Source organism: Caloenas nicobarica, chromosome 2 (genome assembly GCF_036013445.1).
Source record: "Caloenas nicobarica isolate bCalNic1 chromosome 2, bCalNic1.hap1, whole genome shotgun sequence".
NCBI classification, from domain to species: Eukaryota; Metazoa; Chordata; class Aves; order Columbiformes; family Columbidae; genus Caloenas; species Caloenas nicobarica.
The window spans coordinates 147,084,040-147,156,128 of record NC_088246.1 but is presented as its reverse complement, the minus strand read 5'-3'; positions in this window follow the sequence as shown (position 1 = coordinate 147,156,128).

The window sequence follows — 72,089 nt, the reverse complement described above, 5'->3', positions numbered from 1 at the left end:
TTTTCTTGTTAATAGTCCTGGAAATTACAGGAATGAGAAATGGGACTATTATGAAAATATTTTTTTCTGTTTCGTGTAGCTTATTAATGACAGCTTTATTCTACATTTCTTCTGCTTATGTCATTGGTTTGGTTTTGTTTGGGTTTTTGACAGCTTATAATGTTACAAAGCTCTTCTTGGAGACACAGATCACAAGAGAAAAACTCTCGTCTTGAAATGTGCTTGAAAAAACAGTAACAGCAGACTTAAAATGAGAATACAAAAGGCAACAAATTTCTTTCTACACACACACATATACAGAGATTAAAGAGGAAAAAATAACAAAAAGTCAGATGGGAAGTAAAAAAAGGCATTTCAGTGAAGTCAAATACGGTCGTTATGCAAAAAAAACCAGAACCAAAGCAGAAATTAAGACAACTCATTTAGAAGATTCTGCATCATGAAATCATTACTTTTCATTATGTTTAATCGAATTGTTAGAGCAGCAGTCCTTTGAAGAAAGAATCACAGCAAACAGAAACTTATAAAGACTGCTCTTTAGATGCAAGGAACATATTAGCAATTTCTCGTTCTAACCATGCTAACAGTTGCTCATAGAAAAGTTTCAAATAATACATACACACAGTGTAATATGTACATACACTGTGTGTATATATTATGTGTGAGGACATTATGCTGACTATGTCTACTCATAGAAAATTCATGAACAAAAAAGAAATTATTGAATATTTTTAAATAAATTGGCTACATTGCTTTAGGTAGTATCTATACAATCTGTTAATAATCCTGATAAAACATGATAATGGATTCAAAGATACTAAAAATATGAAACAAAACAATGAGAAATTTGGAAAACCATCTTAGCAGTCCACAGTAGTCCAAGCAAAAATGCATATGGCATCATACCATATCATATCTTATCATATATCGATTTCTGAATGAGAATGGTTTTGGAGAACGTATGGATGGTATGGATTCTTCATTACACTTGAACCCTCGAGGCTTTTATTGCATTTGTTATTTCTTATGGCATTCTACATAAGGAATTAGGGTCTCTGAAGGAAAAAAATGTTACATTTTTAAAAATTAATTTTTTTTTAATTGTTGTTTGCTTCATTTCCTGAATTAGCTTAGCATTGATTCATGAAAGAACTTTAAAAAATCTTGGGACCATGTCTGGATTTAGATGCTTTTCAAATTGCAGTTCTAGCAAAACAAGCAATGGGCCATATCTAAATAAAACACTTGTGGCATATTCTCTGAAATCAATCATCTAGGATTCATTTCAGTTCACACACAGATTCTTCAGAAGGATGTTGAAATCTGACAGCTGACTGATCAGCAAAGGGAAAACAAGGAGAACAGATGTAGCTTTCCAGCCTCACTCCCGCAGGGACATCCGTGCCTACAAAGATATTGTTTCTTTGACTAGTGAAACCACAGGTGGGAAATTTTCCTGGGGGTAGAAATCTAAAGTATTTCTTTTAGGAAAACACAGAAACATAGGAGCAGGACAAGGACAGGTTTCTGGTATTACCTTGTGTTTTATCACCTACTGACTTCTCTTTTTTGAACAATTATGTATTGCTTAGGAAAGCTGTCTAGGAAGAGGAAGATCTTGGTAGTGGACACAACTGTGCAGCTGACCACTCATGCTGCAGAACTGGGCTTTTAGTTATTTTTTCCCTCCCCCTCTGCTGGGTTAATTCTGTCCTGGGTGACGTGCTGGATGTTCAGCTCTAGAGGAGCCTACAGTTGCATAGTGAAGCGGAGTTGCAATAAGGATAATAAGATGTGATTTAGGCTGATAAGATGAAATCTAGTTAGACTGAACCTGATTTGAACTTTATTTACATTAGCAAGAAATATGGTCTAATAGGAGTAGATGTGTAGAGACAAACTGTTAGCAGTGTCTCCCACATTATGTACATTTTAGGATGATTACTTTAGACCAGCTCTGGTTTGGTCCTGTGGACTGGATGCTCACTGGTAGTTGTGGGAATTAGCTATGCCCTTGGAGCTTCCCTTCTCATTTTTCATGTTTATTTCACCAGATGAAATCCTATGTTCATGCAATCCTACGTTCATGAAATTCTATGTTCATGTAGTCCAAAACAGCTACATGATAAGAAATAAAGCAGATAAAATAGGAAAAAAAAAAGTGAGATTTGCTTCAAAAGCACACACCTGAGTAAAGTCGAAATATTAATGTAGAACCACCCTTATGAATCTGGTAGGTTTAGTGCCAAGTTGCTAAAATACCTCGGTATCAAGGGTAGACTGAGGAACATAGCTTTGAGCATCTGAGAAACAAAGAAAAGGAAAGGGAAGAAAGGAGAAAGGAAAGCAGAAGGAAAAGGGGAAGGTGTCAGGGGATGGAAAAGAGAAAGAGAAAGCTGAAGGTGAAAGGAAGAGGGAAAAGAGAAAAGGGGAGGGTTAGAGGGATATGGAAAAGCAAAAGGGAAAGGAAAGGAGAAGCAGAAGGGTAAGTAGAAAGGGAAGGGGAAAGAGAAAAGTGGAGATGGAAAGAGAGAAAGAACATCTAGTCTTTACGGACATCTAAACTTAGAAAGCATCTGAACAGGCTTATTTCAGGACTACGATCTTGAGAATTTTCAGCTTTGGATTTTTTTTTTCTATAAATCTATTCTTCCTGCTATTCTGTTCCACCATGGTAGTATTTCTCTGATTAACAATCCTGATAGACTTTTTTTTTTTTCCTGACAAAAATATAGGTTCCATAACATCAGATATCAAATTACTTTTGACTTTTGTGGCCTTTTACTTTTGTGTTTGATTTGATTATTGCTGAGGGTTTTTTCCCCCCTCTATATTAACAATTCATGGTGCCTGAATAGTTTAAAAGTAGAGTAAGCCCTAGTCTAGTGTTCCTGCACTGTGTTGGCACCACTCCTGAGGTGAGACTTGCACAGGTACATGTCTCTCTGCAGATACTGGAGTCACATTTTCTTGATTTTCCTCCTAAGTCTGTAGTAATTCTGTTGTACTGTGCTCATGTTTCCTGGCATTGTTTCTTCTCCATATGTGCTTGCTTTCTGCATATCAGCTCATTGAGAAGTTCCTTAGCCAGGTGGATCTTTTGCTGAAAATCCAAGCTTTCCACACAACAGAATGTTTTGCTCCAGATTTCTCTGTTTTCATTAAAACTCAATCAGCTTTTTCTCTCCATAACAGCTTCCCAGGGATTCTGACATAAAAATTCATACATAAAAATCTACAGAGTTCTCTTTTTACTAGAGGACAGCTGGAAGTCGGAAGGTTGCCAAGCACAATGGAAGTGGAAACTGTATTTTCTGTAATGCAGTCAACAGTCCTTAATCAGGCCCAGGATCCTGAGGGCTCTAAAGTAGTCATTCCACTCTGCTAAATGGAAAATTATTAAAATAACATCACATACTTTTATACCATCTTCTCTCCAGGGTTCTCAAAGTGCTTTGTAATAATTAATTAATTAACTAAGCCTTGTAACATGACTTTGGCATAAAATACAACTCTACTCCAATCTACAAATGAATCTGCTCTTAATTAATATATGTGTCAGATGAAGAGAGGTGGTGTGCCTGTACACTTGTCTATTCTTTCAGTTAAAATAAATGTCTAAGAAAAATGATAGTGATTACCTTTTTGTGATGCTCATCTGTCTACAGTGACCAGAGACTAGAGGATTACCTTAAGCAATTTACCTATACCCAAAAAGAAATTCTGTGCTTCAGACACTTCAGTAAATTGAATGGTAAAGGATAGAAAACAAATTCCCCACCTCCTTTTTTTCTTTTTAGAGAAGAAAATTTACTGGTTTTATTACTAATTTACCAATGTTTCTTTTAGTTTATGTCATTGTCAGGAATAAAACCCGAATGGTCAAGGTGTTTCTAAGGTAATATTAAGGAAATGTTCAACACATTTGTGGTGGTGGTGGTGGTTCAAATAGATAGAAAAAGTAGATTCCCTGTTATTTTAAAATTAAATAGTTAAATAAGATAACTTTATAAGTATTCCGTATGGTTACATCCAAAATTTCTGTACAAAATGCGTGCTTACTTGTATTAAGCTCAAAGCGCCTTGGCTGATAAGGAACAGTGTTTAGAGCCCAAAAGCATGAGACTTATATAGTTTAACATACAATATTTTGGATACTGAATAGTGCTTCCACGTGTTGCTTGTGAGTATGGCAAATCCATTTGTACTTCTCAGAGTGCTGGAATAACTTTGACTGACTTTCAAAACCCTTTATAAAATAAACCTTCTTAAAATATATTGAGTTATATGCTGTAATTCAAAATGTACACAGATGGACAAAGCTTCATATTTAAAAGTAACTCTTTAGCAGTTCTCAAAAGTATATATACTTTAGCTGACATAGAATTACTTCTGAAATTAGTTCATGATTATTCCAGCTGTTACCTTTTTATTATGCTCAGTCTTTCATCTCTGCACTCAGCTCATTCTACTTAGCTTGTACAAAAATATTAAAAACTATAGTACAGAACACTTCATATAACCATACATTTTAAAATAGTTTCATGAATAATAACTGCACACAGCACTGACTTGAATCTCAACTATCAGGAATGGTCCATAAAATAGTACTTAATTTATCAATTAACCATCTAACCCATTTACCATCTAACCCATATATTTCTGTTAACAGACGGTGAAAATACGTTTACAAATGTTCAAAGGCAAGTGAAAGCAAATGGGGGTTTCTACTGAAGTGAAATTAAGTAAATGCACCTGTAAAATGGAAAAATCTGTGAATCAAATTGAGTATCCTTGTATAAAAATCCAGTGTGAGTTTTAGTAAATATTTTACTTTGTATTCTGCTCTGAAGCTTTTAATATTGCTCCAATAAGGTCATATTTTATTCCTGAATGAATTTTAGAGTGTTTTGGTTTGTTGGTTTTTTTTTTCAAAAGAATTACATTGTCAAACTCATTTTCCCTATTTCTCAGAATATATTTGACTTTAATATCCAATTTGAGTTCTTTTTACAATTCAAATGTGTGAACTCTTCCCGGCTGTTTTTCAAAGACCACTGGTTTCAGCAAGCAGGGGCTTTGATGTGGCCCTTATCTGAATTATTGCTGACAATGTAACATCTATATATTTCTAGCCTGAATGAGTTGTCATTACTGGTATTTTTCTTCAGAGGTGCACGTATTGCTTTTTTTCTTAAGAGAGTTATAGTATCATATTTTATGTCTATAGCTAGTGTTTTTGTCTACGAGCAAATGTCAGAAAAATATCATTTAATGGACAAAGTTGAAATCATAAAGCAGTTTTAACATGCATATAAAATGTAATTTTTATGTATGTTATTTAGGTACATAGTTTTTAAGTAAAATTATCTGTATACGTAGGCATTAAGGAAATCATTGATATATTAACATAATTTAGGGAATGTTTAAATTTTCATAGTTACTTTTCAAGGGAAATATGTGCCACAGGACTATCACTTTTTTTACACAGCTTCCCTTACAGAGACAGACAATTTTAGTCTGCGTTTGTTTTTTTTTTGGTTTGGTTTGTTTTTTTGCTGGACTAAAGAAACTGCAAATAGAAGCAAAACTAAGGAGACCATAGGAACTGTGTGAAGTGAAAATTTACAGAGTCAGAAGTACAAAACACATTCTTTAGCATGAATTCCAGCACCTTGAAAATTTCTGAAAAATGTACCTCCAAACCACAGTTTGCAAAGGTGGAGGATGATAGAGAATACATGAATAAAAGTTATGCTCAATGTAAAAACATAAGCAAGTAAAATCAGGCAGTTTTAAGTGACTAGCAGGAGGTAAATAAGAGGAGAGGAGAGCTGATCATGCAAGACAGACAAGGACATAATTAAATCATAAGTAAAGGCATTGTGGACTGACTTTCAAATCTTTAATTTTAGCTAGAGAAAATTACTTCATTCACCTCGCCACGTGCCATAAGTGACAACAATTCACAGAGTTCACCCCCACTGTGCCTGCAAAGGAATAAATGTGGGAACCTGAGAAGAGGAACACTCTAACCAACCTGATCTGGGAACAGAGTTTGTCTAAAAAGTTGTTGTCAACATGTTACCAGAAAATGCAGCGGACAGTATTCAAAGTCCAGAATGTCTCTCATGTTTCTCTGCTTGTAATGATATAAGAAGTAAGACTGACTACAGTGAGACCAAAGATCTCTCTAGAACACTATCATAAGAGCGGCCGAAGGTGCACACCTAAGGAAAAACATAAACACAGGGCAATTACGGAGTGATACTTTTCTGAATGCTCTTCCACCTTCGATTTATGTGTCAGGGACTTTTCATTTTCCCTTTTTTCTTTTTTTTCCTTTTTACTTTTTCCCTTTTTTCTTTTTTTTCCTTTTTTCTTTTTCCCTTTTTATATTTTTTCTTGGTTTTTTGGTTTTTGTTTTTTGTTTTCTTTTTTTTCCTTTTCTCTTAACAATACTGCCTGGAAACTATATAAGCTTTTAGCATCCATCACAAACTATGTGAGGAACTTCCATTCTTTATGAAGTGATTAAATACATTGCATGATGTGTGCTTCACAAACATCAATGGCTGTAAAGGTCCCAATGAACAGCTTGGTGAACATCAAAGTACTGGCAACTAAACCTGTCGTAACACTTCTCAAGTTGCACCAGTTCAGATTGGATATTAGGAAAAATTTCTTCACGGGAAGGGTTGTGAAGCACTGGAACAGGTTGCCCAGTGAAGTAGTTGAGTCGTGCTCCCTGGAGGTGTTTAAAAAGCATATAGATGAGGTTCTTAGGGACATGTTTTAGTGCTAGGGTTAGGTTAATGGTTGGACTTGATGATCTTGAGGATCAATTCCAACCAAAATGATTCTATGATTTTATGAAATCCAAAAGAAAAAAGAAGTGCATCTTTATATCCACAAGAAAACTAAGATTCAAAGTGAAGCTGAGTTCCTTATCCAGAACCCAAACAGCTTTCAAAGTGAACTCAAATCCATTTTATTTTTAACAAGGTGAGTAAGTCATCAGTGGATTTCAGATTGACCAAATTTCTGCATGAATATTGCCAACATCTTCAGCAACAAAAATGGGAAGTAGGATTAAAATATATTTAAATATTTGTCAGGAAACTTCTAGCAAGGATTAGAGTAGAAGCTTAAAGAAATACGTAATATGCTGCCATATATGGCAAGCCAAGTGCACTAGATAAACAGGGGAACTATATATTGTATTGCTGACTCTGTGAAAATGAGGATAGAGTGGAACAGGTTTTACTAAAAGATTATGCTTGTTTTATCTGAGCAGAATAATTCCACAAAAATATTGCAATTCCAACAGTATTTTCAATGTAAAATATTTCTTTAGTCCAAGGTGGAGACTCCTGTAAATTTCAGAAAGAAGTGAGAGGAAAAGGAGAGAGTGGCCTCAAATTTACCATTTTCAGTAGACATTTCTGACATAGTACATTAAGCATTATTTGAGAGTTTTTGATTCATTTCAGTTGGATAAAGAAATACATTTTGAAACCATTTAGTTGTTTTCTGGATAGGTCTAATGACAAAGCCACTTAAATGAAATATATGTGAACTATGGATGAACAACAGAAAATACATTCACGCCTAGTAATTCCATATGAACCAGAATAATTTCCTGTCACAGCAGTAAGGGACTGAAAGTCTGTAGTTTACAGAACCTAATCAAGTGAAAGTAAGATCTTTCAAAATGACAGCTGATACTTTTCTTTAGTTAATGTGGCATTTCCTCAATGAAAGGGTTAGAGAGAAGAAGCAGCATTGAGTGCATCTAAACAAAAGAGAATCCCAGGAGACCAGCACTCCTGGGATTAATTTATTTCCTACAGTCTGTGAACCTTTTTGCTGTCCCTGACTCTTCCTGACCAGATTCTGATTTTGCAGATTAAATGTTGTTTTGTTATGTGTCACTTTGTTTTTAATCTCCCCTACTTCTACAGACTGTTTTTGAAGGTGTGTCAGACTTCACCTCATATATTAAATTCTGCTGGCTCTCTCAGGCTGTACTTCACCAACTTTTCTTTCCCCAGAAAGCTGTGGTATTGTATGTATTGTGTCACTATGTATGTGATACTGGTTGGTTTTTTTTTCCCTGTGGTCTGTCTCCTGCCAAAGTTCACTAATTCAGCAGCCTTCACCTGTCACACAGTAAGAAAACAGTAAGTAGGTGGCACTTCATAGGAATAATGTGCCAGCGTGAGCCATTTAAAACACAGATTTTGAAAATGTTCCTTAAAGTGAAAAGAGTAATAGAAGATATAATAGCTTGGAGGTAAAATACTCCCCTCATTTCACATGTTTTTTTTAAAGAATGGTTTCATATGTTTGGAACCATTTAAGTTTTAAAATAGTATATTGTACTTTTGACATGTTGCAATTCAACATCAATAATGTTTAAAACATAATTGCCCTGAATTTGTACACATACAGAAAGGTCTCCCAAATAACTTTTGACAGCCAGCACATGCATTTTTATTAGTAGATGTTGTCAGATTTATTTTTTTAACTTTTATTTTGATACAAATAATGTGTAAGCAACAGTATGAAATGCTTTTGCCTACAAAAGGTGAAAATGAAAGACACCAAAGATGTGTTCACTTTTTCTCTTATGCTAATATTTGGTTCAACTCCAAATAAGCAGTTTCCATATAGTACACCTCACTTGTTTATTAGAGCCTTCTGCAAGAGCAATTTCCTTTCTGATGTATTCTTTCACAGGTTATATTATTAAAAAGTGAAGAGAAATAGAGAAGATGGAATCAAGATCAAATCTTTAACTGATAGAAATAGGTAACCTACTCATAAAGTTTTTAGGAATATACACAATATTTTCACTGCTATTCTAAGCAGTAATACTGGTATGAAGGTCCTATAAATTCTGTTCACAGTAATATTCTCTCAATGGCAGACTTCAAATCATAAAGATCCAGATGACTGCCTCTGGATGAGATGAGGTCAGGGAAATAACACTTGGCCCAACATAAGCCAGCACTTTCTGTGTGGTGCCAGATCCAGATCCACAGTAGGCTGAAGCTTCATCATTTTAGCTTTTGTGGTTGTTTTCACCAAACACTGATGCTTGTTCTGAGACAGACTGACACAAAACACAGATCTGGAAAATTGCCCTCAATTCCATGCTTTGGAAAGTCAAATTACACTGTAAAACCAATAATCAAACACTTCAAAGTAAAAAACAAACAAACAAACAAACAAACAAAGCCAAACCAAAACAAACTATAAAACTGCTCATTAGTGATTCATCTATCAATTATTACCAACAACAGTCCCTAAACATATTTTTAATAAATAGCAAACCAGCAGTTACCCTCATGGTCTCCATAGTATTCCCACTTCAGTGCCAATATTAAAGACCAGATCAGATGAAAGTATCAGAGTTCCCAGAACAAGCATTCTATGTTTTCAAATCATTGTACATATGTACATTGTCATCGTGCAGACAATTGATACAGGAATGGCATTTCACTTTTTTTACCACCCACAGTGAACTAGCTAAGTGCCATAAAATCCGTAATCAAAATGAACTATTTTGATGTCTTCATGTATAGGATACTCCAAATTAGGAATTACTGGGATTTGTCAGATATCACAGCTCCTGAAGGACAAAGCTTTTATGATCAGCTCTAATGTTCTGTGAGATATCTATCTCTAGTCTTTTTTGAACAGGCAAATTTATAATCCTAAAATGAAATATGTGCATACGTTTACATTTGTTACTATGTCTGTTATGTGTGCCAGAGAAGTAAGCTTACCTTAACAGAAAAAAAAAAAGCTATCATTTCCATATGTATTTTACTACAGTGCCTGTAGATGTGTTATAGATTTCCAGTCTTGATTCTGCAACAAAAGAAGGAATTATGGCCTGATCTCTCCTACAAACACTGGTTTTCCACTGCTAGCCATTATTCCACTGTTGTCAGTGCTTAAATATAATTCATTGTAACATACATTGTAGTAAATCGTATTTCCAGACTGGAACAGAGATATTAGTCTCTGTGTTTACATATAGAAATATGATTGCCAGATTCCAGGTTTTCCCCTCTCTGTCTTTGGATGAGTAATGAGTTCTGTCTCCCCTCTAGTGGGCACACAGCGTTCTCCCTCTGCAGTCAGCCATGTGGGATTGAGCTCTACTGCTGCACAGCTCCAAGGCAACGAGGTGGGAAGCGATCAGCATGCGTCACATAAGGCTGTGAGCAAAAAATAGCCTTGCATGTTTTACTGGTAAACCCGAATTCTTGCCTCTGCGTGATACTTGGTTTAAATTTTCTCCAGCCTTAGTTCTACACAGGAAACAGTTTGGTGTTAAGTCCTGAAGCCCTCTTATCTCAGGAAAAATGTCTCATTTTTACCAGAGGCTTGTGGCACTGAAATCCATTATCTCATTTTCTCTTTTGAATGCTTCCGAGGTAAGAGGTCCCATTACATGAATGCTCAGCCCAAATCAGAGCAAGTACAATATTCTCTTATTCTCTTAACTATTTTCTTAAGAGTATTTTCCTAACTTCCAGGCTATGATGCTGTCAGCTGATAACAGGTGAAGCTTGCAGCTTCAAGACATTGCATGGAGCTAGAAGCATTTCTGATTTGAAATTGAGGAGGGTAAAATCACAACAAGAATGGTGCACTTTTTAAACAGAAAAAAAAAAAGAAAAAAGAAAAAGAAAAATATATCAGAATGGTATAACAGACTGTGGGGGAACTAAACTGCTCACGATAAGTGGGAATCTAAAAAGATTTTTTTTTTCCCCTGTATTTTCATTGATGCCAAGTATTTTGCTATCCTTCCTAGAAGTATGCTACTTTTGCCCTTTGAGCAACAACTGAGTTTATGTTTGGCAAAAAAAAAATATAATTTCTCCTTTTTAAGCAGGGAGTTTATGCTAGTTTAAGAGATACACCCTCCAAGCACAAATTAATAAAATAATGGCCTTACAAGTGAAAGTGTTTTTATTCACAAGAGAAGTACAGTCAGGCTATTATTTGATAAATTTTGTATTAAAAAATCAATGAATAAATGAGGTATTAAAGTTTTAAAGACATTGTAAATATCAGTGGGCATCTAGATAGGAATAGAAAAGTTTGCATTGATCCAACATTCAGAAACATTTATAGGTCCAACCTATGACTTAAAAAAGTAGAAATTTTATTTTGAGCAACAGTGAGCAAACAAAAATAATCCAATGACAGTAAAAAAAAAAAAAAAAAGTTTGCCGTGGTCAACTTCTAAATAAGTAAGGAAAAGTTATCCATTGTTTTATTCTGAATAAATACATGGATCCCTTTGAACACATATTTTAAAACTTAAAAAAAAAAAATTACAACAACTACAGCTGATTAAATTAAGAAATCCAATCATATAGAAGACAATGACTCATATGTGGGAGGGTGGTATTACCACTTCTCAGTAGGCTATTAAGACTTTTTTAGTTAAGGTAATTATGTCTAACATAGAATTGGATTTCAGCAGTTATTTTACATTATATACAGAGATAATAGCAGCGAATATATTCCATTTACTCTTCTTTTTTTTGCTTTCAAGTTTTGCTCTGTAGAGGGTGATTAATTTTAGATTTAGATTAGTTTAGATATAGTATATTTATTTTAAAATTATTTAAATAGATAATTTTTATAGTGGAAGATAATGACAAGAAACTTTGTAAATAACTTCAGTTTAGTGAAAACCTGGAGTCCATTAATGAGGATGCCTTTCTCAAGATTCCTTAATACTAGAGGCAAAATGGCATAATACATTTGAATACATCTTATTCTTAAATAAAGAAATTCCTCAAATTTATTTTGATCTTTTCTTTCTTTTTTATTATCTTTCTTAATTAGATAATGCAGTGCCTTACCTGTAAAGACCATGTTTTAAAATGTTGGTCTATTAATCTGCTCTGAGATCGATTTTATTCAACTGTATTTTACTGCACCATAAGGTTCCTTTCTGCCTTCTACAAAGACAGATTTGCTGCAAGGAAATGCATTCCTGAAAGTTAAAAGTTTCATAAAATCTATTTGACAATATAAATGGAGTATGTGAGCTTGCTTACTTACTTGACAGTGGACAGCTTAGCCATTTTTTTTTAGTGGAAAAGAAAAACAATTTCTGTGGGGACGGCCTCCCAGAACTGAAATTTGGCACGATCAATCTATTCTATCAAAATTATCTGTTGGAGTGTACCATGGTGACCTGAATGAAAATTATTAACTGATAGTGTTGAGCAAGGACTTTATTATGCTTATCTGGTTGGTGGAAGCTTTGACTTTGTGACCAAAACACCAAAAATCAAGGTCTGAAGATACAAGCCTAGTGTATTTTTCAGGGAAATTCTCTGGACATCGTGGAAAATATTGTTTTATAAAATAACATTCACCTTGTTTCCATTTATTAAATGTACTTGATACTGCTGAGCTAGCTAAGTTGGTCAGTTCTTCTTAAGGCATAATGGCCAACAGCTTAATAGCAGTGCAGGTTACAGCTCTGTCTACTCACTAATCAACATGTTTGTATGTGTCACAGGGTGAAACTACACAGATGTACCACTGAGAGAAAATGAGTCCTTAGCTACATTCATCCAGCTCTAACTCATTACATGATGCTGTTATCTGCTGGGAAAACTGTGCTCAGATAATAGCTGCCAGGGAGGCATAACTGAAAGCTCTGGGTTACATCTACCCCCTGTTAACATCCTCAGGTAAGCATAAGGTAAAAAAAAAAAAAAAGAAAAAAAAAAAAGAAAAAGAAAAAGATAAGGAAAAAAAGAAAAAGAAAGAGAAAAAGAAAAAGAGAAAAAAGAAAAAGAAAAAAGAGAAAAAGAAAAAGAAAAAAGCAAAAGCAAAAGCAAAAGAAAAAGAAAAAGAAAAAGAAAAAGAAAAAGAAAGAATACAAAAAAGAAAAATAAAAAAGAAAAATAAAAAGCAAAAGCAAAAGAAAAAGAAAAAGAAAAAGAAAGAAAAAGAAAGTCATGATGAACTGTTTACTTTCCTTCTTCAGGATGGAAGGCCTGAAGGTGACAATAACACAGGAAATGACCATTAATTTGCTTTAGATATAGACAAAGTAAAAGAGGTTAACCTAGGACTACATGACCAATGAAGCCATTAGCAACTGGTGTCAACTATGAGAGTTAGAAAGCAAACAATAATTAAAATGTTAAAGCCTTAATGGGAACATGATCATTTATGCCCAGCACAGTGAGGAAGGTTGAGTCTCAGTGGCACTGCTAGATCACCAGCCAGGACTGGGACACACTGATGGGTCAAAGGGAGAGCGGAAGGGGACTGAGGTGGTAGTCATCTGTATTTTCAGGGCAAATTCTCTTAAACACCGTTCTGTTTTAATATTTGCAGGGTCCCCACTGTTAAAGTGATTAACTGCAAGGTCTATGAGAAATTATTGTTCTTTTCATTCACTACTTCTCAAGTTAAGAATATTCATGTATTAAAAGTAGCTTTTGGGGGGCTTTTTTTGTTCTTTTTTCTTAAACAAAAAAAAACCCCAAGATAATCAACTGCATAACTTGGCTGCTTTCAGAACAAGGTTTTGGTACCTCAGGGACTGATGTTTTTGTGCTTAGTAAAGTCCTAAGACTGCTGGATGGGAGTAATTAAAAAAATTCTGATGTATCCACGTGGAATTTGTAAGGGTGGAGCTTTCTTGGATTTTATGTACCTGATGTTCTTGTAAGCCTCATTCTTGTGCTTACAGGAAAACCCAGAATGGTAGCACAAAGCGTGTGTGCCCTGTATGTGTACTGAGCTGCTGTGAGGCTTTAGTGTTTGTATCTTATGAATATACATTTTCATACACTTTGGATTTTCTTGTCTCAGGGATATTTAATGATTTTAAGCCCTGGTACTTGTCAAAGCTCTATGGATCTTTCTGTGTATGTGTTCTGTTAACCTCTTTGTGTTTGGTGTGTATTTGGAGGACACTTGTGGTTTAACACCAGCCAGCAACTAAGTGTTAAACAGCCACTCACTCGCTCTCTCCCCCACCTTGGCAGAATCGGGGAGAGAATTGGAAGCGTAAAAGTGAGAAAACTTATGGGTTGGGATAAAGACAGTTTAATATGTAAAGCAAAAGTCATGCACACAAGCAAAACAAAACAAGGAATTAATTCACTGCTTCCCGCAAGCAGGCAGGTGCTTGGCCATCTCCAGCACAGTCAGGCTCCGTCACGCATAATGGTTACTTGGGAAGACAAACGTCATTACTCCAAATGTCTCATCCTTCCTTCTTCTTCCCCCAGCTTTATATACTAAGCATGATGTCATATGGTGTGAAATATCCCTTTGGTCGGTTGGGATCAGCTGTACCAGCTGTGTCACCTCCCAGCCTTTTGTTCACTCCAGCTGACTGGCTAGTGGGGTGGTGTGAGATACAGAAAAGACCTTGACTCTGTGTAAGCACTGTGCAGCAGTAACTAAAACATCCCTATATTATCAACACTGTTTCCAGCACAAACCCAAAACACAGCCCCATACTAGCTACTATGAAGAAAACTCTTCCCCATCCAAAACCAGCACAACATTTTATTGCTGTATTGTCTGCTTGAATGAACCGTTTAATGAATAAATCCCTCAATTTAATATTCTTTAAGACTTCTAAAATAAATAATAACTGAGAAGAAATAATCTACCTCTTCTTCTATCCTCATAAAAAATATAAATATTTCCATGTGTTTATATTTTGAAATTCAGGCAAATGTTAAGACAGGCTTCAAAGACAATCTATGAATGTTAAATTTAAGCTATTTTATATCATAAAAGCTGACATGTGGACTGTTTAATATTTTCCTTTTCTTGAATCTGATGGCAAAAATCACACTGATTTCATGGGAGTATGATAAAGTCCCATGTGATGTCTGCAATGCAAATACTGCATAACAGGGACAACTTTATTACTTGTAAAACTTAAATGTCCCAAAGAGAAAGAGCCCAGAATGACCACCACCTTACAGGTCCAGGTTTTGAGAGGGGTTGCAGTGGCTGGTTTGTTTCAAATCCATACTTCACATTCTTCTTTACTGAAATATTTTGTAGCTTATATTTATCTGATGATTCTGACAGCAGTACCTTTCCTGCATACATTTTCAATTAATCTTACATACAAAGAGAGTATATAACAGTATATAAAATGTCACTAATGATTTCCAACCTGTAATAATAATGATAAACTTATATTTTTTGAGACAGCAGTGAACGGAATTATTTTTTTTAATAAATTCTTAGCAAGTAATTCAGCTGCAAAGGAAGAGAAAAAATGTTTATTCTTGTCTGGGTTGGACTAGCTGATCTCCAGAGGTCCCTTCCAACCCTAACCATTCTGTGAAATAAATGCAATAGTCCATACGGAATTAATTGTACTGTGTGAAGTGAGGGCATATGCATTAAAACCCATGTGTCAAGAATATTTTGCATTTTCTTCTTATCTATTAAAAAATGTAAATTTAAGGCAATGATATAGCCTAGAGATTATTTTTAAAAAACTGATACAGAGAGTAAAATTAATCTATATTTCTATCTGGCTTATAGTGAGGTAAGCTTTACTTTAACTTTATTCAGTGGAATTACATTTTTTCTATATTTAAGATTTATTTAAGATTTTCTCTTTGATTCCTGCAGATGACAGACTATGTAATGTTATTGCACAAATACATATTTGTAATACATATTTTCTATATTTTACTTCCAGAAAATAAATCTTGAAGTTTCATAACCCATTGTTAGAAAATAGGTTTAAGAAGCTTCTTGTCCACATAAACGCACATAAAAATGGAGGCGCATACAGAAAGATATCTCAGCTGTGAGCAAGCTACAAAGCTTGTAGAGCTACAAAGCACTTGTAGAGTGTGCAGAGATGTTATCTGGGCCCAAACTGCCGTATTGCCTGCAGTGGAAACATTTTCTTCTCCTTACAGAGCAAGATTGTCGGGAGACATTGTTGAACCTTCTGCTAAACATCCCTTACAAATGAATCAAGGACAACTACATTCGGCATTCTCTGCTGAGCAGGAGTTATTAAGTCTAAATAGCTTTTGAATGTATCCACATGAGTATTAATAAGACATTCTTGATTCTTCATTGCTCTGGGAATATAGCTCTACTTTTGTGTAGTACTGTTCTGCACAATTTTCAATACCTATTTGTGCCATTAAAACATAATATAAACACAACTTGCAATTAGAGTATCTAAGTGTGTTCTGTGTCACATGGATATGTTCTCTCTTATAGGTTATACAAGGTAAGGCAATAAAAATACTGTATTATCAAAATGGAACAAAATCACTTGGATATAAATTTGAGTAGCTTTAAATGTGTTCCCTCTGGGAAAGTAAAATAAATAAATAAATGAATGAATGAATGAATGAATGAATGAATAAATAAATAAATAAAATAAACCAAGCCTTACAAAACTAGAGGGCGAAAACCTTTTTAAGAAATGATACTACTCTTAAAACCTATAATCTTCCGAGTAGATTAAGCATATGCAGAATGGTGTTCTGAGCTACAGAGGTAGAGGACTAGAACAGATTACTTCTACACAGGATCCATGCAGAAAATTTCATAAGTGAATACAGTTGAAAAACTTTCATACTGAAAACATAAACTTCCCTTATAACACTGGAACAATCTTTTCCTTAAAGAGAGATCTGTGGGCAACTTCTACAACTGATTTTGAGGCATTTCCTCTTTGGTCTTGGCAAGAAGTCCTTTTAAAGGAAAAATATCCTGTGGAGAATTATCTTTGATAGTGATTTCTTGTATAAAAAGAGCTAATTTTCACAAGCATTTAATGAATTATCTGTCTTTGTCCAGGTTTATTATTAGCTTTTTTGTTATTTATCAGAGATGGAGGTGTTAAGGAATTTTACTTTAAGTATTTCTCACTTATTGATACTTAGAACACATGGCTGAAACTTTGTTAAAGTCCCTCTTTTTTGAGATTTCTTTTATCACTTTGTAGAATGGCTTGTTAAGTGTCTCTTTTTGGTAGATGCGTCATAGGCTATCTAACATTTAGTTTCACATCCTGCACTGTTTTCTATGGAGTCTGTGTATTTATAGCTACTATACTGTACCCTGATAAAGACAGATGGCAATGAAGCCAGTGGGGAATTTCTGTCTTCCTTTGTTCACTGGCTTTTATTCAATGACTCATAATGTCAGATGTGAAAAAACACCAAAACCTACTGGTTCAGTTACAATAGAATCAAGTGGTTTTAAGTGAAGAAAATATAATTTGTATCTGCTCAATAAATAAATGAAATGTGTCAATTATGTGTCAATGTGACAACAGTTGAAAAAATATTATATAAAATATGATCATTGTATTGAAAGGTGAAAATGTAATTTTGACATAGAAAATCTAGATTTCTTACTCTCAAAATGTAAATTCTGAACTATATTGACAGTTTTTATCACATGCGGTTTTTTACTATTCAGATTCCATAGAATTTGCCCTGAAGAAGCCTGAGAACAAAAATTTTGTCTGAAAGTAGCCTTTAAGTATAAGAGCATTTTACAATGGCTGATTGAAACTGGAATATTTTCTGAATAAGGTATAAGAATTCTAATAATGAACTGAATAAGAACTGTCACAAAGACAATGGCATATGATGATGTTTCCACCTTCCTCAATTCCACTCCCCAGATTCCAAGATGCCTAAGAAACTTTACTTAAGATTCTATGCTAACAAAATATTTATGTTAATATAACACTTCTATTAAATTCTATGTTAATTAATTTAAAAGGCTATTGGAACAATTGACAAAAACTGTAGTATCGATAAAGTAATGAAGAAGATGCTCTTTTTCATTTGGGTTATTTCGTCATTGTCTAGAAGAGGGAGCTAATCTCTATATTACTTTACCTCAATGGAAAAGACAAACTATTAAGGTCACTTATGTGCCACATTTCAGAAACCGTTTTCATCCCACTGCACAGAAAATGTTGCTGGCACAGTAACTGTGTAATCATTTTAATCTTCTGGCCCCTGACAAAATGTTAGCACTAGGAGGTGCTGAAATTAGATTTGAGTACTTTAGCTGTGGCAGGAATTTTGTTTCTTTTGTTTTTCTAAAGGAAGAACATTTAAGGACTGTTGAGAACAGCAGGGTTTGGAGTGGGTTGTATTGATTTTGTTCACAGCCTTGTTTGCTTTGGCACTTCTGCATGGCACAATTTTGTCTTGAGCTGATGATCATGTAGAACGACACTACTAGGAAATTTTTTATTCAGCCACCACAGGCAGTGGACACAGACTTCCCACTTCTGTGAATTAAGAACCTGTTGAAAGACCTGAATTTTTTTTTCAAAGCTCTGTTTTGATCATAGTATACAACTTCTATGAGGACATGTATAACAGGCTGAGAACTGGATTGAAGTAGCCAATACTGAGAGAGCTGTGAAAAGGACTATTGCAAAGCTGTACTAGAAAGTAAAGACAGTTGAGTACAGCATAACTTCTTATGAAAAGACATCATGTTATTCTAGTACCAATATTTCAGAGCTGTTCAATGGGAAGACATAAAACCACCAAAAATCCATTAGGAGTTATGCTGGTTATGTCTCAGATACAGACGGAAGAAGAATCAGAAAGTGAGGAACACCTATGAGGACAAGGTGCCAAAGAAGATGGTGTGATTGATCAGGCCATTAATCAGGACGTGGACATGAAATTGAATCACAAGACCTAGCTGGGAAGGAATCGTTATACCTACACTCTGCAAAGATTTCTGAGTAGAATAACAAAGGCAAAACCTAGAAACTTTAAAAAAATTATATATTTTAATGGCTGATTTTGAGATTTTTGAGACTGAGATATTTTTATACTTTCCTCACTGAAAATATCAATCATTTATTACTTTTGTCTGCCTCTCAGCATTTTTTTATCAGTAATAAAGCCTAGGCTTTTGACTTTAAAACTGGCAGAATAGGGTAACTTCTACTTCCACCTCTTAGGGAGAAATCGCCATCACCATGAATCTGATTTATATTGCACAAAATGAACAAAGAGGAGAGATTACATTAATATAATATATATTTTTTAAAAAAGTTTTTCATTAAGTTGAATATTTCCCTTGACTGGAATAATTTTATGTAGTCTCTTTTCTATTTTATTTCTGAGCTGCTTTAATAAAAATCAAAAGAGTATGTTAATAATATGAGTATATATTAGAGCAAATTAAAAATTAAAATTAAAAAAAGAGAGACAATAACTCTGCATCTTGGTGACCAGAGCCCTGAGATGATATCTGCTATAATACTGGTTTATACCAAACAGAGAAACTCAAACAGCAGCAACTGAGAACATCCCAAAGCCCAATAGTTCAGAGGCTACAGTTGAGATCTTGACTTTTATCATTGTTCTGTTATCATTGTTCATATGGAAAAAAGTTTGTATGTGACTCTCCCACATATGTGCTGTAATAGCTCTGACAGGCTATAGAACAAGTTATGAAGGAGAATATTCCTCAATGGCTTTGTAGGAAGTTACAAAACCCTGTCCTGAAATCACAAAAAAAAACCCACATAAGTTTACATATTTACCATTTTTTCTAAATAACATGGTTTTCATTTTTTCAGCTGAAATGTTGATTTCTGTTCTTGGTGCTCAAAATGATATTTTCTTGTAAGCCAACCATTCACCATAAAACCAGAGATGTTTAGTATCAATGCTTCATATTTTCAAGACTCCTTTTTCCTGTCACTGGGTCATATCACAACACTCTCTATGGTGCTTGTACCTGAAAAAGTTGCTTCAATTCCCATCTTCTTCAACATAGGGAAGAAAAAAATTCCATTTTATTTCAAATTCTCTTGGTATCTTGCCTCTGATTCAGTCCTCTAGCACAAATTCAAGTGGATCTTTTATTAGATGTCTATAAAATAGTGCTTAAACAAATGAGCATTTAGAAAACTGATATTTTCCAGATACTGACTGCTTAATATATTTACCTGAATGTGAAACGCATACATGTTAAGACATAATGAATTATTCTTTCCCCACGTTGAACATTAAAAGAGCAGAGAGAAAAAATTAGCATAGCCATTCTCTGTTAAATAAATGAAATATGATGTTATTCTAAGAATGACTAATATAGCAGTCAAGATCAAATATAGAGGAAAGGTAAAATGATAATACTGGACTACTGTAAACTACATTCTGTCTCTACTGCAATATGTTTGCTTTCTAAAAGTCCCTAAAAGTGAAATCTGCATGCAAAGAAAAGAATTTTTTCAACTTTTAGGTACATAGCTGTTCTAGGCAACACTGCCCATTTATAAATTTTCTGTTGGCAGGAGTACAAGGATTAAATATTGTAAGTAGTAATTTAAAATAGCTTTAAAAAAATCATTTTTTATCACTGTTTGACAAAATCTGAAGTGTTCATACATGAAAATGAAATCTCCAAAACAAAATATTTTTTTTAAATAAAGGAAAGCTACAGACTTATGAAGTATTTGAAAGTTACCATGATGTGTCCTAATTTCAGATTTAAAATGATTCACTAGAAAATACTTTGAATTACAAAATACCCCATCATCTGCTTGATCATTCATTCCTAAGATCATATAAGTTGGAAGGGAATTCAGATCTCCAGCCCAAAATCCTCCTCAAAGCAGAGTCAGATCTGAGGTCAAACCAGGTTATGCAAATCTTCGTCCAGTTGGGACTTGAGAATCTCCTTGGTACACTTAGTACCTAAGGCTACTCAGTGTGCAGCACACATTAAATTTAGGGTAGTACTTGCATTTAATATTAGACATCTTTAAGCTAAGCATATAGCCAAGTCTGGCTAGGCCAGCTCTCAATAACAAATGAAGACAAACAGACAATTTCAGGGAATAATTCACCCAAATGTACCTTAAATATTTATTTAAAAATAAGATGAATTATCCTTTAGAGGTGCTAGAGATGTTTCATTATCTTACCTATAAGTAGAGAAACTCATACTAATTAAATAGAGAGACTGGAAAATAAGCTTAAACTGAGAACTTAATTTGTAGCTGTTTTTAGTCGAGTGAGGTGAATCTTACAATTTATCAGTTATGAATTATTGCTTTTTAAGGTACTGACTGTGGCTTATAAAGACCATCTTAAATAATCAGTATTTTAACCTCTTTTAATATGATGCAAGCTGTGGGCATGAATCAAGTCATTCAACTTGGAAGCAGACTAAGGAGGTCTCTAGCTCTACCTCTTGCTGAAAGTAGGTACATCAAATTCAGACCAGGATGTGCAAGGCTTTAGCCAATTGGGTCCTGAAAACCTCCAAGCATAGAGTCTGTACAAATCCTCTTGTTCATTCCCTATGCTGCATGTACTAGTTTAGAGGCATTTTGGAGAGGCACCCAAGTGTGCTGATTCCCCAGTGTAAGCTTGAGAGCTTCCCTCATAAAGCTGTTCTGCAGGCACTTCTTTCTTTATATGCTTAAGCCGGAAGCAGTTCCACTTCAGTTCTGTTTTGTTGATCACTGTGTCTCTTCCGTTCCCATTACCCTGAACTTTCGGCTTGCTTAGCCCATCTAAAATTTACACGTTTGTTTTTTGAGGAACCTCTCCTTATTAGTTTGTCCAGCCTTTTGGGAAAGACAATGTTGCCCCACTTAGTCAGCTGAATTCTAAATCTTCCAAGCAGCTGTTGACCTTCTAAGAGAGTCCCATGGTTGTAGAACCTGAAACCCTACTTTAAACATCAGCTATGCAAGTCATTGTTGACCCCTTAAGATCTTCTGGGGCCGCCTAATGCCGTTCCTCCCCACCTGCAGGAAAAAGTCAAACACTATCTGGTTCCCTATGTAATTGAATGCTGGCCCTGGAGCCCTGTAGACACACTTGGTCATTCCCAGGTCACCCCTGTCCATGTCATTGGTGTCTATGTGGAAGAGCAATAGGGGGTAATAGCTTGGATTAGGCCTCAGTCACCCATCCACAAAGTCACCCAGCAATCAAGAAACCTCTCTAAATGACAAGTCTGGGCAGTACATGAGGGCCTCTGTCCCCTGTATAGAAACTCTTCTAACACTGTCACTCATCACTTCCTCCTGGTGGTCCTGAGTGGTTCAGACACAGACACCAGAGATGTTTTATTTGACAGCACTCCTGGCTTCTCGTCAGCTACAGGGGTGGTGAACCTTTTCGGTAACTGCAAATCTTCAAGTGGGACATGGTGAAACAATGATGGGAAAATCCTGCCAAACTTCAGCTGTTAATCCAGCATGTGTGTTGTTTTGCAGAGAATAATAGAGCACCTTTTGCAGCTGAGAGGAGGGAAAGAGAATGGAAGAGACATTAACAGCTAATCTGACTTGGATTTTGAGCATGTTTTCTAGGACAGATGTTACAATTAAAACTAAACTACACAGACAGATCTGTCAGTGCATCAAATAATGGAGGAAAAGCACTACCAGCAATTACCTGCCAGCTAGCTGAAAACAATAGTCTGTCAGACACATAGAACTGTATTTCATGGTAATGATCCATTTGCAGATCATGCCACTGCTTGATTTATGGTAAACTGAGAAAAAATTGCTACAATGCATATTACTGTGTTGGTTACAGCCAGAATGAAGCAGAGGTGTGCTGTCCTCTGTGATACTGTGGACACTATATTCCCTTGGTGGTTTTACAACGAAATCATACAGCTCTGACAGAGGTCATGGAAAGTTCCAAAATTCGCATTAAAAAGTAGAAGCTTAAGCATTCTGGATACTAGAGGCTTCATTGCTCCATAAGTATTCTACCGTCCTACCACTTAACTTTTAATGAAATGACATGCTGAACTGTACAATGTTAGGTTACAGATACTGTGATGGTACAACTACACCAGGTTTATTGCAGTAGTTCTCCTTATTTTACTAAGATAATGGGATGGATAAGAAATTCCTACTCTCAAACAACAAGAACAGTTTTTTTAAACTCTTTGAGAAGGATCAGTAAATTAAGCACTGAATTGCTGTTTCTTTTACCCTCTACTAATCCATTTTCCATCTGTTTTCAAAAATACAGTGTGAAGAATCTCTTACTTCTTTCTGCAACATGGGTGTGACTACTGAGCTTGGTGAGGTACTTCCAATTCTTAAAAGGTTAAGAAGGAGCAAAATCATGCATTGGCATGTGTTTACCAGTACATTTTTCTTAAATGGGATTGTTTGATATAAATATAATATAGCCTTTCAAAATGAAGGTTTCAAAATCACTATAATTGTGACCTTTATAGTGCAGACTTGTGTGTCAGTTACCAGTAATTTAATGTAAACTTGTAACTTAGTGGTACTGGTAGACTCTATTGATTTCCATATTTGATACATTATTTCAAATTTTGATATGATGTTGACTTGCAATAATTAGAAAGTTGTGAGGGTTTTTTGGTTGTTTTTTCTAAATATATTTTATTTTATTTCACATACTTGAGAGCTTTGCTTATTCTTATTCAGAATTAAAATAAAATTCCTACTTTCATTACTGTGTTCTAAGCTGAAATTCTCTTATTTGATCTATTTATGTATCCATTTTTGCTTTGAACTACAAAGCCTCGAGTACATTGCTAATATCATTGCATGCCACTGAAACATGATTTTTAGGAATATAGTATGCTCATAACTGTTTAGCCTAGTGGTTGAGATCCCAATTTACCAGTGGGAAAAGGTCAGGGTAGATTATGTTCTTTCTTGAATTTTGGACCTCAAAAAGTGTTTGAAAGATTTTATGTGACATCTTTTCCTCGCAGGGAGATAAATAGAATGATCTAGTTAGTCCTTTACATTCTGGTTTTCTGTATATATTTTCTAACATGGAACAAGACTTTCTCATTTACTAATGCCTTAAGACATATTTATTCAATTACACCTCTAGTTGTACTCAGTTTAAATTTATGTCTAAAAAATAGAGGGGAACAAAAATCTTTCCTTTTTTAAAGATATAGAAAAAATGTGCATAAAGTTTCAAGTCTAAGGTTAATGCATGTATATTTCTTAAATAAAATTCTTGCCTTCCCCTTAATTTGTTTCTAAGAATTTTGATGCAGAGCTTATTGCTACAGTCATTTTTTTGGGAGATGCTGGCCAGTAGAGTTATACCATCGGAAACACAAAAAGACCTCATTAAAACACCCTCCTGATTATTTAAAAAAACCTGATTAATCTTCTTCCACTGCCAGCAATAATAGTTTGCTAACAAGACTAACCCCATGTCTAGCTGTCAGTTGAAAATTGTTATGGTTCTTCTTTGCATTGCATCTCCAGTAGGACCGCTCAGTTACTTAACTTTTATAGTGGGAACTAGCACTGTGGGAACAGCAGGACATGTGGGTCCAGCCACCTGGATGATAAAGGAAGATCAATATTAACATGACCATCTGGAGGAATAATACTAACATGATTAAATTACAGCAATTAGTCAAAACATAAAGGGCCTCGGACAGGTTATACAGAAGTATGGTTTTTATCAGTGTAAGGAGTGATAGCCCAAGTCAGTGAGAATGACATCTCGGGCCAGAAAAATGCCCCCCGTATGTATAAATATAAATGTTTGGCCTAGGCATGTGAACGAGTGGGTCAGGATGCCACCCGCAAGATATGCGTGGTAACGTGACTGGAAACAGTCACAACATGAGTGGTATGTTTGGAACTACAATTATTGAAATAAAACATCCTGTCTAACCTCTTTGTCCAGGCCCATATCTGTAAACCTATAAACTGAGAACTGTTGACTAAAGAGGGCTCACCTCAGCTTGGCTCAGCTCTGCCTGGCTCTGCTCTCGCTGTCTGCATCTCTGTATGTGTCATTCTCCATCGCCACATAGCACTGTTTCTATATTTGATAAAGTAGGAACCTGGCTGTATAAGTGTTTTATTCATAAATGGTCTAGACCATGAATACCAAAACAAAAAAAAGACAGGATATTTGGGAAAAAGCTGCAAGTCAGATTGTGCAACTGAGCAGTGATACACGAGGTGCTGTAGCTGTGGAGTTCAGTATTATTTCTCTTTTCTTTCAGATAAATTCTACAATTCATTGATAGTATCTGAATTAATGCCAACACATATGAAACCACATAAGTGGTTTAGAGAATCAGCTTTTTTGGAGTACCAAAGACAATTGTGTTTCTAAACTTCCTAGGTTCTACAAATAAAACCAGGACGAATCAAGTAAACTACAGAAAAACAAACCAAATCAGATTAACCAAGCCATGTTTTATGTCAGTCGACTCATGCTCACTTTAAAACCGAATTCTGTAAGACACTACAAAAACCAGTAAGTTTCATTAATATTATTTACAGTACTAAAGAAGTTGTATTACCTGATTCAGTCCCCAGTGACATCATGGCAGTACTATCAGCAACTTACTCTATTGCCTTTCATTCATTTCTGCATGTCTCATGCATGTTGTATTTCTGTATCTCAGTCCTTCATTATCTACTTGGTCTGTCAGCTTGTGCTCTGTCAGACTATTTAGTCAAATCAAGAACATTTCCTCTGATGACAGAGCATTACAAATTCATTCTTTCTTAAAACAATGTTCCTTAGAAGTCTACATTCACTATTTTTGCTTTGTTTTCTTCAACTTGATTAAACAAAATAGGTCTATATCTTTTAATGCAAAGTAGTTATTTAGAACTGTTATAATACCATTAAGATAAATGTTGAGTTGTACCTGTCAAAAATATGTACAGAATTTTGTCCACCAGATCAAAAAGAACCTGCAATAGAGATGTCAAATACCCTGTAAATATTAAAATATCTATTTCTGCTAACAAGCAGTTTTACACTAGAAAATGTACTTAAAGGAAACATTACTATGGAAGGTGTGTTGGCACAATTAGGACCTATATCTACTCATTTTGTTAAGGACTGGATTATTTCTGTACTAATGATTTATATACATTCACTTCTGCAGGAATAAAATCTAAAAATCTAGTCTGGAATTAGTAAAACTTTGGAGAACTCTTGATGTTTCTGATGAAACATTTGAGATAATATAAAATATACATTTTGCCTAAAAATATATAATCATCTTTGCTCTCAGTGCTACTCCTTCCTGTAGAAGTATTCTGCTATACTGGATATGGGTTTCAGGCCACATTACAGTTTAACATATGGAACCAGATTAGATTAGGAAACTCAGATAACCTATGCAATAGCAAAATATCTACAAATATTATCTAAATAAAAAATCCTTGGTTGAGGAGGATCAGCTTAGAGATTGCTTAGGGAAACTGAACACCCACAAATCCATGGGCCCCAATAGGATGCACCCATGAGTGCTGACAGAGCTGGCAGTATTGCCAAGCTGCTCTCCAACAGCTTGGAAAGGTTGTGGACAACAGGAAGGGTGCCTGAGGACTGGAAGAAAGCCAATATCACTCCAGTCTTCAAAAAGGGCAAGAAGTATGATCCAGGAAACTACAGGCCAGTCAGCCTCACTTCCATCCCTAGAAAGGTGATGGAGCAACTCATTCTGGATGTCATCTCCAAGTATGCGGAGGAAAAGAAGGTCATCAGGAGTAGTCAGCATGGATTCACCAAGGGGAGATCATGTTGGACCAACCTGATAGCCTTCTATGATGGTATGACTGGCTGGGTAGACAAGGGGAGAGGCAGTGGATGTGGTCTAGCTTGACTTCAGCAAGGCTTTTGACACTGTGTCTCACAGCATTCTCATAGGTAAGCTCAGGAAGTATGGGTTGGATGAGTGCAAGGTGAGATGTATTGAGAACTGGCTGGATGGCAGAGCTCAGAGGGTTGTGATCAATGGTGCAGTCTGGTTGGAGGCCTGTAGTTAGTGGGGTTCCCCAGAGGTCGGTGTTAAGTCTAGTCCTGTTCAACCATGACCTGGATGAAGAGACTGAGTGCACCCTCAGCAAGTTTGCTGATGATACCAAACTGGGAGGAAGGGCTGACACACCAGAAGGCTGTGTTGCCATTCAGCAAGATCTGGAGAGGCTGGAGAACTGGGCAGAGAAGAATCTAATGAAATTCAACAAGGGCAAGTGTAGAGTCCTGCACTTGGGGAAGAATAACCCCATGAGGGTTTGACCTGCTGGAAAGCAGTATTGCAGAGAAGGACCTAGGAGTTCTGGTTGACAACACTCTGACTGTGAGTCAAATGATCTCCAGAGGTCTCTTCCAACCCCAACCATTTTGTGTGATTTTGTGAAATGGCAGTCACAAAAAATGATTCTAAATACAATTATTGAATAGTTCTTTATCTCTAACCTGTGTTATGTGTACATGTACCAACCTCTCTGAAAGGAAATTGACTTTATCAGACCAGGGCTTTCATTGGGAACTAAAAATTACCACTTGTATTAATATTCTTAATGGTTACTAATTGTTGAAATGTTGAAGTATTGTACAGTTAACTGAAATTTTATGAGATTCAATAGGTCATAAATATCATAAATCATTTTATTTATAGTTATCACTTGCTCTTTTGCTAGGTACTTACACTCAAGAGAAAATGAAAGTATTAAATAGAAAATAATTGTAGAATTCTTTGTACTTACATTTTCTTTTACCAAATGGTCAGCATTCCAAAGCATATATATCAGCAGTAACACCTCCATTAAGGTTATCATACTTTTTCAAGGAGGATAATAAAAGAAGAGTTGGAGAGTTACAAGCTGTTTGCTGAAAATGTAGGGCACTTAAGACTAACAGATACTTTTTACTGTTAAAATTTTTTTTTTTACATTTTTTTGATAACAGAATAGAAATAGTAATACACCATATGCTACTGAATGAAACATTGACTCTTAAAAAAGCATAGAAAATACAGAATTATCTGATGGATATCCCATGAATGACCACTGCTTGGCAATTACAGACTTTCTGAGCCAAATATTATATTTACACCATTGTGTTTAGCAGATGACTTTTTCTTCAAACCTATTTATACTTCTAGTTTCTAAACCATTCTGTGGCAGTGAGCTCCTCCATTTCATTTCTTCCATGTTTCGCCCTGTTGATTCTATTAAACCAATCAAAATGAAACATGAATAATTATTTTATGTAAGACTGCTCGAAGACAATTAAAACTTTGCCATTCTGTTCAGGAGGAGCAGAATCAGAAAAAAAAATCTGTAAGATGGATATTTTTTATCCACTGGAAAACAAGCATCATAAGTAATAAAATGAACCAATTTTGTTCTGTTTTTCTCCCTAAAAACAAACAAACAAACAAACAAACAAATAAATTTATTCTAGATAAAGGCATTAGTAAAGAGATGACATGATAGACTTTATTCTTGATGAGCTTTCAACTGAAACAAACAACAGAGAGGAGGAGAGTCATGGATTTGGGCCTTTTAAGCTCAAAAAATATTTAGAATGAAAAGAAATTACAATGTAACAACAGCCTGGTACCTGATAAGGAAAACATAGAACCAATAAACTACTGTCATATAGACTTTCAATATCCATTCTGGTCCATTAAGGAAATATAACTGAGAATTTAAAGTTTTAGGATTATTCACATTTATACTATTCCCATTTAAAGGTATTTTATGTATTTAATCATAATAAAATGTTTCCTATAAAGTATGTATTAATACTCACATTACACAAAGGACTGTGATTTTTCTCATTATTTAACATGTTAAAATTAAATTTTTCTTTAAAATTCAGAGCAGAAGCATTGTTATAAACATAATTCAAGAAATGCTTTCTGTAAGTTTTTTTTTCTATCTGAAAACTTTTTCATAGTAAATATATATATATAACATTGAAACATAATTGGTATCAGATATCATAGTTAACCTGAACTACAAGTTTACTTTTGGTGGGAATTACTACTGGGTAGCATAAATACTAGGTAAGGCACACTTTGTAGAAGAGAATAGAAAGGAAAGCACAGTTTGATTCCTGGAAATGACATATTCATTTTTTTCTGTCTCAGGTGGTGCTGAGCATTTCAATTACCTCTATAATGAAGAGAGACAAATTAGGTATTTTATATGTTTGTAAGGTTCTAATTAGTTCTTTGAAGGTCGACAATGAAAAAGTGCTAATTTATATTTCCACATATTGCTGTATTGCATTTAAGTGGAAAGATCCTTATACAGAGTAAAATGACGTTTTGATAAACATTTAAAGAAAAGGCTTGAGTTGTTGTAGGTACATGTCTAGATCTAATAATGTTTCTTCTCATTTGAATCATTCTAAAGGTATCTTGCACAGTGGCACACAAAGTACATTAAACTTTGCAAATGCAATGGAGAGATATAGAGACAATTTGACAGCAGCTGTGACAGGAAGTAAGAAAAATATTAATCACTGAGTGAGGATATATACCTTCTAAAATTAGAGTATTGCTATCAGCCCAGACCTTCTGTACTCAACGTTCTTTTATACATTGTTATTATTTAGCTTTTCTCAGTTTTCTCTAAATTAGTGTTAGTTCCAAATACTGTCAGTAGTATTGTATAAGAAATCAAATAGGCTGGTGGCTTTATGAACACGAATAACCACGGGACTTCCTATCTGCTTTCAGCTTTAGGACCCAGATCCTGAACTATAAAACAAACAAGGAAGTGGATGGTACATCTGGACATATTAATTGTACAGGCTGTGTCCCCCTATCATAGAGTTTCCTGAATTACTCTATTATCTGATGTTGGTGGCTTTGTTAAAGACCTGATGTAAGACTGGAAAAATTACTGAGTCTGTTTTAATTTCTTCATATTTCAGAGACTGGAATAGGCTCAAATCTTTAGAAATAGAATACATTTTCAGATGTTAATCAATGTAATGCCTTTCTTTTTCTTATGGACACCAGGAAGACAAGGCAACTTACATTAGCAGAGGGCAGGAGAAGTAGAGCATTAGCAATCCTACTATTCAGTGCTACCTGTTTATAACAAACATATTTGAGAAAAACATATTTTTCTTTTGGATAAACGTTTGATTTGAAGCACATTACAACCATTAGAGGTCTTCAACTGTGTACATTATGGTTTAGATCCCGCTATAGAGAAAAAAAAAAATCATATATAGGAAGCTCTGTTACTTGCAAAGTCCAGATGCCATCTATATTTCAATTTTGCTGCAGATATTTGATGGAGACAGTAGCAACTGCAAGTCTGCAGGATACTTTACGATGTTTATCGTCTAGACTTATACTGCACTGCCTTATTTTTCTCATTTGAATATATGTTTATGAGTATTCACTGTGGGGCCAGCATCACCGCAATATAAGTATTTAATGCACAAGCCTATCAGAAAAGATGCTTAGTATAGTGTGGGATAACTACCCTATTAAATTGGTCCATTTTAATTGACCTTTTATTTGGCAGGAAATGCCTTCCAATCAAATTAAGAAAAGAGAAAACAGAAACGGCACAGTTTCTAGAGTACAATAATCTGACTTGGGACCAATAATAATAAAACTAGAGATGACGAGCTGCTTAATGCAGTACATTTGATCTCACTCCATTGCACAGGATATTTGTGCTGGTATCTGTACTATGGTTACTCGGAGTGAGAAACAATTTACTATATTATTGCTTAACCCTTCCAGCCTACCAAAAGGAGTAGCAATATGGTCCTAAGACTACATCTCACATATACTTCGTCATCCTTGTAGCAACATGTTACAGGGATAAATCCTCAGCTATTTTAAGTCATTGCAGCTCCGCTTAAGATAATTAGTGAAACTGATGTGACAGGGTTGTTAAATCGATGTTAAAAGCTTTTAACTTGCCACAGCAGTGGGCGTGTAGCTTGCTTGTCATTTCAGCTTTGGAGACCCTTGAAATGCAATTTAATATCATTACTATCACGTCATTAAAGCGTAATGCTATACTAGTTTTAATTTTCTTTTTATTTTTTTTTCTGCAGAAATTTTATTTCTTCACCAGATTTCAGCATTTAAAACAAGTTTCCACTATGTTATATTAATGAACAAGTAATAAATTAAATCAGTATTTATTAAAGGGTATTATCACCAGTGTGAAACTTTTAGTTATTTCATTCAACGGATATGATCCATTTCAAAACCAGTAATATATACTTGTATAACTCTCAATCCTATCCATTTTTACATATTGCAGGAATAGATACGATTTGTAAATTAAGTACAAAGCCTCATTATATTAGGACATCCATATTGCATCAGCAAAACAGTGGGAATTATCAATTTAGTGACATATAGGACTAGACTGTAAACTATTTTTTCATGGGCTTTATTTTCAATGTCTTTGACAAATACTCTAAGAGTCATAGCTGCTTGGGACGGGATATATACATCTGTTTTTTCCCATCACTATTTGCCAACAAGTCACCTTTAGGGCTGTTCAATACATTGCATCACTGAGACTCTGCTGTGCAGAGTATTTCCAGACTTTTCCTTTTCATGTCAGTGTTAACAGAGATTATAGAAGTCAGCACAGTGAAAAAGGCACCTTTTGTTAGTCCTTCATCAGGAGTAACTAATGGATTTTCCAACAGTTTCAGTAACAATCCAGAAAGTCGTTGTTTCTATTTTACATTTTTTGTTCTTCCTGTGGAAAAAAAAAACCTGGTTTAGTCCATGGAATAGTGTCACTAGGTCAGCTCTTTCTTGATTAATGAAACTTCATCAGTTACATTAATGAATAGAAAACTCTTTACTGTGCCAAATGCATCAAAGAGTTCCAAGTTTAGCAGCTTATGTTTTCCACAGTGCCAAGAACATTCTTCCAGTACAAAAATGTACACAATAACATGATTGTGCATTGTATCTCCTTGGCATATTCATTAATATCTCATCCTGCACATGTCATAGTAATATATTTTTATCAGCTCCAACCAAATGAGCTTTTGCCTAGAAATAAAAGTACAAAATTAGCTTTTCACAAGATAGGGCTTTGTCTTATTATTCTGAGAGACAGGCGACTGCCTGAGACTTGGGACGCTGCTGATATCCTTGATATGATTTGAAGACATTCAGTATGCTCTGACTTTGAAGACAATCTGACGAAGCAAACACAGGATTAAGTTTTGACTTCATAGCAACTCTTTACTACTGCGTAATTTGACACATTCCTGAAAACACATTAATATCAAAGGCAACAAATACTGATAAGAACTGATACAGTTACCTGTGATATCAGCTTGAGCTAGGTAACAACTTGAATTAGAGTTAACTGGATTTGTAAGGATGCTTTATGAGATTTATCTAATCTTATTTTCCTACTTTTAAAATAACTTATTGGCCAATACAGGAATCTCATTATAACAGAACATTTTACATTAAAAAAAAATAAACATTTTTTAAATTTGTCTTTTTCAGAATTATTGTTATTATTGTTTTGGAAGGAGACAGTAAATTTGAGCAGACTGCTGCTAGAAATTACTCAGATTCACATATTTTTTGAACACAAAGTTGCTATGATTTCTGACTAATACCCTTGATTAACTCTAGGAATATCTTTGCTGAAGTGTTTGGTATTGAGAAAGACATTAAGCTCTGCTCAGGCTTCCAAAACCAGATTTCTGTATTTTTACAGAATAGTTTATTGTAGATATTTGAGGCAGGTTTCCTAACATATTTCTTAATATATCTCAAATATTTATGTCAAAAAGTGGAGAATAAATAGATTTACCTTCAGCAAAAACACATTTTTGCATAAACCCCACAACCTTAACTCCATAATAGTATTGTCAACACTAGATGACTTTTTTTGAGGCACGTGAAAGGTTCCAAAGCCCTTCTAACACAGTTTAATTGTATTGTAAGTGGCAAAACCTGTGCCATCTCCACTGTTAATTAACAGTCCACCTTGAGTCCATCTGCTTTGCTTACCTGAGATAAAGGAAAGCACTTGCCTAACGTGCTGAATGCCTGAAGGCTTGTTGAGGGAGCTACACGCCCTGCTCTGACACGAGCACTGTGATATGCCTGATCTCTTGGACACTGGGGCTGTTTAGCTGCCAGATGCTGACAAATCACACAGACTTCACTTGACAACAGTAATGATACGGAGTTATCCATCGTCTCCTAAATAAAGCAATTACAACTGCTCTGAACTGATTATGCGCTTTCACCCGGCTTCAAATATTTAATATTTCCATCCTAATGTCACTGTCTGCTAGCAGAGTTTTCCTCAGCAAAGCGTAGACATTAGTTGTGTTGTGCAGAATGTTTGTGTTGTTCAGCATTTATTGCATGCGTGGTGTTATTTGTCACAGGGTGTCACAGGTCAGAGATAGCTTATGAGACAAAAAAAACTAGGTCTATTAGTACTGAATCCTTGTTAAAACATTAAATGTAAAGATTTCAGCAACTAAGAATGCTAATAGAGTTAACAGGTCAGCATTTAAAATTTCAAGAGTGTTTTGTGGTAATATGGCTTATACATAAATAAAATACAACCTACAACAATTTTCATCAATAGAAGGCTCATAATATATTTAATATATTTGAGGAAGAAAAAAATATTTAATATTTTAAAAAGTAGTCATAGTAGATGTCTTTTTTCCATCATGATAACAAAAATAAGTTTGCACTTGTGAAATCCACAGAATAGATTTGACTGCAAGACAGCACAGAAAAAGTTCAACTAGTTTAAATTACTAGTCTGGGTACTGGGGGCAGCATTTCTGTACAATACAGTCTTTGCTGGGGCAATAATAGGCAGATGGCAAATGAGCACAGTGAATCTGGCAAGGTAATGTGCCCTGTGCTCCAGGCTTCTCAAGGGCCTCTTGTTCCTGGTCCAGATAGCCTGAGCGCAGGGGTGGCCAGCCTCCAGACAAATTGCAGGAAGCACAACAGGTATGGTTTCCTTAGTTACTATTCACTTATCTGCCTCAGTGTAATCACTGTCTCTCCAGGACTCTGGGATGTAGAATGATAAACCGGTAACTGTGGACAGTCTGTGACAAAAAGCCCCAATTTTGTAATACTGTAGGGTTCCTGTCATCTTGTATCTCACTTGTGCAGTTTCTTTCTGAGACTACCAGTGTTTGTACAAAATTAAGGATAATAGAAAATGAGGAACAGAAAACATCCTTTAGCTGCATTTGCTTATTTCATATGTGTTGATTTGGCTCCCCAGTGTCTGCATAGACTAAAAATTAGAGACTATCGAGAGTTTGAGGAGAGAAGGTTTTGTATAACTTGTTTATATGCAGTAACTAAACTATCTTTCTGGTCTGAATTGAATATAAAATAACTGTAGATTTAGTCATGCTGAATACGAACAGCAACATCATTCACAGTATGAACATCTGAATCACTCCCTGACGTTCACAGTCATTGTTGCAAGTGAGCTGGCATTTGCAAACACAATACTGGAACAAATGCAGTAATTCAAATTCTGATTATATTTATGAAAGCTTTATTGTATCAATTAGCAAAGCTATATTAAGCAAACAAAATCCACCGTCTAACAACTTATTATGGAAAGATTATAATAATACATTTCTCTCCTTACATTGTACTTTTTTCCTTTTTAAATAGAATAAAAGATGTTCAGTTAAGGTGGAAATGCTTTCACTTCTTCCTGCTGCCCTCACAATCTATGAATATAGAATATAGATTCCCTTTAAAGTATACACTTAATTTCATTTCACTTGGGGATGTTATAAAATACAATGCTGATGCATGCAGATTTATCTACATGTTTGATTTCTTTTCAAGATATGATAACTAGTGCAAAGTGTATATCCACACATATGAAATGAAAAAGGATTTATTGAAAGATACAAATGGTATCTTGTAGGCTGCATAAAGCCAGGCAACTCAGAAATAAGGTGAAAATTCTATCTTTATCAGGTCTCATTATGACTAGTTATTGCATTTCTCATGGTATCTGAGAAGACCCACTTCTCTGAGAGCCCCAGTGGAACTCTGTAACAAATCAAGATACAATGCTTAGAACTGATATTATGCTTGAATGCTGTATGCCTTCATAAGTGTATATTTGAACCATAAATTTGAGTTTAATTTTTTTTTTTTTTGTTCTGGGTAAGAGTGGTATCCTCAACCAGTATAAGCCTGTGGGACCAGATAAGATAGATAGCGAGGTGCTGATAGACAGCTAATGTCATTGCAACACTGCTTTTTATCACCCCTAAACAGGTTGTGGAGACTAGGCGAGGTCCCCAGGAGCAGAAGAAAGAAAATCTTGTGCTTGTCTTCAAAAAGGGGCAAGAAGGATGGGTAAGGATACAACAGAGTAATTAGCTGAACTTCAGTCCCAAGAAATTCCAGTCCAGGCCATTCTAGTCACATGAAAGAGAGGTAGGTTACAGAGACCAGGCAGCATGGATTTATCAAGAGAAAGATCATAGAGCTATGATAAAGTTACAAGATCCATGAACAGAGAGCACTTGTAATTCTTTAACTTGACTTTATTAAGGTATTTGCCACTGTCTCCCAAAATATTCTTATATCCAAACAAAGAAGTCTGGATGGTTGGACTATCAGGAGGGTAAAAATCTGTTTGGATTGTCAAGCTGTAGGTAGTAGTTATTGTATTGTACTATAGATGGAAATCATTTAACAAAGGGATTTCCCTGGGGGTCTATCCAGGTGCCTGTCTTGTTTAATATCTGTAAAGAGTGATCTGTAAGAGAAGATCAAATGCACCCTCATTAAATATGAAGATTACACCAAACATGGAGGAATGACACCAGTTGACATGCTCAGCGGCTGGGCTGTCATTCAGAAGAAGCCGGACAAGCTGGAGGTTGATGTAGGAAATTCAACAGGTGCATTCACATAGTCCTGTATCTAGGAAGGAATATTAATACAGGCTGGGCATTCACTACCTGGGGAGCAGCTCTGCTGAAAAGATGCTGGTGGTCTTGAGAGAAAAAAGGTTAACCATAAGTCAGTAGTGTATCCTGTCAATATTAAAGGCAAACAACATCTTCACTTTATCAATGAGGAACACAGCCAGCAGATCAAGGGAAGTGACTAGCTCCTTTTGACTCAAGCACTGGCTAGACCACATTTGGAACATGTCACCCAGGCTCAGGCCTCCCAGTGCTAGAAGGTTGCAGATAGAGGGGATTAAGCTCAGTGAGGGGCCACCAGAATGGTCAGAGTTGGATCACTTGCCCTGTAAGGAGAGGCCAAGGGAGCCGGGCTGGTTCATCCTGGAGAAGGGGTGACTTCAAGGGAGCATACAGCACCTGCAAGTGCCTATGAGGATCCAAGAAGGCAGAGCCAGGCACTTCAGTGAGGTACACTGTGGGTATGTGGCGGTGGTTATAAAGTGGAAAAGGTAGATTCTACAGTTGACTTGGGAAAAAAAATATTCTTTTACCATGAGAACAGCTAATGTGTTGGTTGAGCTGCACAGAGATGTTGCACAGTCTCCATGTCTGGAGGTCTCCAGGACCTGACTGGCTAAAGCCTTGCATATCATCCTGGTCTAGATTCAGTGTCATCCTTACTTTCAGGAAGAGGCTGAGCTAGAGACCTCCTTAGGCCACTTTCAAGCTGAATGATTTGATGATTCTTGCCCACTGCTTGCATCATATTAAAAAGAGGTTAAAAAAATATTTTCAGACAGTCTTTACAGGCCACAGTTAGTACCTTCAAAAGGAATAATTAATAATCAATAAAGTCTAAGATTCACTTCACCTAATTAGAGCCAGCTAAAGATTAGTTCCTTGGTTTCTTTTTTCCAGTCTCTCTTTCTACTCAGTAGAAGGAATGAAGTGTCTCTAAAGGATAATCCATCCCACTTTTAGATAAATATTTAAATTAAGTGCAGTTGGATTATTACCTGAATATTCCCGCATGTCTTAATTTCCTGTAAAGAGAACAAGCTTAGCTAGCTTCATCTGTATGCTTCACTTAAAGATGCCTCTTATGCAATGCAGGAATTACTACCCTAAATTTAATATGTTTTGTACACTAAATAGGCTATATCAAAATACATGTTAGCTCTTGCCTCAATACATTTGAATAACACAACTTATCAATGAAGCACGACTTAAACAGCAAGAGTTATTTTACTTATTTATTCGCAGAGTAAAGTAATTAGGAAAAACAAGAATAGAAGTAAAACTTTATTTTTTCAGCATGAATTTACTGGAGCTGAAATTGAATACTTTATATGTGTGTGTGTGTATATATATATATATATATAAAAAATACAATGATGTTGAGATATGTATTTTCCAAATTATGAACACATATCCTTTCTGTGGTCTGGGAGGAATCTGCTGCAAGTCTTCCTGTTTCCGTGTCACACATTCTGGTGTCCCCACCTTCGCTGATGGGCTCAACCTCGGCCAACAATATCCATCTGATATTGGCTTTATTGGACATAGGAGAAGCTTCTAGCAGCTTCTCACAGAAGCCACCCTTGTTACCCCCCTGCTACCAAAACCTTGCCTCTCAAACCCAATACAGATGTGCACTTTTCAAGATGTGCACACTTTTTGTTTTAAAGGCAAGAGACACAGTATACACAGTCCAAAGAGTCCTGCTCTAGGAGGTACACACTGAATCTTTGCAGGACAATAAACATTTGATGACAGATAAAAATATAATAAAATTTACACAGAAAAGAATCACAGAATCACAGAATGTTAGGGATTGGAAGGGACCTCAAAAGATCATCTAGTCCAATCCCCCTGCCAGAGCAGGAAAACTTAGGTGAGGTTACACAGGAAGGCGTCCAGGCGGGTTTTGAATGTCTCCAGAGAAGGAGAATCCACAACCCCCCTGGGCAGCCTGTTCCAGTGTTCTGTCACCCTCACTGAGAAGAAGTTTCTTCTCACATTTAAGTGGAACCTCTTGTGTTCCAGCTTGGACCCATTACCCCTTGTCTTACTGTTGGTTGTCACCGAGAAGAGCCTAGCTCCATCCTCGTGACACCCACCCTTTATATATTTATAAACATTAATGAGGTCACCCCTCAGTCTCCTCTTCTCCAAGCTAAAGAGACCCAGCTCCCTCAGCCTTTCCTCATAAGGGAGATGCTCCACTCCCTTAATCATCTTTGTGGCCCTGCGCTGGACTCTCTCCAGCAGTTCCCTGTCCTTCTTGAACTGAGGGGCCCAGAACTGGACACAATATTCCAGATGAGGTCTCACCAGGGCAGAGTAGAGGGGAAGGAGAACCTCTCTGGACCTACTAACCACCCCCCTTCTAATACACCCCAGGATGCCATTGGCCTTCTTGGCCACAAGGGCACAGTGCTGGCTCATGGTCATCCTGCTGTCCACCAGGACCCCCAGGTCTCTTTCCCCTACACTGCTCTCTAATAGGTCATTCCCCAACCTGTACTGGAACCTGGGGTTGTTCCTGCCCAGATGCAAGACTCTACATTTCCCCTTGTTATATTTCATTAAATTTTTCCCCGCCCAACTCTCTAGCCTGTCCAGGTCTCGCTGGATGGCAGCACAGCCCTCTGGCGTGTCAGCCACTCCTCCCAGCTTGGTGTCATCAGCAAACTTGCTGATAGTACACTCAATTCCCTCATCCAAGTCATTGATGAATATATTGAACAGTATTGGTCCCAGAACTGACCCTTGAGGCACTCCACTAGATACAGGCCTCCAACCAGACTCCGCCCCATTGATCACAACTCTCTGGCTTCTCTCCTTCAGCCAGTTCGCAGTCCACCTCACTACCCGATCATCCAGTCCACTCTTCCTCAGTTTTGCCGTGAGGATGCTGTGGGAGACGGTGTCAAATGCTTTGCTGAAGTCAAGGTAGACCACATCCACTGCTCTGCCATCGTCAATCCACCTTGTTACGTCTTCATAAAAGGCTATGAGGTTGGTCAAACACGACTTCCCCTTGGTGAAGCCATGTTGACTGTCCCTGATGACCCTCTTATCCTTGATATGTCTTAAGATGGCACCAAGGATAAGGTGTTCCATCACTTTCCCAGGGATGGAGGTGAGGCTGACCGGTCTATAGTTGCCCGGGTCCTCCTTCTTGCCCTTTTTGAAGACCGGAGTGATATTTGCTTTCCTCCAGTCCTCAGGCACCTCTCCCGTTTCCCAAGACTTGGCAAAGATGATGGAGAGCGGTCCAGCAATGACTTCAGCCAGCTCCCTCAGCACCCTCGGGTGCATCCCATCTGGACCCATGGATTTATGGATGTCCAGATTGCTTAATTGCTCCCTAACCCAGTCCTCATCAACTGAGGCAGACTCCTCCATTGCCCTGCCTTCCTCTGGGGCCTCAGGGGTACGGGGCTCCTCAGGACAGCCTCCGGCAGAGTAGACAGAGACAAAGAAGGCATTCAGTAATTCTGCCTTCTCTGTATCTTCTGTCACCAGGGCACCCACCCCGTTCATCAGTGGGCCTACATTGCCTCTGGTGTTAGTTTTATCTGCCATGTATTTGAAGAACCTCTTCCTGTTGTCCTTGACCCCTCTCGCCAGGTTTAACTCTAAGGAGGCCTTAGCTTTCCTAGTTGCCTCCCTACATCCTCTGACAACAGCCTTATATTCTTCCCAAGTGGCCAGCCCCTCCTTCCATGATTTGTAAACCCTCCTCTTCCACTTGAGTTTGCCCAGCAGTTCCCTGTTTAACCACGCAGGTCTCCTGGCTCCCTTCCTTGACTTCCTGCGCGTCGGGATGCACTGATCTTGAGCTTGGTAGAAGCAGTCCCTGAAAGTTAACCAACTATCTTGGGCGCCTTTACCCTCAAGCAGCCTTGCCCACGGGATTTCCTCCAGCAACTGTTTGAAAAGGCCAAAGTCGGCCCTGCTGAAGTCCAGGGTTGCAATTCTGCTCGGTATTCTGCTCCCACCACAGGAGATTCTGAACTCCACCATCTCATGGTCACTGCAACCAAGGCAGCCCCCCACCTTTACTGCTTCGACCAGACCCTCCTTGTTAGCGAGGACGAGATCCAGCAGCGCACCTCTTCTAGTCGGCTCCTCCACCATTTGCATCAGAAAGTTATCGTCAATGCACTGGAGGAACCTCCTAGACTGAGGCTGGCTGGCTGAGTAGTCCTTCCAGCAAACATCAGGGTAGTTAAAATCCCCCATAACAACCAGAGCCTGTGACTGTGAGGCCACGCTCAGCTGCCCGTAGAAGGCCTCATCAACTTCCTCACTCTGATCTGGTGGCCTGTAATAGACTCCCACAACAGTGTCACCCCTGCCAGCCTGCCCCTTAATTCTCACCCACAGACTCTCAACTTGCTCCTCAACCGCACCTGGACAGTACTCTATACATTGCAGTTGCTCTCTCACATAAAGAGCAACTCCACCACCACGCTTGGCTGGCCTGTCTTTCCTGAAAAGGGCATAGCCATCCATGACCACATTCCAGTCATGTGAGCTGTCCCACCATGTCTCTGTAATTGCCACCAGATCATAATCTCCTGACCGAACGCAGGTTTCTAACTCCTCCTGAATACAATACTTTTACATAGCTCAAAAGAGCTGGAAATCTTCCTGCAGAGTTTATGTTACTGTTTTTTACTGGCACAAATGGGAACAACCTTTTAGAAGCTGTTTAGAAATGAAGATAGTGAGATCATTTCTTCAGCTGTAAAAACTCTAGGCATGAGAAAGTTTCTTGAATTATATTGTCGATTTATACAGTTTACAAAACTAGTTCTATCTGGCAAACCTAGAATTATATCCCACGTTAGTCTAGTATATTTTTAGTGTTTTGTGCACTTTATTCTTGAATAACCTAAGCACACATTGGTGAAATACGTAGAAAGAGTTGTTCCACTTTTACCCAAGAGACATTCAATGTAACGATACAAAGTCTTTTATTGCCATGCCATTATTATTTTCCCTTTCTCCTCCTTTCCACACACTTCTCACAATTCTTCCTACATAATTATGCTTTAGAATGTCAGTTCAGTCAGAGATACTTGGACTTTATAACCCCTGATGTTTTGAAGACAGGAACATTGTTCAAAACTATTTATGGAGAAATATAAATCTTATTATATGATTGTGTTACTACAGAAAATGCCAGAAGACCATTACGCACCATGTCCCTTCCACAGTTATTCCATGATGGGAGCTAAGTTCTTAGTTAGTTGTTGTTCAACTCTCAATTACCGGTCTCATCTATTTCTAAGTATTTTTTCCTGGACTGTGGACTAATTGTGCCAGAAACAATGATGCACCAAGAATGGCTCTGTGCAGAGGCAATCTGGATCCAGCATGGCTTTTTAATTAAGAAAGACAAATAACAAGTATACAAGGCTCGATTTGACCTAGAAACAAGCCGGCCTCTTTTCACACAGTCTAGAATCTAAAGTTCCGTGCCAAGCAAAACCAAGCTGACTTCACTAAACCTACTCTGGTGTCCACAACACTTCACTAATTGCAAAACTTTCCTGGTTTTCTGCAGTACGCATACTTGATTCGTTCTATACAGATTCAGTGTTGTTTCTTAACTCCAGCTCAAAGTGGTTTTTATGTGTCCAGGCTGTATCTTGCAGGGTCACTTGGCTCTTGCCAGAGCTCCTTGTTGTAGTAGGCGTAATTCTAAAATGTTGTTATGAAAATATTCAGGACCGGCTCAGACCCAGCAGTGCTCCTGAACTAACAGTGCTTTCCCATGACCCTTTGGGAAGCTGGCTTAAAAACACTTCAATGGCCTCCTGTGGAGATATCGGAATTTCAGCAGAACTGAGTTAATAAAGCAAATTTGAAATTGTGCTTGTCTACAAAGGGTACAAGAGGCTCATTTAGCATATGCCTAAAATGTGTGTCACTGATTTCTCCTCCACAGAGAAACTAAGGCACAGCACTGCATAATTCCAGTATGATTCAACAGACAAACAACCCTGGGCCAATTGCTCTTGTAATATTTTACTGAAAATGGGAAAATGCTTTTATAGTTATATCTGACATGACCTTCTTAAATATATGAACTATTTGAAATTTCATAACAAAAATAATAAAATGGAAAAGCACTTAAGAGAAATCAAATCAATACAGTATCATAGATAACTATATGCTTTTTGTACAAGCATTTGTAAATCTATTACAAACTAACAATAAATTAGGAAAATTGTAAAAAAAAGCAAATAAGAGAAGTAGATCATTAAAACTTATACTGTCCACAGTGTATGCCTGGCAACTACTCCCCACAACAAGAATAAAGATTCTGTTGTTCAGTGGGATTTCCTTTTGTAGATGGCTTGTACTACTGCAGCCTTTTCCACCTATCTGTAAAAGCAAATTTCCTTAAATTTCACAGTCCCTGAAATTCATATGTACTAATTATTGAAAACCATTCCAATAAATTACCTGTAATATAGACTACAGTTGACAGCACAGAAAAGCCCATGTTTAGCCAAAATGCCCATGAAAAATGATAAGAGACAGGTAAAAGATGAAAATTACATCTTAAAGACATACTGTATATATGAATTCTGAGTGTTCATACACACACCAAATCTCAAAATAATGGTTCTGAATAACCAAGATCACAGTTTTAAATATGGAAAACCATTAAAGCCTGTCCCATCAGAAAAAAATATTACTAACCATAGCATTGGAAAAATAGTTGGCATTATCTGCTCTTGACAGTACAAGGGGAATCACATTTTACAGGTACTTAGAATGGTAAAAGCACGGCCAGATTTTTAAAGGATCTTAGGGTTATTTTCACAGAACAGATTTTTGAAAATCTGAGTTCCCTTTTCTGCACTTACCCACAAAAAATTGAAGAAAACAAATGCAAGAAAACCAATACAAATTAAAGAGAATTATTTTGTGATAGTATAGTCATAGCTTCAGAGCAGCTGTTCTTAGTACAGCTACTAATAATGTTTTAAACAGATTTTTTAAAAGAATTGCAGTTTTGGCAGTGAAGCAATTTATATCTCTAGAAGATCAGCTCCAAATTTTATATGAGTTTGGATGAAACGTCCATCAATGCAGACTTCAAGACTGACACACACATACAGAGCCTAATAGATGGAAAATAGTGTGCAGAGAAATCAAGGCCTTAAATTAGATAGTTTAAAGACAGATCAAAATATCTCCCAGCTGCAGTTAGACATATGCTTAAATACTAACCTGAATGAGATCTCTCTTGTATCTGCCCAAGTTTCCATAAGACTTGAAGCAAGTTTAGGCCTTTATACCTGAGGTGCAATCTAATTCAATCGTCACCAGGCTACCCATCAAAATATCTGAGACTGAGCCATTCAAAATTAGATCCATTCATGATGTGAAATCTTTCTGAAGCAGGAATTCAGTTGATAGCACTGCCTCTCTAGCATATAAGTGAATAATCATGAATTATCTTTTCATGCAATGCACTCTAGTCAAAGACAGCCTGGCCTGGTGAGAAACTATTCTAAAGTGGAAAAAAATCAATAGCTTAATCCCAGGTCTCTCACTCTAATTGTTTTTAATGTTAACCTTTTCAAACAGAACTTCTATAGCAATAACCTATTTTAAAATACAGCCTTTTAGATAAGAGGCATGACTTCTTGAGTTAAAATAATCCCTGAAGAAGGGAATTCAAATGAAAATGTATATTCCTCTAAAATACATCAGCAGGACTGTAATAGTTTCTGTGCATTTTCCAGACTGAAAGATGAGAATCAGTGCAAATACACTGTTATACAGGTGGTGTTCTCTTCACATCTAGTTCTGGATTGCTTTTATCTTATTTCCCTAACTGTATTATTGCTACTATACCACAGCACAATTCCTGGCCCTTCCTGTTTTCATATTCTTTTTGATTACCAGTGTTCTTAGCTGGTGATTAGTGAGCGCTCTGAGTTGTAGACCATGGATATAGTAAAGTCTTTCATGCAGCAGATAAACTAGGAAACCTTAAATGGCAGAACCTAGGAAGGAGAGATCTGAAGTTGAGTTTGTTGAGTCCAGAGCTTTACAAATTATAAACTTACTTTGATGAGATTTTCATCAACAAACATTTACTATGTATATGGTGGAAACTTTGGACCTCTCTCTCCAGATGGGAGATAAGGTCTGAATCCTCAGGCTAAATTAACAAGAATTGTCTGTTTCAAAGGAACTTTCCCTAACCACTCATTTATTTTGGTATGATTTAAAGGCTAAGCCCATAGAGTAAAAAAACACTGATAGAAGGAAGAATTCCATGCAATAAAGGAATGCTTTTCCACCCAGTTCTAGATAACTGGGAAAACTGAGTGTCATAATGACGTGGTCAAAAGGAGCTTCATCTGCACAGCCAATATTGACAACCAAAATTCAGATTCCTGCTATTTTAAAAAAAAAAAAAGTATAGATTTCGAACTTTCCCTCACTTCTTAAGCATTTATATGACAAAATTGTGAAAAAAAGTGTTAAGACACTATCTATTAAGTATGCAGTACATTCTTTGTAGAGTGTCACCCACAGTGACCTGAACAGATGTTAGGAAAAGGAAAAATGGAAGGACCACAGATGAAAGCAAATCTGTTCTTTGTAAATGGTCAACAACTATTTTGTATTAATTCTGTCATCTTTAGGTTATTGTCTTTTTCAAAGTTTAACCCCCAGCTCTTATTATTTTTCACTGTTGTTGTGTGCTGAGAATATTAAAAAAAAGCAGTATATAAATTTTCCTTCTTGTTTTTAACACACTTATAAAAATTATTTCAATGTTATGAACAGGTATAAAATCTGTCTTCCATTTATCTGAATGATTCACCAATTTTATTCATTTTTTTCTTTTTAAAGCAGTGATAATTATAAAATTGTAACAACCACTGAAAAAATAGAAAGGCTTTGACATATTTCTAAAAAAGAATAGTGGTATAAAGATCTACATGATTTTATGTGCTTTTGATACTTATGAGCATATATTACAAATTCTGTAGAGAAGATTAAGTTTAATAATGACCACATACAGAGTTAATGTCTATTCCAATAATGTTCACCTTCATTATAATCATCACAAATTTAGACAAGATTAGTGATGCTGAGAGATTCCAAGCAGGATATAAAGATTTTCTAGTATGAAGGAACAAAAACAAGAAATGAGATAAAGGTGACCTTGTATAACTCATTTATATGTAATATTCTGGAAAGTTTTTTATAAGGTTGTTCATAAGAGATTATTAAGGGAAATAAATAACTGTGGGTAAGAAGCAAAAAGCTTTTCTGGGTTAAACACAGGCACACTAATTAAAGCATTCTAATAAAAAGTATTATATGACAGCAAGCTAAAGTGAATAATAGGAAACTGAATTCAGTTGGACAAGCACTTTACGCTTTCTATAAAGCACATAAGATGGTTCAGACATTCCCTGACAACATCCTATTAAAGGAAAACTAGGAATGACAATGTCCGTGGTCTCATTTCTCTGATGTCACAAATCCCTAGGAAGTTGTGAGAAAACTGAAAACAAAAAAGAAACGTCAAAAAGCAAGAATGAAAACATGAATTCCAGAAACTGACATGGGGGAGAAGATTTTAAAGAGTAGATAAATTAACTCAAATATCAAAGTGAATATTTACCAAATAATTGTGGAAAGCATCATTTCACATACGATTCCATAGAACAAACCTTGATCATTATTGCAAAATTTAGTTGTAGATCCTAAACTCTAATAATAGATAAAAAATGAGTTTATTGTCCTTTGTAAATAAATTCTAACCCAAATGATACTATATTTAGCCATTCTTCAGCTAATGTCTTGAATTGTAAATTAGAGTTATTTGAATTATCTTGAGCTAGAGTATTCATTATTCTATGTAGCATTGTGGTAATTACTAAATAATAGTTGGAATTAAAATTCAGCAAGTAGCATTAAGCACTGTTGAAAGTTATTAATACCAAAGTATTTAACATATGCCCCTGAAATGCTGAGAGACTTGGAATATTTAGTGTTCACAATGTCTCTTTATGATGTTACAATTTAGTGTACTGGATCATTAAAATGTATATATACCAAAACAAGGGACGGAATGGAGAAATCTAGACAATGTGAATTTCTAAAAAAAAAAAAAACAAAAGGAAATATTTTGTAAGAGTGGATTGCTTGACTGATTTTACTGTACAAATCCCTGTCAACATTCTCCTTTTACATAAAAGAGAAAAGGTCACATAAGACAATGATTTGCAGTGCTCCCTACAGCTATGCCGAAGCCAACTGATTTTCAAAGGGAGAACAGGGAAACCAGAATAACTCCCCTGAGCAATGGACAGCTAAAAAGGAAGAATAAGAAACACTCCCTGCTGGCCACTGTGTTGAGTTCTTGGAAGAAATAATCAATCCTTAAACCAGCTTTCAGATGTCTGCAGCATCTGCCTTGCAGTCAACAACATTTTATCTCAGAGCAGGAATCTTTCCTTAGAAGCAAACTGTCTACACTGCTATGAGCAGACTGAGCAAGCAATAAATTACTTTAGAAGTAAAGCTGAATAACCTAGGCATTTCTGTATTATGCCTCTTAGGAACCTTGTTTCTCATCACAGGATTGCTGCAGACCCATGTGGTGTTTTAGACATGCTGTTTCACACAGAAAGACACAGCACATCAGAGACAGTTCCGCAATTCACAGCTGTACATATGTACTGTGTGACGGCATACACAGCTGTAGTGCTTACTGATAGCTTAATGCCCAATGCACAGCTGAAAGAGATTTGTTTTACCCTATGTGCTTCCGTCAGAATGTATTAGCACAACAGAAGGTCCACAATGTTGCACCTAGAATTTTTGGTAAAAGCAGTCCCTAGAATGGTAACATTAAATTAAATGCAATTGAGCTGGCTTCAGCCTCAGGGCTGAAGAAGACATCAAGATCAACATTAATTGCAGCAGATCAGTGTGATTCTTAATTCCTGCTCACTGATTTCTTGAGACCAGAGAAACAGGCCACTCAGAACTGCTGTGGAGAGATATAGTCCAAATAAAATTATTTGTAAACTCCTAATGATTTCAGTGAGCTCTAGATTGCCCTTATAGAGCTTCTGTCACTGTAAAATGTCTTTCTTTCAATGTTGCTGTTACATATTTAAAGACAAATGTCAGTGAGGGAGAAAAGATGCACATTTACTTAGGACCATAGGGAGACTTACAGTCACAATCATCGACTTAACAGAAATTTATTACTATATTTACTCAGTGGTAAAAACGCTTGTGAGTCATCATATTATTTCATAAGTTGGAAACATTTCTAAGCTACGATATTCATGCAATCAATCACTAGTGATCAATAAAAATTTAAGAATTTCTAAATCCACGAATGTCTTAGCTCTTGCATGATGAACCATAAGTTTGCAAGAGAAATTTTTAATGAAATCTTACTGGGGAAAACTTATCAACTACTATACCATAATTTATTTTTATATACTGCCTATAAGGCACTCTAAAGAAAAGAAAATTCTCCTTTAAGATTTATGTAGTATTCATCCTTGAAAATATTTTTTCTTTTTTTTTAATGTTAATTTAATACATAATAAAAATGTCAGATTGAGGATTCTTTAGACTGAAGAGGTTTTTTATGTGGACAATTTGGATGAAAATTCAGGTTTTTCCATCAAATCTTTGATTTTTTAATTCTGTTTAGAGGAAATGTCTCCTTTGGTAGAGTAGGTCAACCTTTTCCAGCGAAATTGTCAGACTGCTGAGCAGAAATAAAAGAAAACAAAATTAATAGGATTTTTTTTTGAGAACATAGTTTACATCTCACCTTTCTTTTTGTTGAAAGAGGATAAAGCAAAACCAGAATGATACAGTTTTAAAAGTCTTTGATCAAATGATGAATTTCATCACCCTTACGGTTGACATTGGTCACACTATTGATTACATGCTCTTTCTCTTTGATATTTTCAGGAACATACCTACTAAAATACAAAAAATGCACTAGAAGGACTGTCCCATCAGGCTGAATTAAAGAGTGACACTGTTAGTGCCAGAATAGGCAGATGACATTGATATGTTGTTACATGATGGAATGCCTTCACGGAGGCTGCTTGAGTCTTCCCATTAGTTCATTTTGAACAGCACACTCCACATAAAGACTTGGCTTTCAGGTAATATTGATGTAGAATGAACTGAAATAAGTGGCCTAGAGACAAAAGTATCTCAATTCATCAGTATATCATGAGCCACCTATTTATAATTTTATCTTTATTTTGAAGATAATAAAGTCTTCAGTTTTTACAGAATAGATAACTGAACTTCAAAAGAGTGCCAGTCACTAGTCATCTGTTCAGGTTTATTACACTTTAAATCTTCTGCCTGCCACAGAAAGCACTCCATATAGCATTACTTACCTTCAGGTACAGTTGGTTTATAAGCTTAAGACAGACTTGAAGCCCATGCAGCACATATAGTAAAACAATATAATAGGAGGCATTTCTGCCTGACATGCTTAATCACAAGATTTTTAAAAATGCATCCTACTCCTGTTATAGTCAGTGGGTTTTTACTGCTACTTGCAATGGGAATTGGGTTTTAAGGAAGCAGAGCTTATTTTTAGTTTTTAATGTCCATTCTATGAAAATATATTAAAAAATAAAAAGTCAAATCAAATCAAATAATTAAAAAATGCCTCTTTCAGGTACAGACAAAGGCAAAGCGGAAGAAGTGTGTTCACTGTCATACTGAATGGAGACAAACTTGTGCTTCATTACTGGTTTTCTCTGCTGATTATTCAGGTTGACATCAAAAAGGTTAAGTCTTATCCAACAGAGCCAATAACAATTGCTCCTTTATTACTAAATAAGAATGCAGATATACATCATCAAAAACAGGACAAAAGCAGCTGGACAAATATATATCTACTGTATTCAATTTACAGCATCATAAGGATAAACAAGGGTAAATTGTGGCAGTGAGATGTACACAAGAATCAGACTGTGGAAACTGCCCCAAGAGATTGATGCCATGTAAATACACTTTTCAAGTCTGACTTTGTTTAATGTATTTTTTCCAATATTCCTAAATACAATTGATTTATATTTTACAAGAATTCCAAAAGAGTACCCAAACAGATATCAAATGTTATTGCAACATATTTTACCATGATAATACCGGATATGTGTACACTTCGCTATGTAAAAAACTAGCTGGATGGCCAAGCCCAAAGAGTGGTGGTGAATGGAGTCAAACCCAGTTGGTGGCCTGTCACAGGTGGTGTTCCCCAGGAACACCAGCTCAGGATTGGAGCCAATTCTGTTTAATATCTTGATCAGTGATCTGGACAAGGGGGTCAAGTGCTCAGTAAGTTCACAGACAACACCAAGTAAGGCGGCAGTGTTGATCTGCTTGAGTGCAGGAAGACTGTACAGAGGAATCTGGACTGGCTGGATTGATGGGCTGAGGTCAGCTGTATGAGGTTCAACAAGGCCAGGTGCCGGGTCCTACACTTGGGTTGCAACAACCCCAAGCAGTGCTACAGGCTCAGGGAAGAGTGGCTGGAAAGCAGCCTGCTGGAAAAGGACCAGGGGATGTTGGCTAAACAGATGACTCGTTATGAGCCAGCAGTGTGCCCAGGCGGCCAATAAGGCCAACAGCACCCTGGCTTGTGGCAGAAATAGTGTGGTCAGCAGGATTAGTAAAGTGATTGTCCCCCTGCACCCGGCACTGGTGAGGCCCCACATCGAATCCTGTGTTCAGTTTTGGGCCCCTCACTACAAGGAAGACATTGAGGTGCTGGAAAGAGTTCAGAGAAGGGCAACAAATCTGGTGAAGGGTCTGGAGCACAAGTCCGATGAGGAGCGACTGAGAGAACTGGGGCTGTTCAGCCTGGAGAAAAGGAGGCTGAGGGGAGACCTGATCGCTGTCTGCAACTGCCTGAAAGGAGGTTGTAGCATGGAGGGTGTTGGTGTCTTCTCCCAAGTAACAAGGGAGAAGACAAGCAAATGGCTTGCAGTTGCACCAGGGGAGGTTTAGATTGGATATTAGGAAAAGCTTCTTCACTGAAAGAGCTGTCAGGCGTTGGAAACAGCTGCCCCCGGAAGTGGTCAAGTCACCATCCCTGGAGGTATTTAAAAGATGCATAGATGAGGTTCTTAGGGACATAGATTAGTGGTGGACATGGGAGTGTTAGGTTAATGGTAGGATTCACTGATCTTAAGGGTCTTTTTCAACCTAAATGATTTTATGATAATTCTTATATCAGTATTGTAGATTCATTTTTTGCTCACCTTCTAATCAAATCTTCTCTCTTAAGTGACCCAGGTAATTCTAACCAAATAATGATTTTGGGGAGGAGAAAGTGACATCAGGTAATATAAAATTTTATGAATTATTGTTGTGCTTGTCTTAAACTAATCTTTCCCAAGCCTTCTTTTTCCTGTGTCCTCACAGAAATAAAAATTCGTTTATGAAAAACAAGACTACATGCATGATCTTGCTCCATGCACAATGAGATTGTATGGACTCTCTTATTTCTCTCCCTATATACAATAACCTAGAAGTATTAAAAACAACTACAGTGTTTAATGGCTTCTGCACAGTTCTATCTAAATATAACACATAACTTTCTCAGTGTCTACGAAGAAAAATCACTTTAGCCTACTACTTTATATATAGATAGATGAATTGTAATGGCCAGTTTACCAAGCACAAGTGCTATATTAATAGTTCTGAAAAGCTTCTGCTTAAATACTCTGCAGTTCTGCTTCTCTCCTAGTCTAAAAAAACATGCTTCTTTTTCGACATTGTTTCTAATAGCCAGGAAAGAAAATGTTTTGTGACCTCAGAAATTGATTCTTCATTTAAAAGGTTTGCAAATTTTCTTTCTCCAAGTCAAAACTGTCATACTCTTAAAAATATTTTTAATGAAATCACATCTATCATGCTGGGATACACTTGAAAACTGATTGCAGTAAGCCAGAAAATTAATATGACAATCTAAATCTTTAGTTACTTTACTCTTAGGTCTTTCTTCAATATATTTTTACAATCTGCTGTATAAGTACATCCTTGGAAAAGGCAAGTAAGGAAATGCACCTACAGTTCACGGGACCTGAATGGCTCTCAAAATCAGCCGTTTCACTTGATTACTTAATGATTTCTGGATTATTTGAAACAGCCTATTTATTCTCAAATGTCCAATCATATATTAAAAAATAATAATGGGGTAATAATATGAAATGTTCGAAGTAATCGGTACATCGTGTATGTACTGTAATTACAGCAAGGAAGTAGTTGCCTAAGTGAATCATATTTATAAATAAATGAACATTGCCAGGAAGTGGTCGCCTTTTATACAGAAAAAACAAAACTATGAGGAAGCTCTGATATAGTAACAAAAGTTTCCAGCCTTGTAGTAAAATGCTGAACACCAGAAGATCTATACAAAGACTTAATTTTTATGATCTTGAGCTTTTTGAAAGAAATAGGTTATTTTGTCACAATTTAAAATGGTAGATATTTCTGCAGACAAAAGAATAAAAACTAAACTAACATTAATCTCAGTGTTATCCTTGGAACTTAAAACAAAGGGAAACATGCCAAACTGAAATATATGTTATCTGTAAATGCAAAAAGTGTCACAATTCTGCAAGAAAATCTGCCCTTTAACTCCACAAAAAATGTCATGATATTTGCAGGTTGGAGTAAGTAACCTCTTTGATAAGAGCTATTTGACATATTGCTATAACATGCAGTTTTAATGTTGCTTGCAATGCCATTTCAATCTCAGGCCTATTAAACTTTAGACTATGCAAGCTAAAACACTGACTTTCCAGGACCAGTGATTCAGCGATGACAATGGTGGCACAAACAGTACAATCACACTTAGCTTCAGAGCATCAGTCTCCTGGTACTAGCCTTTAAAGGATTCATCTGTCTTCCAAAATCTTCAGTGCAGATCTTTTATCCTTACGTGACATGAAATAAATCTTTAGGAAAAATTACTTTGGCCTGAAATAAGAAGTTTTCATTCGAAAACTCTCAGTGTTTGGAGAAGAGTTATACCTCTAGTGTGATAAAAACAGTCTATAACTGCTCTTATAGTTAAAACTATGGATGGAGTACACCTATGGATAGCTCTTCTATGTCTATGTTCAATTGTTCCCCTCTATTTCAATCCAAAGTTATTTACATGTGGGCAGAAACCATTCTCTCACACTTACAAATGCTGCTCTTATATGGTGCAATATTCATTAGTTTTGACTTAAGTCTGAAAAGGAGTTTTTTTCAATAATAAAAATAATAGGGAGACTCAGACATGTGAGGAGTACAGAAGTGTTAGAAATTAAGAAAGACAAAGAAGGAAAAAAGAAAAAAGAAAAAAAAAGTAATATTCTGCTCTTGGAACAGAATTTTTCTTGTGCTACTCCTGAAAGATATTTAGCCAATTTTCTTAAAGGAGCACCAAATATGGAGGCTCCACCACACCTCTCTGTAGTCATTCTACTGCTTCGCTGCCCTCACCATCAGAAAAATTTCTCCCATCTCTACAATGTTTGTCCGTGTAGTAACCAAGAATTCACAGAATATTCCCTGTTTGTAGAAATTTTTTATACACTTGAAGACCAAGACAGACCCTTACAGACCTCCAACCAACATATCGTTATCTTTCGAAGCTGGGAAGACATAATTCTCCAGTCCCATAGCTGAGAATAGGAAGGTTTTAAAAAGAGAATATCTGTTTATCAACTGAGTGATCACAGCCTCTAGAATCTGACATGTTGAAAGAGTGAGGGTAATTTGAATTAGGATGCACTTTGCTCCCAGACAGACAGTGCAAGTTACAGGATTTAGCAGGGCTACATCATATCTACCTACAGACTTCACTGAAATGCCAGATAATGGTTAATACAGTGTGTGATAAACATACTGAATGCTATTCTCCTCCAAACAAATAAATCATAAATTATTCCTCGGTTATTTCAAATTCTTACTGACTACAAGCTCCAAAAGCAAAACTCTGTAGATGTCAAATCTGTTTTTTCGTTGGCAATCAGTAAGCAAAAACTGAAATGCATGAGTCTAGCTGAAGTTTGGTTAGATCATGGTTTCCTAACCACAGAAGTAGTAGAGACATGGTCTGACCACTTGTAAAGGAAAAAGTGCAATTCAGATTTAGTGAGCTGGAACAAGGTGCCAGAAAGACAACCTTTCCAGACAAAGTATTACTTGAGTCTGCAGCAGGTGTAAAGTGATTTCAAATCAAAATGACAATGTTCTGCTTTTATTGATTCCCATGTATGGCAGTTCTGCCCTTGGGAATATACTAAGAATAATATAATAGTATTATATAAAGAGAAGAAGGAATAACTGTAGGGTAGAACAGAAAAAAATACATTTGTCTGACAGATAGTGATGGCAAAGATGGAGATGGAAGGAGAAGAGGTGGTTGGTTATACACAGAAGCATGCTAAGTGCAAGAAGTGCAGCCAAGGGTCAGATAAAGCTATGCAGGATAGAAAAGCGAGAGCAACAACGTTGAGTATCATAAATACCTTAGTCATATCAGGGCATAATATTTTAGAAATGCTGGAGAGTGCAGGGAATTAGTCATATTACTACAATCGTTCTATAAAAACCATCATTAGTAGAAGTATTTTATTTTTGAGATTAAATGTGACCTTCACTGCAACGTTTTATCACAAACAAGAAACTACACTTCAGGAATACCCTGACAGTTCCAGGTACAGAGAGGGAGACTGTACCATGGTAGCAAATCCTGAATATATCAGAAAGAATCACAAAGTGTTTTGCTATCTGAATATTACTTTCTCCTTATTAACACATGCCTTAACTGGAGGAAAGCAATATATGTGCAATTTTCATGGGAGTGGAGAAGTAATCACACCCCATCAATTTCATCTTCTAGAGATTATCAGTAGATTAAATGCATATAAATAGATGTCTAGTGACTAGAAATTCTAGGATTCAGGTTAATAACAACTCCTAACTGACTATTTAGCAGTCACCAATATTAGTCTCATGAAATAACAGCATGCTGCCTTTGATGATCACAAGGATTCGAAAACTCAAACTTCATTTGAAACCCCACCACGAGCCTGAGACAGGTCTGATATAACCTCATAGAAAACAGCGCTACAATTCTGCTTCAACATCAACATTTTGTGAAGCCTGCTTTGTTCCTCTGAAGGTGATACTGTAGCTTTATACATTCTGTTAAGAATATTCAACATTAAGATCTTAGTGGACTTAGAACATACTAAGTTCATTTAAAAAATATTTCTTGACATCTTCTGCTGTTGTCCCATCAACTGCTCAAAAAGAGCAAACTCGAAGTTGACATATATCCTAACGTTTTATGCCTGCTATCCTAACTTTATTAAAAATGAGCAGCAGACCGCAGTCCCTGAGAATCTATAGCATTTCTGTACTAGTTTCCCAAACTGAGATACAGAGTAATCTTATTTCCTTGAATAATTAATCCAATTAGCTTTAATGCTATCCAGAGTGATGTTTTTTCTCCCTCTGGTTTTATTTTACAAACATATTCTTGGACAATATGAACACAGATAGCTTGTGACCTGTTTAACCACCACTTCTGTCATTGCTTCTCTCAAGGTTAATTTTTGGTTTGCACTACTTTTTGGTGAAGAAAAAGAGGATAGGAAGGAAGAAATAAGTAATTACATGCATAAGCAATATCAACCTCATTTAAATGAAAAAGAAAAAACAAACAAACAGGCATCAAGTGAGAAAAGGGTGACTTTAGGCATTTCATTGAAAAGAGGAATTTAGCTGCCTAGAACTGGTAGAAAGGCTGAAAAAGTCAGATCCTGATAAACAGTTGTGTGCAATTTCCTTAGAGAAACTTTCTTATTTTATTACTTTTGTGTTAACTGACCCTCTTAAAAGTGCAATTTTTTTACTTTCTAATTTGTTGTTACTGGAGGAAGAGAGAAAAAAATATCAAAGTAATAAAGAACATTCTCAGATTTTCATATGGAAACCCTATGTTTTACCCTTGGTTTCCATTAACCCGTGGGAGTTCACTTCGAAGGCTTTATGAATTTACCATGCTTCTGTGTTAACACAAGGTACTGAAAACTATAGAAAAGTAAGTAGGGGTAAAATTAACACCACACAAATTTCTCAGAAAGAAGGTTAATATATTCCAAACCTTCCAAAACACTAAAATCAGTCTAATTTTCCCTTTGCCAGGTAAATGCCGAAAGTATTCAACCATTTGAAGTTTGCTGATGACACCAAGCTGGGAGGAGTGGCTGACACGCCAGAGGGCTGTGCTGCCATCCAGCGAGATCTGGACAGGCTAGAGAGTTGGGCGGGGAAAAATTTAATGAAATATAACAAGGGGAAATGTAGAGTCTTGCATCTGGGCAGGAACAACCCCAGGTTCCAGTATAGGTTGGGGAATGACCTATTAGAGAGGAGTGTAGGGGAAAGAGACCTGGGGGTCCTGGTGGACAGCAGGATGACCATGAGCCAGCACTGTGCCCTTGTGGCCAAGAAGGCCAATGGCATCCTGGGGTGTATTAGAAGGGGGGTGGTTAGTAGGTCGAGAGAGGTTCTCCTTCCCCTCTACTCTGCCCTGGTGAGACCTCATCTGGAATATTGTGTCCAGTTCTGGGCCCCTCAGTTCAAGAAGGACAGGGAACTGCTGGAGAGAGTCCAGCGCAGGACCACAAAGATGATGAAGGGAGTGGAGCATCTCCCTTATGAGGAAAGGCTGAGGGAGCTGGGTCTCTTTAGCTTGGAGAAGAGGAGACTGAGGGGTGACCTCATCAATGTTTATAAATGTATAAAGGGTGGGTGTCACGAGGATGGAGCCGGGCTCTTCTCGGTGACAACCAACAGTAAGACAAGGGGTAATGGGTTCAAGCTGGAACACAAGAGGTTCCACTTAAACGTGAGAAGAAACTTCTTCTCAGTGAGGGTGACGGAACACTGGAACAGGCTGCCCAGGGAGGTTGTGGATTCTCCTTCTCTGGAGACATTCAAAACCCGCCTGGACGCCTTCCTGTGTAACCTCACCTAGGTGTTCCTGCTCTGGCAGGGGGATTGGACTAGATGATCTTTCGAGGTCCCTTCCAATCCCTAACATTCTGTGATTCTGTGATTCTGTGATTTGTAATTGAACTCTTGGTGTCACTGAACTGATCATCTTTTAAAAAGGTAGACAGTATGCCAAGAAAAGTTTTTGCAAGATTTGAGATTCTGAAAGGATGTTTTTTAAGAGTGTCTTATCTACATCAAAATAAGGAAAAGCAGCTCCATCCATGTGAAACATTCTTCAATATAAAGAATTAGTGACCTGAAGAGTCAATAGAATTGAATATCTATCCATAGCTGTTTGCAGCCTTAACAACATGAAGATTAAAACAGTTCATTAGATTAGCTTTCTACATGTATTTTAAAACTTCAGGAGATCATACTGATCTCTACATGCGTGACAGAGCTTAACTTACATACCTCAAAATGCCTTGCTCTGTAGCACTACAATACAGGACAATCCCAAACCTCAGTCACTTTGAGTAGCAGCTACCTACAATATAATGAACTTCTTTCAGTCCAAAGTTCACACCTGTTACTCCTTTGAATTTTCTGTTCCTTCTGTCACTCTTGCCCTAGGGATTTAAAAAGACTCTGGGGCAATAACCAGTATGCACTTTTGCTTCCTTTTGTATATCTCTTTCAAAAGAAAAATCAACTCTGTCCTCACTCAAGCTATCCGTACTTGAAAGCCACATAGTCCCTCTTGGGCAGCCTTACTCCATCTCTCTTATCTCTCTCTTGCATGCATGTTCCTTCAAAAGAAGTGATCAGTGGGGCCAGGTTACCAATCATCTACTGTCCTACTGAACAAGCACAGGCTTGTTGAACAGCAAGAAAAACACACTTAATCTATTCCAACAATAAATGTATCTCTTTAGATTGTTGTTTTGAAGTGTGCATAATCTATAGGAATGGTGTGGGAAATGGTCAAGCCCTGCAACTTCTTTTCAATTACTTTTTTACTTTTAGATTTAAATATTTTCCTATAACACACTGTATTTCTGCTGTGTGATGTACTCATGCTGCTTTTAAACTAGCTTTTCAGCAGGGTAAATGTCCATAAAATGATAGCGGATAGTAGTCTGAGAGCAGCACATAGTATTGACATCCTGAGAAACATTTCTGTTTAAAAACTTCTGCTTTTCTAAAATGCACGTATGTATTCAAATTGCTTTGAAATCTACTGAGTGCAGGGGAAATGGGTTACTCTATATGATCCAATTTTTAGAGGAGTTTTAGCCATGATTACACTCTATATAAAGATAAAGCCTATGTAGAAAGAAAATGCCTTTGCAGAAAGGTAACGATAGAGTATCTGTATATTTTTCTTCAGCAGCAGATGTGTTTTCAATGCATTGCAAAATTCCATGTTTCTAAATTAACTATAAAAATAAATACAACAATAAACACCTTATCAGTAACTCATTTTAACTTGAGTTTAAAGTATTCTCTGTTTTCATTCAGCTGGTAAACTTTGGAGTTGAGTGAAATATCAAGAAAGTTTTCACTGCTCCCAGATAGTGATCCTTACCAATTTTTTTTTTTTTTCAAAGAACACCATCTAATAAAATCTTTACTTATCAAGGCAAATACAAAACATACACCATACTTATATCCTCTCTACTCCAGTGTCATGGTTTAACCCCAGCAGGCAACCAAGCACCAGACAGCCGCTTGCTCGCTCCCCCAACAAGTGGGGTGGGGGAGAGAATCAAAAGGGAAGGGGGAAACTCATGAAACATCACTGTCTGAAATAAAGTAGTAAATATTCCTGACTTTGATACAGGTTTCTTGTTTGGTTTTTTTCTTCATGTTGACAATTCATCTGGTACCTCAGCATGAACTTTTCCCACAAGAAGCAATTAGGCCTCTTAGTCTCTTTAACAATGCATTCTTACTGCTTTAATTAACATTTTTTGTGACTTTGATATTTATTGGTTAATATTAAAAGAAGAATACAAAGTAGATATATGTTGATTGCTTTGTGTGTGGCAATTTATGAATATTCATTTATTTCAAACAAATAGTGACTTTAAGAACACTTTAAGAACTTTAAAATCTCTGGTGTTATCCTCTTAGGGAAAATTCCTGATAATAGAAGAAAAAATTCTTAAAGTTTTCAAAATAAATCATAACCTACATACATACGATTCCTATACATCTGGTCACAAAATTTTCATAGAGCTTCACTCAACAGTTTCATCTCAGTTAGCATCCAAGCATTTCTTGTCTTGTCTCACACGCAACTGTCCTGCTGACCATTGCAAGGCAGAAAGCAAACACTCTCCTTCTTGCATAAAAAATTTGATCAAACATCAAATAATCTTAAATGGATAAACTCAGAAGAAACAACAACGTCTAAGCAGGGAAAAAAAAGACTTTAACAGCTGAACAAAAAACTACCTTGTACACTCAAAATCTCGTTATGGTGAAAAAGGGAACACACCTCATGTATTGAGCCAAGAGTGTAGCATTTGACTAATTAAGTTCTTCACAGACGAATCAAAACACAAAGAACAGTTATTATTTGTCCAGTGACAATGATGGTAGCACATCCCAAATTATGTAACAATTAAAAAATAAACAAACAAAGAAGTAAAAAGTAATGTGGTCAAGTTGTTCTACAGGTTCTGCATTATATTCCTTTACTGCTCCCTTCCCAGAACTGGGCTTCAGTTGGCATAATGAAACATTTCTATTAAAGTTTTATGATGAAATTACTATCATTGATCACTCTGATATAAAAGCAGAAGTAAAACCACAGCTTTAGAGATTAATATCACTGTCTTACTTTTTTTGAAAAAGTATTAAAATAATGTTAGCATATAAGTCATTTTCAGAACAGATACTTTATTTCTTTCATAATGTTTCCTTTATGTTGTCCTTTTCTCTGGGAGAATTAGGTATTTCCTAAACTGTAAGAGCAGTATTCCAACTTTAAATATTAAAAAATAAGAGTGTACTAGCAAATTCTCATATGTAATTAAAGGAAATAGTTATTACTGCAGGTAATAACTTTAAAATGACTGGATTTTAACAACAGCCTAACATTACTCTGAAAATATTGCTGCTTATTTGAGTGATGAATTAGTGCTCAGTAACTTCACTAGGCTGTAAGAATGTAAACAGATGATAAAACGAAAGAATTAATGTTTTCTTCCTTACATGTAAAATGAACCAACTTTTCTGCAGCACAAAATGCTCAGGTAGCTTAAAAAATAAACCTGATTTAATAATGATTACAGAGAAATGCAAGCCTCTACAGTATTCCCCAAATTAAGCATGTTCTTTTTTGTGTGAAACCATTTAATATATGCTTTGTCTTTTACAGGGAATGTTAACAGTGAAACTTAATTGCCCTTGGAAGGCAGGAATTCAAATATCTGGTATTACAGCACATAAAATGCATAGAAAAATAGCGAATATTAAAGTTCTGTTTCAGCTGGTATGAAACTACAATGAAAGCATTCGACTGCACAGTTTCTTAACTATTCTATTGTATTAGAATCGCAATAAAATGTTCAAGAATCTGTATCCTTCTATATCTTTCTTTAGGTATCGCTGTTCATTTTGGGCCTATCTTTTGATTAATATGTTCAGAAAACTCAGCCATTATGGTTTGAATGCAAGATCAGTGTAACCATCAACCAGGCAGAGCAGGGAATGTTTCCCAGCCGCATTGTCCTGGAAGTGACTAAGTGCAGTGCAACCAGATATTAAAAACTATGTCTAAGTCTTCTCCTGCCATAACTGCTCCTTCTCCAGGACCTACTCTGCCTCGACATTGTTCAGTGATCATTTCCCTTCCACCTTAAACCTTCATCTAGAATTTATATTCCTGCTCCAACTGCCAGAATTAATATAGTTAATTTGGGATTAAACCCCTGCTACTGGAAACCCCTGTAAAATACAAAAAAGACCTCGAATACTTTGTGGACTTGGTACCACGTTTTATGAATTTTTGTATGTTCTTTGTTTGTGTTTGTTTGTTTGTTTGTTTTAATAAGATAAAATCAAACTTAAGGTCAAATATTTGGGAGCTAAAAATTAGCTTAATTTGATGGATATGTGAGCCTTGAAAAGCTATGGAGAACACCTGTTCCTATATGCCGCAGGTAATGATGGGCAATGGGACTAAATGGTAACATATGGTATGGTAATACCATGCATAAACTGGGTTATCTTTATTTCTAGTTACAGGACTGTAAATAGTATAATTTAAATCAATGCAAACCCAATTCACTTCCCCACTAATTTCCAATTAAAATTGGAGAAAAAAAATGTTAATTTTCTAATAGCTGTTTCTGTTAGGAAATGTTACTGTAACTTTCCTACCTCATTTCATTGCCAAACAATTTTTAAAACAGAAAAGTTACCTAAATAATATAGATACTCTTTTTATTTATTTTTTCTACTTCTGACCTGCTACACACAAATGAAGAGTAAATATTTAATATTTTATGTATACAGTACACTTTCCACTCTAGTAGGGCAGGAAACATAATTATGAAGACATATTTTAATATTTAATTTTAGCTGAGAGTAAACATCAGAATATAATGAAGTTACCTTGAAAAAAATCATGCCCTAACACCCACTTTATTTCTTCAGAAATACACTGCCTTGCCAGACAGAAACTGCATACACTTCTGTGTCCATCCGTCTTCTTGTCTCAGACTAGCCCAACAAAAATTCAGTGAAGCTAATCCAGAATATGAAGAAGGGATAAACCCCCAACTAATGCAACATATAAACATGTTGGATATACCCCTCGGTAACTAAACTAGCAGCTTCTCAGAGACCGACTGCTGAGCTCTTTCTCCTAAACTTAGGATATACTTTCACAACTACCATGCCTTGTCCTTTCCCTTCTTCTGATAGGAGATGTGTTTTCTGAATTCAGAATGGTTTAGAAGCTACATTCCAACAACTGGCAGACATCCTTCATCAGTCTGTAAAATGATTTGTTTTTATAAATTACTCCCATTGTTACCTTACCCAGAAGCTTTGATCTGAAGTTTGCCGAAACATACTGTATTTAATGTAAAAGAGGTTTGAGAAGACAGTGCTCTCTTTATTTTCTTAATACCGTGACTCATCAGTACAGTGGAAAAAAGGACAGAAAATGTCACATAACAAACCTTGACACTGTGAAACAAGTATTTCAGGAGGTAAAGGGATATGGGTAGGAGGAATGAAAACTGATTTAACAATAAGCATGACTCAGCTGCACAATGATCTATATTTGGCCCTGAAGAGAAAGTAGAATTTCATTTTTTAGTACTCCTTAGATAAGAAGATGAAAAATCTGGTTCTTTAATGCATCCTTCTATAATACACGGTCATACGTGATGCAGCTGGCTTACGCCATACTTTCCACATAATTCAAAAGTGCAATCATACCGCTGTATTCTGCACTTGATAATATATTTCACTGCCAGCATATAGACATCTCACAAGACTAGAAAAGATGCTAAACTTTTCCCCAAAAGATTCATGGCTACTAATATCTTTATCACAAAGTCTTTTAGTTCAGTACACTATGGTTCCAAATATCCCTAGCAAATCACTTCCAAATAAGATACTTCTCAAAAAGCATTACAGAATCACTGTAATAAAGGAAAATTCACAGTCCCCAAAAGATTGGTAAACTTGTTAGCTTTCATATGTTATCAACTTTGCCTGGGACTTCTGGGATGTTAAGCAAAAAAAAATGACATCGAGAAAACTGTTACACTCCTAAGCAAAGGAATACATGACAGCTCCTAGAGAAGTTCCTTTTCTCTAGGTTTCCCATAGCAGAGACTCAGGCATTTGTTTCAGAAAATCTTATAAAATAAATAACTTATTTGCAAGGTACAGCATGGGGTAGCTCAAGCTGGGCGCCTCCTGAAGAGGGACCCTCAGCAGAAAAAAAATTAGACAATTATATCCCTACAGTCCAAGACTACCCCCCTCCCCACCTCTCCTGCCCCGCATCGCTCCAGGCCAATTGCAAAATTATAGTCTGGAGTCTTTCCGCTCTTCATTGGATCTCTTCATGTTCGCCACATGGGCCATCGGAGTCCTGACCTTCTGTTGCTACTTTACACTCACAGCTGGAGAAAAGAAGCTCTTGGTAATAGCCAAAACATTCTTCTGTTAGACGCCATTCTGTTCCTTTACTTATCTCCAGGGACACAGCTCCCCTTGTCTTCTAGCTTGAAGACTCCGTGGCCTTTTTCACTTAACAAACCAGAAAGTTCAAAGGTTCACACCTTGTAGAAGTTATGCTAAGCAAACATGCTAAGTGAATTTTATATAAGCAGTTTCTAAACAAGTTCTATAGGAAGCAGTATAACAAATAATTCAATAAGTGAAAGCAGTTTATTCCCTAACACATTAAAAAAAATCTAAAAATAGAATTATTGCTAAGATCATTCTCTCTTCTGTAAAGAGAAATTTAATAAAGTATAATCATACCTCAGTCTTGATCGAGGAACATTGTTTCTCTCCAAAACAAAGAAATATAGCAGATACGATCCTCTCTCCAGTTGCCTTACCACTTCAGGATGAAAAGAGGAAAACAAGTCTTTATTAAGTCTTATAAAACTTTAAGTTATAATTGAAAGACAAATTGTTTGCCTTCTTTCTTGTAAAGGAAGGATAACTCCCCAGAAATGTATCTTTAGCACATACTATACCTCATCATTTTGAATGTATTTGATATTAGAATTTAAACTGCAAGTTAAAGAATATTAGGTATGATTGCTTAGAACTTGCAGAGCTTCACAAAGACCCATTTCCCGCTTTCTGATAAGATTTACCAAGGACATACATACCTTGAGTTTTTTCCTAAATAATTGCTGAAAGAGGGCTGGGATTTTACTGAATCACTGGTTCTGCATAAAACTCCAGAGAGTGTTAAAGCATGGGTATTATTGAATAAAATAATAGTTGAATACAAAGTCTTCATCCCTCCAAAAATTACGAATTTTGTAACTACAAAATACAACTAAAATAATGTTCTGGAAATTGAACAATATTTTTTGTAGACATAGCACTAGTGTGCTTGCCAATAGACATCACTTTCCTCATAGTGAAAACCAAGGTCTTCTGTAAGTTTTAATTTATTTTTGGGAAAGAAATTAATTGCATTTTAATTGTATTCTAGTTACATATCATGGTCACAAGACTGGGAACCTTTGTGAGGTCTATTGGTAGCACCGTAGTGCAAATGACTTTCTGGTTTTGATTAGCCAAGAAGAGCCTCAAGATCGGCCTTTACTGTTCTAGGATGAGTTCTTGTCTTCTTTTCAAACAATAACTAGAACTAGCAAAATATGCTAATTTAGATGCATATATCGTTTCAGACAGGAAAATAAGCAGCAACTTTCAGACCTTAAAAGCACTGTTATGGTTGGATAGCATCTCAGTAACAGCACACACAACAAAGGGAGAAGGACAAAATTACACATAAGGAAATCTTTTAAAAAAAAGAAAATGAAAGAATTATTATAGTACTTTCTAAAATTTTGCTTGCTTTTAGAAATTAAAAAAAATGTAGGGAACACTTCAGTTTCCTTTTCTCTCTGCTATTTCATCTATGGTTAATGTGAATAGTGTGGATCTTAGTGGTATCATTACTCAGCTGTGTTGAAGGTTTGTTCATGGGTTATGAAAACCATACCAGAAGTCCTCAACCCCTTGGAATAACAGGTCACAAAATAAAATTTTTAAAATGTGTAATGTTCTTCACATTTTTGTACTTTAGAATAAGACCATGGAGGCAGTGAATTTAGATCATGTTAATGAATAGGACACGTTTTGTAAGTGGACATTTCATTTTCTGAGGTTAAGAATTTCTGGGAAGAGATTCTATTGGCAAATAATTCCAATACTAAAAATCAGGTTTTAGACAAGTTTTGTCTTGCAGACTGAAAGTTCCCTTACTGTTGTGCTAAAGAAAAATTGCTACATGATTACACTATGATTTTTTTGTAAGTCGTATTCTATCTTGCAGCTGGATGTTTATTCTGAAGCGATAGTCCTGAAGGCATTCATTTTCTTCAGAGGAAGAGAGATGGGTATAAGAAATCTTTCTACAGGCAATATTTTATTTTATTTTATTTTATTTTATTTTATTTTTTGTTTTATTTTATTTTATTTGGTTTAGTTTGGTTTAGTTTAGTTTAGTTTAGTTTAGTTTTTAAAAGAAAGAAAGGCTAGAATTAATTCTGTAAGCTAAATCACAAGAAAATTAAGAGGAATATTCCACCATGAATGCAGTTCTAACCTCAGCAACTGTAAGTCTACCATGATGCACAACAGCCATAAGAAAAGCACAGTTCTTTTACAAGAAAATAATTATTTGTATATATTTTAAAGTTGGGCACACCGGTAATTTTCATACTGAAATGAATGGAGAGGGTTTTTTAATGGTCTGTGTAGTATATTAGGTATTTTTCCAAATGCTTTTACATTGAGAAAACTACATAACAGATAAAATGAATTTTACCCTAGATATGAAGGATAAGTACTCTAGAGACACGTGTCTACAAGGAGAATTAGATTAAGTACCTATTTTCATGTGGTACAACTACATAATTTTAGTTTAGGAACTCTATTCAAGAGACAATTATGTATTAATAATATGATGAGCAGCACCACTGAAAGAAGCTCTGCTTTGAAAGCCATCACATCGCAACCGTGCATTTCTATGAATACTGGCCTGGCATGCATCCTATGTCATCATAATGGTGAATTTACAGTCCTAGCGGTACAAATACATCACTGTGAGGGTGTCAGTTTTGCTTCTGAGGCAGTTCTACCAAGTGTTCTTGCCCTTTACCTCATATATAGCTCACAGTTTCTCTTGCCTAGCTCCAATAATAGCAAAATTTAAATCCAGTTGGTTTCTCCTTTATGCATATGGACATGTAGTTATAACACTGATTAATCACTGGTATTGTAAACAATATTTATCAAAAGCACACATTAAGAAATTATATGAAATATGTTCAACTTCACAGCTAAGCGTTAATTATTATAATAGATTTTGAGACCTTGGTAGGTCATTTGAAGAAAGGTTATTAAATCTTTCCTAGCTTATCTTGGAGTTATCAAAAGAATAGCATTAATTATTAACAAGATTTATTAATGAAAACTGAAGAAGTGCAGGTAATGATTAATACTGCTGCTCAAATGGCAACACTAAAGTACTCAGCTGAAATTTGGTACAAATATACCACTACAGTAGCAAGTCAGCATGGTTCCCAATACATGCTGGGCTACAACATGCCTGCAGAGCCATGGAATAGAGTACAGGGGTCATCAGACAGAGACTATTCTTGTTACTGAATCAAATGTCATCTGTCTTACAAATTAAGCAAATGATGCATCTACATCTAGCTTGACTGCTGAGAACTGGAGAGCTTATAAGAAGTTCAAAGACAAACTTCTGGAGTTGAAGTATACCACAAAGTACTTTCAAGATGGAACAAAGGAAATTTGTTAGGAGACTGCTCCTGAAATTATACATCTGAAGAGGAAGTGTAGTAAGGCCTTGTACTTACAAAGTCATAATAGACAGATAATGTCTAAGAAATATTCTAAAAGCCACGGGAAAGGGCACATCTTCCTGTAATCAGACAAAGCTACATGTACAACTGCTTGAAGCACAAATCCCAAACACACCACTCTGGGGTGGCTCCAGAACAGTGACAACTGTGACACATTTCATAATGATAGTGGGGTGGTTGTCTAAGAGAAACAGGTGGCCATACAGAATGAGCTATTTACAGGCCTCCTCTCACACCAGCGGCATTGATATAAACAATCCACATTTACTTATAAGCCTTCCTGGAAATGGTTCTTTACAGTTACAAGTAATGTCTCAGCATATACTTAATTTCTACTGCCTATGTCTATTCTAAATAACAAGTGGGCCATAAGAGACCAATTAAAGATGTTGCTTGCATGTTATCAGCAGTTTGACGTACTTCAGTACATGCCATTCCTCTTACTTGTCTAAGATTGTTAAAGAAACAGATTGAAAACCTGGGGAGTTCTGAAAGAGGGAAGACAAGGTCCTCTCTTCTTATCCACAGAGGAGTTTACCAGATTCAAGAGCACTTATCCTGTCTCACTAGAGTCAGTCTTAACAAGAAACATTGCAACTCTGTCCTATCCATTTCTGCTGAAAGCTTTCTACTAAATAAATAAATAGGAGAGAGCACCTCACCTGTTTTCAATAGAAGGGCCTCACAGAAAGACTTAAAAAAAATAAAAAAGATTGATTTTCCAAATTTGACAATTAAAAATAGATGGCTAATATTTATATTTTCTTTTCCAAAATTGGTAATCAGGTATCTAAACACAATCCAAATTTGAAAATCCTTAATAGTTAACAAATAATGCTTTTTGTTGTGTAACTGACCAAATGAGATAAAAATAAAATGTTTCAACCAAGTACAGATGTTTTCATAGGCTTGCATTGTCCTGACCCCTGTTCCATCCAAGTCCATTGGAACAGCATTATTCTGTTTATTGGAAAGAGCATGAGTGCAACAGTGAGCAATCAAGAAAACATAATGAAATATACCTAAGTATTTAAAGCTAAAGAAAGCAAAATTATTTTTCTTAATAAGAAAAACTTAGAGAAAGACTTGGCTTATTATTGGATTAGTATCTTTTCCTCAGTAACCAAGCCTTTCTTTGAGTATGAAGCATATAGTATAGCAAGGAAAAGTGTCAGGAGTCAGTAATTACTACATATTTACACATTTCTAGACACTCATGAGAAGTGTAAAAGTAGATACGCACTTATCCTAACAGTGTAAATCAAAAGTCATTACTCCATTGATGTAAATGAAGGTCTTTGAAAATAAACCCAATATAATTTTCTTAATCACTGGTAAATTATCACTTATTAAAAAAATTACATAATACAAGCAGTCACTCATTGAGGAAATAGTCAAGCGAAAAGGTTAGGTTATATTTGTCTGTTAATTCTTATTTATCTTCTTCACACCTTTTACTATTTAAAGACATTAACAACTTAGCATGTGGTTTTGAACATCTTTTAAAAATGGTGCTGAAAATTAATCTAAATTCTTTTAACCCTGGTGATGAGACATGAAACGAAGACAACAGAAAGAGCAGTGAACTGGCAAATGGACTAGCTATGACTAAGAATCCTCTAAATTTTAAGTACCTGCATACTCTCACTTGATACGAAAAGTGTAATTGGTAAACTAGCTACAGCTGAATATATTACTGGAAACTACTACCTAAATTACTGAAATTCTCTATAATAAGATAAATGAGATTTTTTGTTTTAAAAATAAATTTACATCAAATACTATGATATGCAGTCCTGGATTTTTTGGCAATAAAGTCATCAGGAAAATCTTCTATCACTGCATAAGTTGTGTGGGTTGAATTCTTACCATTGTAAGCACAGGTCCAGATGGGCTGCTTCCAAGAGTGCTCAAGAGAGCTGGCTGATGTGCTTGCAAGACCATTCTCTCCTCTTTGGAAAGTTTTGGAGATCAGGGTAAATTCCTCATGATTAGAAAAAAGTAAATGCTTTACCATCTTCATAAAAGTCCAAAAGGTCAGCCCAAGAAGCTACAGGCTGCTCAATCGCACTTCAGCCCCTGGGAAAGTTATTGGGCAAGTTCTCTTGGCAGCCATTTCTGAACACACTAATGAGAAGGAAATCTGGAACAGTGCGTGGGGATTTACCATGTATATATCAGGCATGACCAACCTGGCTGCTTTATGTGATGAAATGGCTGGATTTGTAGACAAGAGTGGACATAATTTTCCTTAAGTTTATCAAGGCTTTGGACAGTGTCTCCTGCAGTATACTTGTACTCAGTTTGAGACATTACAGTTCAGATTTGTGAGCTACCAGATGGGTAAAAATGTGATCAGGTCAGACTGTACATGGAGGCTGGTAACAAGTAAAATAGTACAGGGGTCTATCCTGGGGCATGTCCCATTCAACTTTGCCAATGACGAGTCATGGAGTGCACTCTTCTCAAGTCTGCAGATTCCATGAAACTGAGAGGACTGGTCAATATGCTTCGAGGCAGCCCTGCCATTCAGAGGGACCTTGATAAGCTGGAGGAATGGGCAAAAAGGAACCTTGTGAAACTTAACAAGGACAAATACAAAATCCTGCAGCTGGGAAGGAAGAGTCCTTGGCGGAAGAATAGGCTGGGAACTGACTGACTGACTGACGGAGAGGCAGCTCTGCAGAAAAGACTCTGGGACTCCTGGTAGACTACAAGATGAGCCAGCAGTGTGCCCCTGGCAGCAAACACATCCAACAGCATCCTAGTCTGTATGAAAAGGACACAGACAGCAGATTGACAGATGGGTTGTGCTGCCTCTACTAAGCACTTTTTAGACCTCATCTAGAATAGTTTATCCGGTTTCAGGCCTCACAATGCCAGGAAGACATTGATCAGCTGGAACAAGTTCAGTGGAGAGCCACCGGTAGGGCTGGGGGGGCAAAACACTTACCCTGTGAACAGAGGCTGAAGAAAGAGTGTTTGTTTAGCCTGGAGAGGAGACAATTTCAGAGCCAACTACTAGCACCTTCCAGCATCTATGAGGAGGTTACTGAGAAAGTGGAGCCACGCTCTTCACAGTGGTGTCTGCTGGGAGGAAGAAAGACAACAGGCAAATCTTGAAACAAGAAAGGTTTAGACTGAGTGCAAGAAAAGCTTTTTTCAGCATGAGGCTGTCAAGTTGCCCAGAAGCGTTTTGCAGTCTCCATCTTTGGAAGTTTTCAAAACACAACTGGATAAAGACTTAAGAAATCTGATCTGATCTCACAGCTGACCTGCCTTGAGTAGGAGACTGGACACAGAACCTCCTGGGATCACTTCCAGACAGAACTATCCTATGATCCTGTGATAGTAAACTTTACCAAAGTATCCAGAATTAGTAGAAAGGGGGGCTGAGAATATTTTTACCATATGTTTCTATATAAGCCTTGTAAAAATTCAGGCTGCTAAGCCAATATAAATGAGCAGACAGAGAAGAAGAAAAGGAGGCTGACCGAGCATTTAATCAGTATTCCTGGAGTCATGGTATATCTTGGGAAGTATGATAGGAAATCAATTGCTTTGCTTTATATTTATGAAAGTGAGTTTAGAATCTGTTAGAACAAATTGCTCCCCACTGGAAAGCAAAGCAAAAACACATTGTTAAAAGACACACATGTATCTCCAGCAGTCAACGTACATGCTCCTGCATAAAAAGGAGTGTTTGATAAAGAAGATTATGTGTTAAGTTTACTTAGCATAATAGAGAGTACATGTTCAACTGAGTATTATATCACTTTCTCTAAACTTCAAATTACAGCATATTTAAAAGGTAATTCAGTATTCACTTTGCTTAGCACAGACTAAAACAAACACTGCAGATTTCCAAATGACATTCTGAATGTGCACTTGACAAATGGGAAAAGAAAAATTAAGTAAGAAGAGGAAAAGGTAAAAAAAAGATCAATGTATGACAATCTCAGCTGGAAAGAAAAATACCCTCTCCATCTCACTTTCCCAAACTTAACCACAATAGTGAGATGTCCAAGAATCCATAAAAGAGTATGTTTGTCTCTTCTTGGTTATTTTTAAATTCCAGATACTGAAAAATAACTATTTTCTACTATACTCTATGGGGTTATTTCAATTAAATTTCAGTAAGCTTCCTCTAACCCACACATGACTGCTTTAGGTTAATAAATGCAGAGTTTAGAATTAGGAGTGGCTACAGTCCATTAATAGATTAAGTGCTATAAAACCCACAAATATTAATGGAAGCAGTATTATCTGTATGTGATGTTTGTCCTAAGGAAGGCCATTTATAGGAAGTAGGAGAGACTTCAGGAAGTAAGAGATCTGGACTTTGATTAACGTTATTACATCAGCTCTGTGGTACCATTTTTTTATCATTAATCTTTGCAATAACTTCACATTATTAGAAAGAAACAATTCTGCTATCACACAACAGGATTTGTTTTACCATGCATACCTATACTACATATTAATAGAATTTCAAAACGTAAGCTATGAAATGGATAAAACTTCAATACAATAAGAATGCAATTGTAAATATATGTCTCTTCTCCTATAATAACTGTTTTAGCAATATTTTGTCCTTGCTTAGTCAAAAGGTAAGTTCCAGATTTCAGTTTAACAGACTCAACACAAATTGTGATATTTCACTCACTCATTAAAAATAAACCTTCATTCTCAAGAGAATTCTACCTGATCCCCTGCATAAATCTCATTTTCTAGAAATTTGGCTCAATTATACATATGCAACAAAGGGAAAATAATGTAATTCCACTGATTCCAATGAGAACATAGTTGCTACCTCTACATAGTGGATTTATCGTAGTTTCTTTTTATATACAATATACATATATATTTTGAAAACATAAAAAGTATGAATCATTTGTACAAAATTCAGTTGTAAAATAGAACTGAAGGTTTAGGGTGAATAGAAAATATATGCAATTTATTTGACCACATAAAGTAACGAATGCAAGAGAAATATTAAGAGGAGAAGAATAAAGTAAAACTTAGGTCATTGAAAGCAGAGCACAGCAAGTAAGACAGTATCTGGAAAGTTTCAAGGCTCAGAAATGCAAGTGCATTTGAGTTTTGCATTTGGAATGGAATAACATAATTCTTTGAAATATCATTTTCCACAAGTATCTCACCAAAAAAAAAAAAAGTCTTTCAATCAATCTTGAGGTTGAAATGTTAGACCTTTTACTAACAGATTTCCCTTGATTTAAGAGACTGTGATGATTTTTTTAGACTCAACAGGTAACATAAGGGCTCAAAGAATTTCTCACAGTTCTGGTTTTCACAAAACACCTGTAAAAAATGGTTTTATGTAGGAGAAATAAAACACAGCCAGGCCTTCTTATATTTCTACGCAAATGTGTGTGACCCATTCAGTATGTAGTACAAAATGTGGTGTGCTGTGACAGGACAAATAAAAGAGTTCTCTCGTTGTTCAAGTTTCAATTGACTGTTCTGTTGATTGTTCATGAGGATTCATTAATTCTCTGACATCTTCCTCCTGTAGTTCTTCAAAGAAACATGACTCCTTTTTGTTTTGTGGGATCTTCTTTCTCTTTCTTTCTTTCTTTCTTTCTCTTCTTTCTCCTCTTTCTCTTCTTTCCTTTCCCTTCCTTCCTTCCTTCCTTCCTTCCTTCCTTCCTTCCTTCCTTCCGTCTTCTTTCTCTCCTATGAAAATGATGAGTTTGGGATTATTAAGAAAAAGAAAGGTAATCTTAAAATGGATGAAATAATTTGGTTCCTTTAAAAATGCAACACAGTAGTATAAATCATAGAATGAGGAAGTAGATTTGTTTCCTTAATAGTTGTCTTCAGCTAATCAAAACGAACTTTAAAGACTTGTACATCTTTTTCCACAATATAGAGTAAAATCCATTTTCCTACACAGTAAATGTATGGAGGCTACACTATTATCTGTGTTGATATACAGTAAAGATAAAATACCTCCAGTCTATCAAAACTTTCCCATTCGGCATCAAAGATTGGAATAAATAATGACCTCTCTTCTTCTTAAACTGTCTGAAGAAAGAAACACTGTTCTATTTTCCCCAAGCACATTTCACCAGAAAATGTCTTTAGTTAGTTTCAGTCTTGGGAGTTTCAGGGATGCCAAAGAAATGAGTTATGATTTTTTGAAATCTATCAATATGTGTTTAGCAGGAACTCTTACAGTGTCTAATCTCTGGTTCAGGAGAGCTATTAGTTTAGATGCAACTAAAATAGCTCTAATTTAACAACAGGTGTCTTAACAGCATGACTTTTCTGATATTGTCCATATATCTTTTGTGCTAATATGCAGTTCAAATCAAAGGCCTTTCAGAGATCCACATTTTATGGCCTTCACACCACAAGGAAGTCAAGGCCATAAGAAACACGTATCATTGAGAAGGAATCCACTAAAAAGAGTGGTAAATCTTCTGAAATTTGTAGTCAAGTTACTCTGACTCTCACAACAGAATTCAAACTCCATTTCTGTAGTAAAATTGTTTCATAAATTTTAACCAAAAGAAAGGCTTCCTATTAATCTGATATTAAGAAAACATAAAACTACCTGATATTTTGACAATCTCATTAATTGCCATATTTCTGTAATACAAGAAGCTACATACAATGCACA